The 72,089-nt window shown below is 36.4% G+C and overlaps 1 protein-coding gene, 1 long non-coding RNA gene and 2 pseudogenes across 3 annotated transcripts; 1 reads left to right on the top strand and 3 right to left on the bottom strand.

Annotated features, from left to right (window-relative positions):
- Nucleotides 1-12,420: 12,420 nt before the first annotated feature.
- Nucleotides 12,421-21,467, top strand: LOC149820568 (uncharacterized). The gene is made up of 4 exons (XR_016426663.1): nt 12,421-12,513; nt 20,571-20,646; nt 20,859-21,177; nt 21,274-21,467. It is a non-coding gene; the product is annotated as an uncharacterized LOC149820568 (long non-coding RNA).
- An 878-nt stretch (nt 21,468-22,345) lies between these two features.
- Nucleotides 22,346-23,581, bottom strand: LOC149820567 (pentatricopeptide repeat-containing protein At4g15720 pseudogene; annotated as a pseudogene).
- On the bottom strand, nt 23,578-24,102 carry LOC149820566 (pentatricopeptide repeat-containing protein At4g15720 pseudogene; annotated as a pseudogene).
- Nucleotides 24,103-26,171: 2,069 nt separating this feature from the next.
- LOC149820565 (cysteine-tryptophan domain-containing zinc finger protein 7-like) lies at nt 26,172-54,751 on the bottom strand. 2 transcript variants are annotated; one of them, XM_089982982.1, is made up of 14 exons: nt 54,400-54,751; nt 53,546-53,618; nt 53,234-53,364; nt 52,748-53,146; nt 51,070-52,664; nt 50,513-50,946; nt 47,684-49,836; nt 47,442-47,599; nt 37,378-37,535; nt 29,447-29,607; nt 26,889-27,681; nt 26,714-26,802; nt 26,503-26,608; nt 26,172-26,352 (listed from the first exon to the last, which is right to left on the bottom strand). In XM_089982982.1, the coding sequence occupies exons 1-11, from the start codon at nt 54,580-54,582 to the stop codon at nt 27,484-27,486; spliced, it is 5,643 nt and encodes a 1,880-aa protein (XP_089839108.1). In that variant the 5' UTR covers nt 54,583-54,751; the 3' UTR covers nt 26,172-26,352; nt 26,503-26,608; nt 26,714-26,802; nt 26,889-27,483. The 2 variants fall into 2 exon arrangements, with proteins under 2 accessions (XP_089839108.1, XP_089839109.1); XM_089982983.1 differs by lacking the exons at nt 26,172-26,352; nt 26,503-26,608; nt 26,714-26,802; nt 26,889-27,681; nt 29,447-29,607 and adding an exon at nt 28,376-28,452.
- Between the last annotated feature and the right edge of the window lie 17,338 nt (nt 54,752-72,089).

The following is a 72,089-nucleotide window of genomic DNA, read 5'->3' as shown; positions in this document are numbered from 1 at the left end:
TCATCACTATGGATGTTTTTTTACTGTCTTGCAACACATATATGCATGATTGTGATACATAACACATTTATTTGACAGCCTTATAAACTATATATGCATGTGTGAATCACTGTGAAATTCTTTGACAAACTTAAAACACATATCTGCATGATTGAGTCACTGTATATTTTTTTTTCAGTCTTAGAACTCATATTTGAATTCTGTTAATGTCCTTCAGTTTATTGTTATTCTTTGTGCCATTCAGCCATTTACTTTGTTGCATTAAATTAGGTGCATTGCATATAATTTATTTCATTATATTTTGTTTATAAATACTAACATTTTTTTTTCTCTTATAGAATGCTGGAGATTATCAGTGTAAAGGAGCTGATGTAGGCATGAAGGAAAACGCATATCGAAAAAATGAAGAGGATGATGCTCAGAATCTTGATGAGGATTAGATTCATTTGTTTAATTTCTTTGACATACTTGTAACTAATTATAACTTGGCAAAGACTTTATTTGGTTGTTAAAGTTTGCCAAACTTAGAACTTGTGTTACATTTGTTCCACCTGCAAATGTATTTTTTATGTGTATTTTGTTTTTTATAAGCAGGTTATATGATTGTATAACGAGAAATTTTTCTCGAGTTTCAGAAAATTTAAAAAAAAAATGTTTTTTTTAAAACTTAGCGACGGATTGGCGATGGATATTATCCGTCGCTACTCCGTCTCCAATTTGAGGCACTCGTCGGTTTGCGACGGAATTTAAGTTGTCGCCAATTTGGCGACGGCCATTAGCGGCAGATACGTATCTCTCGTTAAATAATAGCGACTAATTAACGACAGATTAAATTTCATCGCATAACCAAATTCAGTCTCTATTTAGCGGCGAATTAACGAAGGGCATGATCCGCCGCCAATCTGACGCTACCTAGCAATGGATTGACGACAGATAAATTCTACCACAGTTTAGCGACTAGGGTTATGCGACGGACGATATCCGTCACAAAGGCCGTCGCTAACATATTTAGCGACAGATTAGCGACGGCATAGCGACGAATAGTGTCCATCACTAATATGCATATTTCTTGTAGTGATATGTGATTTGTGTATCCCAATAATTCTATGTTGTAATTCTGACATTCTTTGTTGTAATTATATAATTCTTTCCTTAATAAGTGTGACACAGAAGTGCCACTGAAAAATCGACAAGACTACATAAACTTAGGTTTGTAATTGTATAACTCTTTCATGATTTGTACTTACGTATAGCGATTACTGGCTTAGGGTTTATTATGTATCGTGATTCTTGTGGTAGTGATTACTTTGTATAGCACTTAATATGTATAGTGTTTAGGAAGTTACAATGATTTGTACTTACGTTTGCTAAATTGTATAGCGATTACTAACTTAGGGTTTATTACTTTTAGCATTTCTTGTGATAGCGATTACTTAATATGTCGATTACTCAGTATGGTGATTATGAAGATACCATTATTTGTACTTACGTTTGCTAAATCGTATAGCGATTACTTGTTTAAGGTTTGTTATTTATAGCATTTTTTGTGATAGCAATTACTTAGTTTAGCGATTAATAGGTATAACGATTATGCGGTTACTACGATTTGTACTTCCTGTGATAGCAATTATAGCAATTACAAGTTTTGAGTTTATTATGTATAGTGATTTCTTTAGTTGCAAGAAACGTCGCATAATATTAGTATAGGGTTTAGGATCTGACACGCTATTGATGTTATGCTATGTGTCATTCATTTACACGTACTAACATTGTGTCAATGATACTAGCAAATGAAACAACGTCTTTTAATTAATGCGTAATATAATTTATTTATTTGTTAATATTCTTTTTGCGTGATTTTTGAAAATTGGCAGGATGTGAAACAACGTGAACAATAAATGAATGAATCATCGTGTTCCGCAAGGCACACAAGACATTTCTTTTAATAGCATAGAACAAGCGACATTTCATTTAAAGAAGAAAATGAGTCTTTCATATAACCTGCTTCGTGAGCAATGAACAGAAAAACTGACGTTTCCTCTAACCTCATTCTAAGCGCAAGCTCTATCTATGTCGAAGAAGGATGCTACGATTCAGTCAAACGTCCGCAAAAAAGGGTACCTTCAATTTCTATAACCTGCTTTATCTTTTTTATGTCATTTACAGTTCGTTTACTAAATATAATGCTACAGTTATTTTACTAAATATTCAACTAATTTTAGTGCAGTATCTATAAAACAAGGTGCCAAAAAACTCAACAAAGTGCTTGAAGAGAACATCAACCGGATGCGAGATGAATTTGCAGGACACACTATCCGTAATTTTGTACGTATGAAACCACTATCAGTTATACATTAACGCATGCCATGGGTATGTATATTAATAAATGCACATTTGTTGTAAACAGACTATACACGATTTCGTCTTGTATATTCAAAGCAAAGGAAGAACCATGTCGGTTCGCGTCGTCACCTCTTATTTTATGGTATATCGGTTATCTTATATGTTTATTTTGTCATTTTATTTACTAATGTACCATCATGTTTTAAACTTACTATTATTATTGTTCTGTTCAACAGAGTATTGTCCGTCGAATGCCATACATGGTTGGATTTCTAGACGAAATACAATACTGGGGTGACGATGACCAAATGACAGACTTTTGTTCAAGTGAAAAGGTTTGCGACCATATCGATTTGTAAGATGTTAAATCTATTTAAGATCTTGTTTTGATTCTTAGTATCGATTTTTAAGCTATCAATAGGAATTTGCATATCGATTTAAGATATTGTTTTGATTCTTAATATTGATTTCTCTGCTGATTCTAAATATCAATTTTTAAGATATTATTTAGATTGTTAATATCGATTTAAGATATTGTTTTGATTCTTAATATTGATTTCTATGCTGATTCTAAATATCGATTTTTAAGATATTGTTTAGATTCTTAATATCGATTTAAGATATTATTTTGATTCTTAATATCGATTTCTATGCTGATTCTAAATATCGATTTTTAAGATATTGTTTAGATTCTTAATATCGATTTAAGATCTTGTTTTGATTCTTAATATCAATTTCTATGCTGATTCTAAATATCGATTTAAGATATTGTTCTCATTCTTAATATCAATTTCTATGTTGATTCTTAATATCGATTTAAGATATTGTTTTGATTCTCAATATCGATTTAAGATATTGCTTTGAATCTTAATATCGATTTTTTTGTTGATTCTTAATATCGATTTAAGATATTATTTTGATTCTTAATATCGATTTCTATGTTGATTCTTAATATCTAATTTTAAGCTATCAATAAGATTTTTCATAGCGATTTAAGATGTTGTTTTGATTCTATGATGATTCCTAATATCGATTTAAGATATTGGTTTGATTCTTAATATTAATTTATATGATGATTCTTAATATCAATTTTTATGGTATCAGTACCCATTTCCATATCCATTTTTAAGATATTTTATAATCAATTTACAGATATTGATTCCAACATTGTGGCAATCGGAAAAGCATTGGGTCTTATACGTGTTGGGTGTACGACAACAAAAAATATGGCTATACAACTCCTTGGACTATGATATTGGTGTAGAATGTGACATTGTGCATTTGGTAAGTTTCTATCTTTAAGATTACCGTATCTTGTATCGTGACCCAAAATTTACTTGCTTTTGCATAAACCACAGGTTGGATTTTTCAAAGACATGTTAGGTGTCGACATTGGCCCGTGGAGGCTTCACGTTGCAGAGGATGCTCCTTTACAAAATAAAAGCATCGATTGTGACATCTTTGTAATGAAGTATATTAAAGCAATATACTATAGGCGAGCACCAAAATTCACCGTTGTATGTTGTACACTTAAACATGTTTTATTAACCTATATTATTGATGACTACATTTTTATATTGTTCTCATTTCTGGGGGGTTTTTTTTCAGGATGATATACCTGGATTCCACAAAGAACTATGCGAAGAATTAAAGGATTTTCTAGTTGAGAAAGATAAAAAAACCTAGACTGCAAGATTATCTAAAAAGCTACGAAGGATGCGAGGCTCCCAGGAGTAAGAGAAAGTCATTTTAAATGTCTACCTATTCTCATGGATAACATGAAGATGGTTATGTTCTACTGCTGAGAGAGAGATAGCAATTTTGGTTCAACTTTCAATTTCCAAATTTTTTATGTACAGACATTTGCAACAAATTTTGTAAGGCTGTGTATAAAATTCACATTGATCTATAAACCAAAATTATGAACCTGACACACGTGTGTTGAATACGCAAATCGCCACCTCAAGTGCCCAAATCGCAACAATGTAAATTCTGCAACAATTTAAAATATTATATCGATTTTTATGAGATATTGTTTTATTTGTTAATATCGATTTGTAATATATTATGTTGAATTGTCGTATATAGATTTGTAAGATATTATGTGTTTTCTAGTATCAATTTGTGAGATATTATTTGGTAGTTAATATCGATTTGTAATATATTATGTTGAATTGCCGTATATCGATTTGGAAGATATTATGCTGAAATGCCGTATACCGATTTGTAATATATTATGTTGAATTATCGTATATCAATTTGTAAGATTATATGTGTTTTCTAGTGTCGATTTGTGAGACATGATATTTTTGTTAACATCGATTTAAGTGTAGCAGACAAATGCCACTAAACAAATCGTTGTAATGATAGGTGTTCGAAAATAAAAATCAAACAAGCATTTAGCGTTATGTAGCATGAAAATGGCACTAATTTGCTTTTACAAGATGTGTTCCTATCGCAATTTACATAATGATTAATAAAAGTCTAAAACGATTTGCACAAACATTGATTGTGTAATTTTACCGCAATTTGTACACATGCTCAGTGTGGTTTTTATTCAGATATGGCTGACATAGATGTCATTGTGTAAATCGTTATACCATTACGATTTACACAATGACGTTTGTCTTTTAGACAATGAGCTTTGTCTAATTGAATGACACGTACCATCATGATTTACACAATGATGTATGAAGGCTACATGCTATCAAAATTTGCTTTTACGAGCTATGTCTATGTCAACGATATTTTCTAATCTCTTTTACGGGAGATTGGGGTTTTGGGTTTAGGTTTAAGGGTTTTGGGTTTTACTTCAACGATATAGATCATTAATTCTGTTTGCAATTTTCATCGCTAATCCATTTACAAGCCTTTGTATACCGCATACATCACTAATCCCTTTTGCAATTTTCATTCACGTAGGGTGAGCATCACAATGATTTCTTAACAGTACACATATCTAATCGCTTATTGCATTTTCATTGACTAAGGTCAAACATTACAAGTCTTTGTTCACTGCATACATCGTTAATCCCTTTTGCGATTTTCATTCACGTAGGGTGAGCCTCATAACGATTTATGAACAATAGACATCTCTAATCACTTATTGGATTTTCATTGACGAAGGTCGAACATTATAAGCCTTTGTACACCGCATACGTCGCTAATCCCTTTTGCGATTTATAAGATATTATGTGTTTTCGAGTATCGATTTATGAGAAATGGTTTTGTTTGTTAATATCGATTATTGGCCATTATGTTGAATTTCCGTATATCGATTTGTAATATATTATGCTCAATTGTTGTATATTGATGTGTATGATATTTTATGTTTACTAGTGTTGATCTTTATGATATTTGTAGTATGATTTCTATTATAGAATTACAACAAAGAATTATAACATTACAACACACAATTTTTGATTTACAACAAAGAATTATAGAATTACAATAAATAATTATCGATTTACAACAAAGAATTATAGAACTACAACAAAGAATTATAGAATGCTAAACATTACAACGATTTGTAAGATATGAAAGTTAAATGCTATAACTATTTTGAAGCTGAAGAATCCACACGTGATTCATGTGTTGCGTTGCTCGCTTTTGAATTGAAAAGAGCTTGTCATGAAACAGAACAATATCAGACACTGCATTAAGTTCAACAAGAAATGCTAACATCCTCTCAAAATTGTTACATACCAAAAGATTTATCATACTCATGTCATCGTTCTACTCAAACAGGTCGGGTGGATTGCAGGTTCCAACATTGTAGTGCACGTCTGTATGGTATTGTTGCATGTTGAAAATTACACAAGTAAGATATTGATAGGTTGTACGTAATATAATTTACATGAGAAGCAATATACTGTATTACATACATGTTCATGCGAAGGGCATGGTTGCTTAGGGGTTGGTTGTTTCTTAGACATTTTTTGCCAACCAATTCCAGTGCATCATTTGTCCTTCAACGACTGTGAACAGAGGCAGGTTTCCTTTTGATATCATTTACTAAGTGAATATTCCTATCATAATCTACAATGTTTACTCCTGACTTGTCAAAGATGATGTTTACGCTTCGGCGCATCTTCTCACAAGGGTCAGGAGAAGTGTGATTTTCACCTACGTTGTTCGATCCCGTTTTCTTAGATTGGTCTTCACGAGCTGCAACAGACTCATGGTAAATTAACTACACTTTTTTAAGTAATTCCCTTGACACGTTTCTCTTACATACATACAGTTCTTTACTTTTCGATGCCAAATCTACAACATGCATAAGTGACCTACATAGTTGTTGATAACAGGAGGCTATCTGACACTTCTCATCAACACTAGATGGACTGACATTATTTGTCTCTAGGAGTTCAAACTTTGTTTGTCTCGTCCATCTTCGCATTATATATGACTCATGTATTTCTTGTATCTTCTCTTGATTAAGTTTCTTTAATGCATGACGACATAAAATACCTTTGAATTCAAACATTTTGCACGTGCATTCAACTGTTCTGTTGTCAACATTGTATATAACATGTGCTTCTTGCCTTTTTGAATACTCTTCGTCATCGCATACAACATGGTATTTGTGCATATTCTCATATTGCATACGTCCTTATATGTTGCAATTCATGACTTGTATAACCTTTTTCTTAGTCCATTCAAATACAATTAGTGTATACAGATCTACAGGTCGCGTTAATATTTTTATGCCTAAAATTACAGGCCAGATGTTGAAGCATTTCACATCTTGTTCAAGCTCATTCAGTTTAAGACCGTCTACAAATAATTCATATTGTTCCATGAAATGAAACATTGTCAAACATGAATACAATATTTTTTTCAGTGTGGCATGCATAGATTCAACTTTTTGTGTGCTTATCATATCTGCACAAAAGTATTGTCTTTCACATGCCAATGCTCACTTCTCTTTGTCTGCATATAAATGTTGTAACTACACACAGTCTTCAAGGTCGTACATTAGAATCATTTGCTCCTAATCAGACATAAAGGTGACCTCGTCTATGCTCTCAAGTACATACTGTCTAAACTTTTTATCAAACCCTGTCTTCTGATTAAAAATGTGTCCTATGTTCTTTGCTGCATTTTGAAAGATATGCCACAAACATAGGCGATGATGTGCATATGGCCATACATGAGACACTGCAGCTGCAATTGCATGATCATTATCTGTAAGTACAGCTCTAGGGTGCTTCCCATTGATTGCCTATGTAAATACTCTGAACAACCACTCAAAGGTTTCCTTGGTCTAGTCATACAAAAAAGTGTCGCCTAATATACAACTCCGTGAGTGATGGTTCACTTCGACAAACTGCACAAATGAACACTGTTCTGTATTAATCTTCATTGTCGTATAAAAAACAAGCACATCATTGAAGCATTCGTAATCCACTCTTGACTTTGAATCTACCCAAAACATATTCACAACATACCCATCTTCATCCAGTTGCATTATACTAAAGAAACCAGGGTCAATGTTTGATTTTCTCTGTAGGTAATTAACCAAAGAACATATTTCTTCATTCTTCATGTTTTCTGACCTCTTCCTTTTCAAGTGGTTTCTTAGATCCATAGGTGTGAATGAGACATTCTCGCGACCACCATCTACGTGCGTGCAGAAATTGTATGTCTTCTTTGGTGCAATGTCGACGACATCAGCTATTTCAACAATTGTAGCATACACTTCAGTTATTTTACTTTATGACCTTAACATAGAAGTCATAAATGAAGCAGCTAATTCATGGTTATGATCATTGATTAAAGTACAAATTACATATTTTCCATTCAGAAGTCTTCTTAACACCATTCTCGCTAGACAGCCGCATCTTGAATCTGGTTTGCTCCTTGTTGGATTTCCACTTGACTTCTTCTAACCTTGTTTAGAACAAACATATGCCTTTCTTACCACAATGCACTGTGCATTTTTTTCCAAGAATACCTTCTAACACTGAAGCCAAGTTTTAAGGCATAATCATTATAAAATTTGTATGCAGCTTCCTCATTATTAAACTGCATTCCCTCTACGGGAACATAGTTAAGTGTACTGCCATGTAGACTTGAGGTGTCTGCACCTTTGTCAAGTGAACTGTCATGATCGTCTACCTTATTATCGATTTGCATTTCGTCTGCTGGAATATTCAAGTCAAGAGTGAATCCAGTGTTTGCACCCTTCTTATCATGTGTATCGTTAGTGCACATATTCAATTTTTCAGGCACGTCGATAGTACGAATGTTCGTTGCTCCATGACTTCCCAATGATTGAGATACGTCATCTTCGCTGCAACTAGCTGATATGCTCAACACTATCATATGCAAAATATCAATTTGCGTTAGCCAATGCAACGTTTACTACAATTTATTCAAGATGCATATAACAATGACTACTGATCAGTTAAGCATAATAACTTACAAATCGATATTAACAAACAACACCATATCTAACAATTCGATACTCGAAAACATATAATATCTTACAAATCGATATACGATAATTCAACATAATATATTATAAATCGATAGTAACAAACAAAACAATATCTCACAATCGATAATAGAAAACACATAATATCTTACAAATTGATATACGGCAATTCAACATAATATATTACAAATCGATATTAACAAACAAAACAATATCTCATAAATCGACAATAGAAAATACATGATATCTTACAAATCGATATACGACAATTCAGCATAATATATTACAAATTGATATTAACAAATAAAACAATATCTCACAAATTGACAATAGAAAACACATAATATCTTACAATTCGATATACGACAATTCAGCATAATATATTACAAATCGATATTAACAAACAAAACAATATCTCACAAATCATCACTATAAAACACATATTAGCTTACAAATTGTTATACGACAATTCAGCATAATATTACAAATCGATATTAACAAACAAAACAATATTTCATAAATCAAAACTAGAAAACACATAATATCTTACAAATCGATATACGATATTTCAACATAATATATTAGAAATGAAACAATATCTCACAAATCGATATACATGTTACTACAACCGCAATTTGTGTTACATTGCATATACTGAGTGAATGAGCGATATTGGATGAGGTAAAGGCCCTTGCTTGCATCTGTAACCAAACATTCTTGTCAACAGGTCCCAGCGTCTCACAAATGTCTTCAAGTTTTCAACCGTTGAAATGATAAAATCTACTTGGAATAACAAAACAATGCCTTAATGACACTCATGACGACATACGTTCTTCAACAATAACATGATGACATGGAAATGTACTCACGACGCTTTAATGATAGTTGTTGGAATGTTTGTGTTTCATTGCCTTTTTTCATACTGTCTAACGAAAATGAAGAAGAGAAGACTGTAAAAAGAGATGGTCGACAAATCCCCTTTGACGCCCCCCAATGATCGAACCAATTGTTCGATTTATAGTTATCTCCATGAGGTAGAAACTAACCAAGAAAAGTTTTCTATCTAATACAAGGCATGAACGAGAAGGTGGCCATGTGTTGTAGCACAAGCTAAAAACAAAGGCGGAACGTGCAAATCTATATACGGGGAGTGGGAGAACATTTTTGTCCAACGCATATCTATCTTACAGGAGGATATTTCCGTCAAAAGCACATCTATCTTTTTTATATGTTATTTTATTATAAAGTCATCATGGGCAACATTGGCATATGAATTATTGCAGGTCCCAAGATATTCCATCGTACACACAGGAACACGTGAATTTGTTTTTTGGAGAGAACACACACCACCCTCCCACGCCATGAAAACTTGTTCTTAACAACGTTCATCCTAAAAGATGAACAGAACGTGCAACTAAAAGCAACAAAGCATGCAGAAGAAAAGAAAAAAAGTTACGTCGTTCAATAATGTGCCTACATGGTTCAACAACGTCTTCAGATCCATGTGGCAGCAACCATGAGTCGAATACTTTGAGTCACTTATGAGGGAGTTTGTTGCTTGTCTAATAGATAAATAGGAACCAAAAAAGGAGCCTAACCTTCCACCTTGTTTGAAAGTGAAAAAATAGTAGGAAAAGAGAAGGTAGAAAAGAAAAAATTAGAACTTTTCAACTGTTTTAAATGAGTTTTTTTTTTTAAATATGATATTTGATAGAAATTTTTTCTTTACCGAGAGGCAACAAATTTCCTATCAAAAACTTCTTTTGGCATTATAGTAATCTCTCGCTTTGGTTTCGTCGAACCGCCCCTCTCTCTCTCTCATTTTTTTTCAAAATTTTGTGGGTCTAGGTTTTGGATTCTATTTTCATGAGCGCACAAAACCTGAACTTAAACCTGGTTATTAGTTATGCGGGCAGGTCTGGGTCAACCCTGACCCAACCCATTGACAGCCCTAAGTGGCATAGATGTTGCTTCTTGGTTTGTAATTTTTATATGTAAGAAAACTTCATTCTATTTTTCGCATACTACACAAACAAGTGAGAAATTTTCATGTGAAAAAGTTATGTCAGAACCTCTCTTAGACAAAAAAAAAAAATCTTATGAAAAAATTTCTTGCTTCCATGCCCTAACCCCTTTCCTTTCCTTGCTTTGAAGTTTGAATAATTTATAATCGTGTTATTTTTGTTTACCTTAGGAATGGGCCCTACATGGCTTCCAAATATCCAAAAGGAATCTTGCGTTTAGTCAGCATCCTGTCCACCGTGTAATTCCGAGGACAGATCAAGGTAAAACGGCGTTTTACGAAGTTATTTAACAAAAATGCTAAAAGCTTAACGCACCACATATGATTACTATGTGTATGAAAAAGACCCGTTTTCTTAAGAAAACGCTTTCTCCATCATATTCGAGTATTACATAGGAAAACTCGCATTTCATTTGAAAATGTGGTCCGAACCCTCTCTTAGGGTGGGGGCCTCTTAAAAGAGATTTTTTTTGGCATTGGATCTAGATCCAAAACAATGCTTTCTATCATATTTGTGTTTTATATGGATCTTGTTTGATCCATTTAAAATTTCTACATATAAATCTTTTGTTTCTCACATTATTTGACCGGAATTTATAGTCATACAAGATTAGGATAAGCCCTTTGACACTGGAACTATTCCAAATTCGGTAAATATTCTCTATTTGATCCTTAAATCTCTTATTTGTATTCGGATCTGCCATGATTATGCCTGCATGAAAAAATAAAAGTTCTCGTGTTCTAGCTCCACTTTGTACACCTAAATGGATGGGTCCAACTCTAGATCCATATTTGTTTCTGGCAAAATACTGAGAAATATTTCCAAATATAATATATCAAAAGACATTTTTAAATAGTAAAAAATATGCAGGAAACCCTTAAAAGTCTATAAATTTAAAATATCTAGTTACTTTTGAAGGTAAAGTGCGATTTTTTTGGAAAACAATTTAAAGCAAATTACTTCAGAGATTTCATTGTGAAATTATTGTTTTTATGACATTAAACACGATAAAAACATGATAAACAATCATTTCTATATTATAATTTTTATTATTTTAAATGTTTTACTTTTTTTGTTTTTTTTTTCAAAGAATTCCCGAGAATGAGGCTTTCTTACATATAAAAATTAAAAACCATGAAGCAACATTTATGCCACTTAAGGCTGTCAACGGGTTGGGTCAGGGTTAACCCAGACCTGCCCATATAACTAATAACCAGGTTAAGGTTTTGGTTTTGTCGGGTCATGAAAATAGAATCCAAAACCTGGGCCCACATAATTTTAAGAAATTATTGTTATTAAAAATATATATAAAATACTCGAGCCAGGTCAGAAACCCGACAAAAAACCGGGTTAGGTAGGGTATTCGGTAAAAATTATGATCCAAACCCGGCAGCATTATGCAAGGTTTGGGTTCTGATCGGCCCAAATATTATTCGGGTCAGCACTTTCCATGCCCATACCCATGAATTCGATTTCGGGTCAAGTCGGTTAACCAATACCAACCAGACCCGTTGGCTGCCCACTATTTATTTATAAAATTACAAATCTGCCATCCCGTAGCGGGGGGCCGTATATGGGACCGAAGCGTGAAACAGGTTTGGTTAGAACGTTGTGCGTGAAGGGAGCGCGAGAGGGCAAATGGGTAGTACCGTAGCCTCCTCCCTCCACTTCTTTTGGGCTTCAAACCCACCAAGAACCAAGATTCTGGTGAGAAATCCTTCCCCTGTTATCGAAAGAACGCTACCCAATTTGTTTCTTTTGGTTGTGGAATGATGAGTACCATCCATACTTAAAATTCTCTTATTTTCTTGGTTTTGAGCAATAGATATTTCCTGTTGAACTTTTATTCTTGTTTCTAGAAAATGGGTTTGCGTTTGTTTAGTATTTGAATGTATATCAAAGAGTCTGCATGATTCAATGTGCTGCATTGATGCTGTTGTTTTCTTCCCTATACAGTTTCTAATGTGATGGTGTCTATTTTTTCCCCTTGGTAGCTATGGATATGTTATTTGGGTACTTTCAATTACGGTGTTCCCATGTCAAATAAAGATTGCAGTTCACTCTTTGGTTCTTTTGCAAGTGTTTGGTAGAGTATGGATTTGTAGTTGTTTATGTGATAGATGTTTGAGAGTGGTAGAAGTTGTTGGTCACTAAGTCCTACTCAATCATTTAAAGATATGGCCATGTTAGAGAGAGACTCATGCCATTGCTTGAGTTCAGCTTATTAAGAGAGACGTGATGACAAATGACACTATGACAGGAGAGAAATTCAATTGATTCTCCATTTCAAGTAGACATGTTCCTTATATAATACAAAGCTAAACTGTATCCGATTAAAAAGGGAAAAAGTTACAAAGAAGTTACAACAATAAAAGGATGCTACATTATCTACGATAGTGATAAGGCTATCCGATAATGCGAGGACAATGGCAGTAGCTACCACACCAATGTAGCAACTGCCCACTTGCACGATAATAGGGATCGAAAAATGTAGCAACTGCACGATAACGATGAGGGCACAAATCAACTGTGCACAAATGTAGCAACTGCACCATAACGATGAGGGCACAAATGTAGTAATGCCCATTTGCATGATAACTGAGATAACCATCCTCGATAAGTGTCATCGTGATAATTGGGATAACCATCCACGATAAGTGGAATGAATCCAGCAAAGATTAATACTCCCCCTCAAGTTGGCGTGTGAGGATCCATCAAACCCAACTTGCCAAGTAAATAGGGAAGTTGATCTCGGCCAAGTGCTTTGGTTAAGATGTCATCACGTTGATCTTTGCTAGGGATGAACTGAGTAATAATGATGCATTGTTGAAATTTTTCTTTGATAAAATGACATTCAAGCTTGATGTGTTTGTTACGCTCATGAAAGACTGGATTTGCCGCAATGTGTAAAGCAGACTGATTGTCGCAATATAGAGTGGCAGGTATATCAGGGGGAAAACCAAGATCACGTAGTAAATATCTTAACCAAATGATTTCACTAGTGGTCATGGCCATGGATCTGTATTTGGCCTCAGCAGAGGAACAAGGCACAATGTTTTGTTTCTTGGTTTTTCAAGAGATAGGATTGTCCTCCAAGAAAGTGCAATATCCAGTGGTGGAGCACCTTGTAATAGGACAACCAGCCTAATCAGAATCTGTATAGCAGGAAAGGTGCATGGGGTTGTTAGCACACTATAGAATTCCTTTGCCAAACTTTCCTTTCAAATATTTGAGCAGTTTCATGGTTGCATCCTAATGAGGTTGGCGAGGTTCCTACATAAATTGGCTAAGAATATGAATAAAATATGTGATGTCAGGTCGTGTAATAGTTAAATATATGAGCCTTCCCACAAGCCGTCTGTATGAAGTTTGATCTTTAAGTATTTCGCCACTATGAGCCAACTTTAAGTGTTGCTCCATCATAATGTCACTGGGTTTGGATCCAAGATACCAGACATCTTTCAATAGATTCAAAACATATTTTCTTTGGTTCAAGAATATCCTATGGTGGGAGTAAGCAACCTCAATGTTGAGGAAATATTTTAATTTTCCTAGGTCTTTAATATGAAATTGCTCATGAAGTAGGGCATTGACTTTGGATATGAGAAAATCATCATTCCCAGTAATGATGACATCTTCCACATAAATAAGAACAAATATCCTTTTGGTTTCCATTATCAAGGAAAATAAGGAATAGTCAGTCAAAGATTGATTGAAACCTGCGTGCTTGAGAGAATTTGGCGAACCATTGACAGGATGCCTGTTTAAGTCCATAAAGAGACTTGTTGAGGCGACAAACCAGTTTCTCCCCCTTTGTGATATATCCGGGTGGTAGCTTCATGTATATTTTTTCCTCCAGGTCCCTATGTAATAAGGCATTGTTGACGTCTAATTGGTATAAGAGACAATTAGAAATGATTGTGACTGATAATAAGCACCTCATTGTGACAAGTTTGGCAATTGGAGCAAAGGTATCATGGTAGTTCAAACCTTCTTGTTGTGTATACTCCTTTGCCACCAAACGTGTCTTGTACCTTTTAATAGAGCCATCAGAATTATACTAGTTCTTGAAAACTCACTTATTTTCAATCGCTTGCTTTCCTAGGGGCAAAGTGGTAAGGATCCAAGTATTGTTTTCTTCTAACGCCTTGACCTCAGCTCTTATGGCCTCACACTATTTCTTATCTTTCATGGCAGTGTGGTAATCCTTTGGTTTATAATGAGAAGATATAGAAACCAAGAAAGCTACATGTTTTTAGAAAATTGAGAAAAAGATAGGTAGTGTGAAAGTGAAAAAAAGGATTTTTTTACCGTAGAGTCAGATGTGTATGCGTAAAGTGCGTTATATGAACAATAGTAGTCATTTAGGTACACGGGTTCGGTTTTGGTTCTGGTAGATCGCCTGCATTGATCTGGTGTGTGCATAAGACTTGGGAGGGGGGCAATTTCAAGTAGGTGTGCAGGATCAATTAGATTGAACGAGATAGTGTTTGGATCTTGATATTGGTCATCTAAAATAGGAAGAGTAAGACATGATCACTAAGGGTTTGTTCAATGTGTGAATGAAAGGGAAATACCTTCTCATGGAAGATGACATCACGACTCACAAAGATTTCTTGTTTATCAAGATCGAAAACTTTGTATCCCTTTTGCCCACGAGGATATCCAACAAAAATACACTTGTGTGCACGGGCATCAAATTTGTGTTTATAATTGGTATTGTGTGCAAAACACAAACAACCAAAAACTTTTAAATGTTGATATTTTGGTTTAGATTTGTATAACATCTCATACAACGTTTTACAAAATTCTTTATCCAATCCTGAAGTGGGTAATCTGTTTATTAAATAAAATGTCGTGAGAATACATTCACCCCAAAATTTGATAGGTAAGTTTGCTTGAAATCTTAAGGCTCTTGCAACTTCTAGAAGATGTCTATATTTGCGTTCAACTACTCCATTTTGTTGGGGTGTTGAAACACAAGAATATTGTTGCAAAATGCCATTGGTGGAAAGAAAACTTTGCATATCTTGAAAAAAAACTCAACCATTATCAGACCTAATGCATTTAACTTGTAAGTTAAACTGCACTTTAATCATATTGATGAATGTCTAAAGTAATTTCTTAGTTTGAGATTTGCAACACATAAAAAATAGTCAAGTGGTGCGTGAAAAATCATCCACAATAGCGAGAAAATAATGTGTGCCAGTAATAGAAGGAATGGGATATCCTCCCCAAATATCAACATGAATTAAATAAAAAACATAAGAAGAACGTGAGTCACTATCAGAGAAAGGTAAACAAGTTTGTTTTGCTAACGGGCATATATTACATTGGCAATTGTTAGGGGGAATCATCTCATTGTGTTGAGATAAATGTTGCCTCTGGCGCTGAGATGATGGATGACCTAATCGCCAATGCCATAGGTCGAAGGATTCCATTTGGTCGGTAGAGGTTGCAGCGATATGACGAGGCTCCATCTCTAGGTAGTATAGTCCTGTGCGCACTTTACCCATACCAATCATCTTCTTCAATCGATGGTCTTAGATTTCACAATGAGTAGGAAAGAAATGAACCTCACAATTTAAAGATTTAGTAATTTTACTATCGGATATTAAATTGAATTTAAAGGATGGTACGAAGAGAACATGATCTAGTGCAATATCTGGAGAAATGATGGCTTTTCCAATATGGGTTACATAAGAAAGTGTACCATTTGGAAGTCTAATAGGTTGTAAACAATGGGGTTGGACTAAAGAGAGTGTGTTTAGTGAGCAACACATGTGATTGCTAGCTTGAGAGTCAAGAATCCACACACTAGAAAGGGAATGGGTTAAGTTGGCAAAGTGATTATAAGAATTTGTTGTATTGGTCCATGGTGAGTTGAGGGGCAAGGTTATTGGTCGAAGGTGGTGGTTCAGATTGAACTTGCACTGCAAAGGTTTGAGAGTGACGATCTTCCGCATTTGAGATCCCAACACGATTATTAAAGTTGGCGGGTTTTGTTGGAAACCTGTGAATGTAATAGCAACGATCCTTAGTGTGCCCCAACTTTCCACAATGATCACATTTCGATCATTCTCTTTGCCCTTTACCCTTGAAGCGGAGATTGTTTGGTGGAAATCGATTTTGCCGCACACCATGATCAACAACGGCAATCACATTATTTTCGACTATTAGCATTATTCTAAGTTTTTTCTGTCTTTTGATAGTTGATTCTGGTTCATGCCCGCCAGATTCACTACTCTAAATTGATCGAGCATTTCCATCCGCCATGATGGAAAGGTCACTTGAAAAAGTCATTATCTCAGACTCTGTTACCATATTAAGAGAGACGCGATGACAAATAACACAATGACAGGAGAGAAATTCAATTGATTCTCCATTTCAAGTAGACATGTTCGTTATATAATACAAAGCTAAACTATATCTAATTAAAAAGGAAAAAAGTTACAAAGAAGTTACAACAATAAAAAGATGCTACATTATCTGCAATAGTGATAAGTCTATCCGGTAATGAGAGGTCAATGGCAGTTGCTACAGCACCAATGTAGCAACTGCCCACTTGCACGATAATAGGGATCGACTGTGCACAAATGTAGCAACTGCACGATAATGATGAGGGCACAAATCGACTGTGCACAAATGTAGCAACTGCACGATAACGATGAGGGCACAAATGTAGCAGCACCCATTTGCATGATAATTGAGATAACCATCCTCGATAAGTGGCATCATGATAATTGGGATAACCGTCCACGATCAGTGGAATGAATCCAGCAACGATTAACACAGCTAGAGCTACCATGCTTTCCTGTGTTGCTTTCTTTGGTTCATGAAGCTTGTTATAACATATACAACTGTCACAGGGATACTTCAGTTTCCGCTTGTTGTGTCTGATTATATACTATTCTTAACGGAAAACTGCACTAAATTGGTGTGTCCATTGTTGTCTTGGGCCTGTCTATGTGACATGGATGTGCAATCATGTTGGGGGTGGATGTTGAAAACTATTAGGAGATGTTTGTGTTGTATAAAGAGGACATTAGCGCTTGAAAAAATCACTCATTGCTCAATGCTTAAGGAATTTTGCTATTCGGTGCTTTGTTGTAATGAATCTGGCAGGTTGTACAGAAGCTGATTTCCAGTTTTGATGTTTTTGATGCCAGTATTAGACAACGGATTTGCTGACTTGGTCATTATTCTTTTGTTATCAAATTACCAGATTAGCTGGGCAGATGGTTGATCATTTGTATGGTTTCTGATACTAGTTTATTAGTCCAAAAAGCATAAGAAAAAAACATAGTCACCTATATTGTTCAAGGTAATTTCTCGGCAATGGTTTTTCTTGGAGATATTTTCAAAAAGTGATTTTTCTAGGGAAAATCTTGGAAGCTTTAAAAATTAAAAATATATATAGTGAATAATAAAAAGACAAGGATAGCATGGAGCTATGTCACCTGGGTACGGGTGTGGGTACAGGTACTGTATGGCACAACAATTCCAAAAAATTTAATACAGGGGCACAACTATATATATGTATTATGTATATATATATATATATTAAATATCACATAAATACAAAATAAATTCAAAATAATCTGAATATAATCTAAATATATATGTTATATTTAAAATATATATTATATACTTAAAATATAAAGTTATAAACTGAAAATATAATTATAAATTATAAATTGAATACAAACTTGTATGTACGGAGGGTAAAATGGCGTATCCAGGTGTCGACGCGTGTCGACACAGGGACATGAGTGTTGACATGGGTACGGAGGGAAAAATGGAGTGTCCAAGTACCATAGACATGGAGGGAAGAATAATAGCATAATTATGGTTGCAATGGAATGCAAATGTTGGCAATTCGATTTGTAACACTGAATAACCTAATACAGTCTTTGAGGTCAAGCTTTTGCTATATTTCTGGGCCAACAGATTATCTCCTTTTCAGTTGTCACCTTTTACAGGAGATCATGTTCTTCATAGCAATTTTTATTATATGTGCCTACTTATCTTCTTATTGCATTCTTATTAGGTTGCTGCTTACAGTAGCAAAAACTGTCAGAAACAAAGGATTAATGTTTCTTGTGTTTATGATATTTTTGGAAGCCCTGGCACTCACCATGATGCTCGTTTTGGTTTAGTAGCCTGCTAATGTCAATGATTTAAGCATGAAGGGTTTAGCCAGAGAATTGTGACAATATGGGAGAGGTGGTCCCATCAGTTCCTTGTCTTAAATTTTCTCTAAGGGTCATATTGTGTATGGAAGTCTTTGTAGCTGCAAAAAAGGGATGCTTATTATTGGATGGAGGGTTTGAAGGAGCAGCAGCTTGCTGCTTTATTGTGGAGATTGTCGCCTTTTTTCTCATGGTGTCAATGGTGGGACAGGAAGATTGGATTCTATAGTTAGTTATTTGAGCATCAAATGTTTGTCTTTTTGTAGTTGTAGCGAGCCCTCTCTTTTATATCATGTTGTTTTGCTAGGTGGTAAGGGACTCAAAAACAAAGTTGTGTCAAACCTGTTTGGTATATTAACAAAACCATAATGGACTCTAGGTGGCTCCATAAAGCTGATTGAAACTTGTACATCAATTGAGAAATGGAAATTGTGAAGTTTGTGGATAAGGATTAAGAGTACGATAATAAGGGATGCTCATCTGTTTTGCTTTCTGTGAAAAACATCATGTCAGTGATGTCACAAACTTTAAAAAGGTTATTGAAGGGGAAAAACATACTTAGCTCTCTGATCATCTGGGGCAAGGTCAGCTAAAGCATCACATCATTATTTTCCTCCAAGCAAACAAGCCAGGTCGTATTTCAATTTTCTGTCTGGCCGCTGACTTTTTCTTGTTTTCTTTAGAGAATCTATATTTACTAGAAAAGCATGATGTGGATGCTTCTTACCCCATTATTTTGGTTTCTTACCAAATAGTAGAGTGTACTATCATCAAGGTTCTCTTAGCTCCACCAGTTATTGTCCTAGTTTGTAGATTCCATTAGTGGTCTGTGCTTACTGTCCACCTTTCATGCCTAACCAATGTTTAATCTTCTCTTGTCTGTCTATTGGAGAATTTTTCAATGAAGGTCCAAACAGTTTACAGGTTTCACTTAGTCCTAAACAAGCTGTTTCTGTTGACTCTTGATACTTCATTTGTATAGGCAAGATAATTAAATATATGCTAGTCATTATTATTTTGAGGTATTTGCATTAGCACCCTTTTTTATGGCTTCTACGTCTTTTTTGTTTTCATAAGGTATTCTTACTGTTATATGTTATTGTAGTGCATTTATTAACAAAATTCAATCTTTCTATGGGGCACTGCACTTCACTCGCTTCCTTTATAAGTGACAATTATGTCACGTTCAATTTATGCCACCTGCTTACTCCCTATTGTTGGTCTCCCATTAAGAATGTTTGTGTAATGAGCTGATTGTCTTACACAAAAGCATGGCCTTACCTCTCATCCCAATCATATATATCATGATCTTTCATTAAATGGAAAAGGAGGTGGTTTGATGTAGTGGATATCTAGTTGCCTTACTGTCCTTTATGTTGTATAAATAAGTTTTAGGTTGTTCATTGCGTTCTTGTTATTGGTACTTTTACAGTTGACAAGATTAGTTCATAGAGAATCAATACAAGCTGAAAGTGCAGATGTATCGCTAGAAGAAATTTGTGAGCATGTATTATGCAAATCTCACTTTTTTCTTCTTTTGTTCTTTCTGGTTTATTTTCTTACATCTATCAGCCCCATCAGCTCGGAGTGCATTCTAAATGCTTGTTTCCGCTCAGAGATTTGAAGGGTCAAACTGCAACAATTGGAGGTTCTCTGTTTTCTTAGCACTTTTATTTTCTGCATCAGTCGGTTCCTTAAAAGTCTTGTCCAGTACTTAACTCTGGACATGAAGGGCACATAAATTTTGAGCTGCCACTGGAGTGCTCTTTTCCTGTGAAACAAAATCATGATGTTGGGATATAACTTTTCACATTGAGCACAGTGGATCACTTTCAACTGAAATTCTTTTTTGGTCTGCAGAGATTTCATATATTGAAAATCATCTTCCATCTCATATGCATCATACTTCTCCGATGGACGCAATTCTGAGATTTCTCATCTCGACACATGAAATTTCCAGCAGTTTCGCAGTCAATCAGAAGCAGTTGAGTCATACTGATTTGGCTCACAATTTATCGCTATGCTTTGGTTCTTCATGGTTCCTAGTTGAATCAGTTTCCAGTTTCCAAACAGCTGTTACTAGTTTGCATATGATAGTTGGTTACTGGGTTGGACCTGACCTTGAGGATGGTTGGGGATACGCAGAGGCCTCTGTTAAACAAGTTTTTAACCACTAAAAGTAAAGATCTACTCTCTCTCTCTCTCATGTATGATGAATTTTCACATTTAGAGTATTTGTGATGCTGTATCCTTGTCAACAATCATGATGAAACAGGACACGTCTTGAGAACGACACTTGAACAAAGCCTCATAAGGATATGGATGGGGATTCTGAGGCAGGGCCTTGGAATATACTTGGCAATCGACTTCAAGACTGGGCATGGATGTTGGGAGACTTGGCTTCCATCCTATGCCAAGCTGCTGTTTGAATTATTGAGACGACACAATGTTTTATTGCACACGCATTTATGTACGGAAAAAAACATTGTCGCAAGAGGTTTTCTACCCAAAAAAATCTCCTCATGTTTCATAGAAACAAGCAGAACGTTCTCACTCAGATTACCTCAGAAACGTCTGCACCTAATGTGCTCAAAAGATCTACAGAAGGACCATTAACATGTAGTGGGCCGATTGCTATATACTACAATTTAAAAGCACACAAACTTCAATAAGCCTTCGTATAATTGCAAGCATTGTTAATAAAGTAAAATAATCTGTTGATCGATGTCTGGTCGTTGATACTCTCTTCATTTGGCTCTAAAGTTAAAACTGTACTGAGCTGTACATCGTAACAACGATTGTTTAGGCCGAATCGGACAACTGACTACCAAAATACATAAAAGGGGAAGGGAGCTCCCAATTCTCCAACTGGCATATCCCATCTACTTCATCTGCAGGGGCATATGGCTAAATTGTAACCATGATCTCAAATATTAATTGCAATTACCATATCGTTATACATATCCTTGGAGCAGTGGTCATGCACAAAGTCCAGGTCAGCCCCTCATGCAAAAACCGTCCATTGCCTCAGTTTCCTCCTTAAGCACATGGAAAACTAGGTCTTATCATCCATGATACACCCAAAATTATAACCATGATGAAACAAAATCCATTGGTCCATAAATCCAATTGCAACCAGGTTTCTTGTGGATCTCTGGCCTCTCCCTAACCCTATGCATTAGGAATTGCATGTGTCCCATCTTGAATCATGCACATGCGTGTTTCAAACTGCACCTCAAGTAGAGCATCCTGTGCTGCTGGCATTTGCTTAACTAAATCATTTGCAGCATTGAATATAGAGTACAAACAATATTGAGCTCCACTTCTTGGCTAAGATATTTTTGGCTTCAAACCAGAACCTGCCCACAAAGGAGCAACAAAGGATCACCAGTAGTCCCCACATGAGCATAACCCATCTCTAAAATGATGAAATCTATTATCTCTAACAATGATATCTCTGCTCACAATCTCACAGATGAACTTGAATGCCTGATGACAATCACTACAAATCCTCAGATTATTTAGCACTCTTATAACTGGCCCCACTAGAGTATTAATCAAGCCAAAAGCGAGCCTCTCACTATGAAAAGCAAGTATTGCCTCCTTGGCTTCCTCCTCAACATCATGGAAGACAAGGCTCTTGTCAGCCATGTATCCCTTCTCCTTCATCTTCTTCTCCAACTCCTTGCAAGACAGTGATAATCTCACCCGCATAGACATGACTGGTCGCCTGCGAAGAACACATACGTCTTGCTCTTGATTTCAATCCAACTGCAACTGGGTTCCTTGTGAACCCCTCGGATCTTCATCACCTTGCGGATTCGAACTGCATCGCCCCACCTGCCAACTGATGTATACACGTTTGAAAGTGTAACATAAGTAGAGGCTAGTTGTTGGTTCAACTCAATTAGGCTCTCACCAGCCTTGATGGCAAGCCCAATTCTACCATGAGTTCTGCTTGCAGATAGAAGTGCACCCCACAATAGAGCATCTGGTGACACGGGCATTCTCTTAACTAGATTATCTGCAGCATCTAGATGTCCAGCTCGGCTGAGCATGTCCACCATGCACGTATAATGCTTCGTGTCAGGAACAACCCCATATACTTTGTACATTGAATCCAAGATTTCTTTGCCTTGATCAACTAGGCCAGAGTGGCTGCAGGCATATAGTACACCAACCAATGTAATATCAATTGGCTGAATTCCCCTTGTGAGCATTTCATCAAAAAGCTGAAGTCCTTCATGGCCAAGCCCATGTTGAGCATGGCCCATAATGATCGATGTCCACTGGATCACTTTTGGATCGGCAACCAGGCAAAACACCTTGGTCGCATAATGCAAGCAACCACATTTTGCATACATGTCAATAAGAGCACTGGAAACCACATCATTCATGTCGCAATACCAGGGTATAATTGCTGCATGGCTCAACTTCCCGGCGCCAAGGCAGCCCAAGCTTGCACAGACATTGACAACACTGGCAAATGTGTATTCATTTGGCACCAAATTACAAGCTTGTAAGGTGCTAAAGAGCTGAATAGCCTCATGCCGACGTCCATTTTGTGCATATACTGAGATCATTGACGTCCAAGACACGATGTTTCTCCTGACCATGGCTCAACTTCCCGGTGTATAATTGCTGCATGGCTCAACTTCCTGGCACCAAGGCAGCCCAAGCTTGCACAGGCATTGAAAACACTGGCAAATGTGTATTCATTTGGCACCAAATTACAAGCTTGTAAGGTGCTAAAGAGCTGAATAGCATCATGCCCACGTCCATTTTGTGCATATATTGAGATCATTGACGTCCAAGACACGATGTTTCTCCTCACCATCTTGTCGAAAACTCTCTGTGCATCATCAACGAACCCACATTTTCCATACATGTCGACAAGAGCATTATCAACTACCAAATTCGATACGTGACCTTCAATTTCAACCTGCCCATGGAGCTTCAATCCGTTGTGGAGGTCAGCAAGTACCGAGCATGCGTTAATGGCAGTAGCCGTAGTGAACACGTTCGGCGAAACACCATGCTTTTTACCTTCAGCAAGGAGTTGGAGAGCTTCATATCCTTGCCCGCAATGGACATAGCCAGCCATGAGTCCGGTTCATGAGACTACATTTCTCTGAGGCATTTAACAAACTCTTGGTGGGCATTCTTGATGAGTTGGCACTTAGAGTAGAAATTAAGCAAATGGTTGTTCAAGAAAAAATCATCCACAAATCCCAGCTTTAACACCCTTGCATGTACCGTAGTTCCTGTGTGCACGTCCTTACCGATTGAACACTGTTGATGTTGGGAAGCAAAGTGAGTGATGAGAGACGACGATGGTAACTAAAATGACGGGAAGGAGAGTAATGGGAATGGCAATCTCATGCTTCAAGGCATTTCCCCTTTGATGAGGAAAGATATGATAAGGGACTCCCGATTCCCGTAAGATCCCCACTATTAGGATGGCCATCACGTGTCGTCTGATACAGTTGCTGGCCATGATATGAAATGGGGCACACCTCTCTCTCCAATTGAGATCCTGATTGCACACTTCAAGTGTGCCGGTCAATGTTGTCAGTACCAGTATTGGCTTCAAAAAGATCAAAGGAATCGGCCGGTTCTGAATCTGACCTCAATGTATCTGAATCGGCCAGTTTTCAACAAGGGGATGACACATGTCAGTAAGATATTAAAACAATATGAAAAATATTTTATAAAATATTTTTTATTATTTTAAAGCATTTTTTTAAGTAAACCAAGTCAAGATTTTGGGCCGATATGAATGGAAAATATTGATGCTGCTGCACCTGATCACCCACCAACACATTTAAAAGTGTGTAATCACATTGCATCTGATCCTCTCTCTCTCTCTCTCTCTCATATGTAGCTGAGAGAACGGGCTTCGTCCAGCCCAAAGAGGGTCCAAACCTTCTAGAACTATTTGGACCATCTGATTGATTCCGATCGGCCGGTCCAGATTGATCTGGACCTTTCCCATCTAGGCCACTGGACAAACACGACTATAATTGCATCTTTAGATTTGGGTTCACAAACCTGCCTCTATGATTGGAACCATGGTCCTATTATTCTCTAGCCTTTGGTTATGACTTAGATGCTTGTTTTGATCAGTTGAGATCGTTCAGTTAATAAATTCCCCCCACCCATCAGCTTACTAGGGCTTGGTGGCTTGTGAATGCCATGAGTTCGAAGCCAACAAGGGACATCCCTTGCTACAAGGTTGAAGTTGGGTGTAAACTCTGACGGGCAGGGAGGACCAAAAAACCAATCGAAAACCTACCAATGTGCAGTTGGTGATGGGGTGGTTTTCCCTTTACGACTAGCCAAAAACAAATTCTTGGGTGCATCTTAAATGCAGCTTAATCAATGACATCCATAGTCACGATTTGGTACACTTGATTCTTCCACTCATATTCATCAATGTCTCCTATTTGCAGGATACCGTTAGTTCACTGGCCTCTTTTAATCATGGTTACAAATATCAGCCATTTTTTGAAAACCTCTCAACTATATCGCCAAATTTTCAAAACTTGTTACGATTCTGAGAAAAAGGTGATATTTTCAAAATATCACCTATTTTGAAAATATCATGTTATTAGTGCAATAGTTACAATTGCATATATATATAATGGTTTTTTATAATTCTACATATTTTTTCGTATATTTGACATTATAAATATACAATATTTTTCCAAAAAAACAAATTTTCTAATTTATTCTGAGATTTTCCTTTGTTGAGAAAATCCCAATAACCAGTTTTCTGATTACGCTTCTAATAGACTGCTAATTACTTCCCATTGCTCCAAACCTTTTTTTCTTTTTTTGAAAGGCAAGCTGGGGTTAGGCAGACCCCAACCAGAACAACAGCCGCCCCATGTGAGAGAGGGATTCGATCCTGGGCCTTCAGCTTGACACAGGACCCCGCTTACCACATGGGATACCACCTTGGTGGTTGCTCCTAACCTTTTGATACACAGGCTGCACGCATGATGCTTACAAACGTACTCCTTTGATGTTATAAGGGTAAGATAATACTGAGCATCTTGGAAAAGGTTTTAACAAAAATATACTAAATTAATTTTTCAATTTATTTAAAAAATAATAAATATAGATAATGAAGAAGCAATAGGCACCCAAAATTCTAAAATTCTAACTCATTAGCACTGGTCAGCAGGAATTTTATTGGAAAAAGAATAAGATGTTTATCATATTCTACATTGGCCAGGAAATGTCAAACTTCTTGATTCCCCGTGTAAACACTATCATACAGTGAAACATTGGTTGGTGGCATAAGCCACTGGACTGCAAATTGGTAACTTCCAGAACTTTGTTCTCTGACCTGAAAAAGAGATCACATTTGCTTACTGTCCCCTGTTACCATGCAGCAGGACACACACATACTATAGCCCAACATATGTGAAAGTAAATTTTATTTACAGCTGAAATACATTATTTTCTGCCTTAGAAGCATGATGAAACAAAGCTGTACCTGTTAGAATTTCCAGTTCTGCAAGATTGTCGATATAACGAGGTCCAATCAATAGCACTTTCATTCCTAATGAATTAGTAATTTAGATAATTAAACAACCCTAGCCCTGAAACTCAAAAAAAAAAACATCATCAATTCTAGTAGCACTATAAGTCCACAGCTGCGTGACATAAAAAGAAAAGCAGGAAAAAGTAAGCAAATGTGTACACACCTTTTTAACTTCAAGAAATACAGAACTTCAACAAATGAATTTTTGGTTACTGTTAGATCTTCGGCACTTAACAGAAGGCAGAAGAGAACCTACACAGCAAGGTTGAAAAATGTCCCCCACATGAACAAAAAGCCGATGAAATGACATCTCAAGTAATGAAAAATCATATACATACCAGGACACACCATTAATCTGGCCTCGGTTTAATGCCTGCCCAAACGATCAAGATTAGGAACAACGCATCAAACCTAATGTGCATTTGATCTTTACATGCACCATGTTCCTGCAAATTTCTTAACTTGGTTTTTTCTTCTCCCATTTGCCATAAAAAAATTTGAGATACATAAGACTCGAACTGTATTCTTCTTGCTAGAACCCTAAAAGCGTTCAGCAGTGAACCCACACAAAATAGGCTTCCATCTTCCATGCATGAACTTTTGGTCACAATCTGCTCTTGGAGCTGGAGCTTTCAATTCTTAACCAAATCTTCCAAGCACCTTCTTTTTCACCAATGTACAGTCCCCAGATCAAGATCCTGAAACACTCTGATGGCATTCATTACATTTTGAAAGTCTGTAACAAAGGCTGCACCATTTCTGATCCAAACAACCCCTTTTACATGCTGCACAGTTAGTGTCCATTGCAAGAACCGAGGCCAGACAGAATTCAGACACCATGTCAAAAAGAAATGTGATCCCATGATTTGCCCATCTCAAGAATAACCTCGATTAATTTATTCACGAACTGATTCACCATCATCACTGCAAAATTTAGCGTTTAATCTCCTCCATTGCCAAACGTACTAATCGCAGTAATCCCTCCACATCATGGAAGCCAAACTCAATAGCTTTCCTTACAGAAGAGATGCCATCATCTCCATATCGAGCATCTTCCAGACTTCCATTAGCAGCTGTGAATGCAGTTTGTGATCTCCTCAAAGCATCCATTGATGAGTTCACATCATTTGCCTACAAAAGAGGGAAAGATATCTTACAATAGAGATGGAGATGATAACAGGAACATTTACATAGGATGCTAATTGACACATCTAGTAGAAAATATAACAAATATAAAAACATAACCAGGAGTGAGCTTTTTACTGGGTGGAAGTTACGACTGTGCTTGCTTCCATTCATTGCTCTCAATAGGGAGCAAAACTTTAACCATGTCAATAGGTAACAATTTTTACATTATTTGCCTTCATATGGCCAGTAGCCTCTAGCTTTCATGGGTAATGACACTTGGATCAAACAAGAGAGAATCACCTTGGATCTCCATCCTTATGATTGAATACATCCATCATGCTCTAATATTCACTAGAAGTTTTTACTTATTACCATGACAATGTCCCATGCATAAACCACATGGCCATAATCCCATGAATGGAGATGGTACCTTGCCTTCAGAGATACCATAACGCGATCCTAGAAGCCTCGCGTTTAAATGGGAATCTTTTCTTTCCTTTTTTCCCCTTCTCTCCATAGCACACCAATAAGGTTTCAACCGCCTTGAAGATGTCACCATAACAAAAAAACAGAGAAACTTGATGTAGGAGCTTTACACTTGGAAGGAGAGGGAGGGAAAAAATTCATGGCAGTCTGTGTGTGTGCATGCACACTTGTGTGCGTGAACATGTGCATGCCTGTCAAATGGGCTCTGTAAATGAAAACACTGTGCTGACTACTGATCCAAGCTTTGGTAGAGAAAGAGAAACCCAAAGAAGCATTGTCAATGGTCACCTAGAGTTAAACACTGAATTAGTTTGGACTAACTTTGTTGACTAGTCATTGTTAAGACAACTAGGCAGTGATAGTGAAAAGAATAGTTTAATTCAAACCCTAGAAACATCAGCGATAGTCTGCAAAGATCACATTTAAAGATAATTTAAAATTAACACAAGAGAAATATCGCAACAATACCGGGAAAATAATAAAAACACCAGGCATATTTCAGAAAATATCAATATTTTCCTTTAAAATAATTCAGTTTAAAACAACTCTTAATATTGATTAAATGTCATCTGAATGTTGTTTCTTTTTGAAAAAACTAATACAATGATGTCCTTTTATTTTCAAAATCCTTTTGAATGATTTTGTCAGAGATTTTAAAGATTCATAAAAAATAATGTCAAGAACTAGCACCACCAAAATATTGCCAAGACTATTGGTGACTATTATTTAAACACAATCTAAGAAAAAGACTTAGATGTGCCATGAATTGCACTCAAGCATAATTTTAGTTAACAATTCATAGGTTTGCTTAGTTTTATGTAACCTGTGCTTGTTCAACATGAACCACAGAAAGAGAGTTCAAAACCCTAAGCCACGAAATAAAGTATAACAAAAAGAAAAAGTATATATATATAGAGAGAGAGCAGTTGCGTGCATGAGAGACTTGTGATAGTTCCCCAAAATGAACTCCAGACTGATGTAAGCCAGGAAATAAAGTGTAATGAAAAAAAAAGATAGAAGTAAAACTAAAATATATATAACCATTATCCTATAAGGTGCAAAGAAATCTTAGACGTTGTTTCTATGAAAGGACCAACATATTTGTTGCTATGCATAGTTGCACTTTATAGACAAGATTTTCAGTCAGAAGTTGAAACCGCCCATTTTCATTAAAAATTCTATGCAGTTCACGTTATTCCTAGTGTATGTCTAAACACTGATAAAGCTAGTTTGTGCTCATCCTGGAAAAGGAGTAACATTTGACCTACAGAAAGCAACTTACAAGGTTGAGTAACCAATCAAAGCTGCGACGATTGCGGGCACTTATAACAAGGCTGCTCAGTCTCTGAGGAGAACCAACTCCCTTCACCTGAAGAGCCTTCTCTGACATCCCAGGATTATTCAAATTATCAACATCTGAAGCGGAAGATGAGGGTGATTCACCTGGAGAAGAGAAGCAGTTCACTTCCGCAATGAAAAACATATATGTGCATGTGTTTGTCTGCGTATCTAGAAGAGAGAAACTTTTACAATCAGTTGAACACAAAACGAGAGCGATGAGTAGCCATCAAGAAAGGGAGAAAACACAGGTCCCACAAGCAGGTTGTGAAAAGTGTGGACTTTAGGCGTAAGGTGTACGCCTCAAGGCATTGTGTTGAACCGAGATTCTTTCTTTCTGAGAGAATTTGAGCCAAGAATAAGCAGTATAAGGTGTGGTCATCAACCGTGTCCATGTGAGGCACTGTTAAGTTGTACATATAAGTATATATGTTTAGCTATATTACTTATATATGGTATGTGTGTGTATGTGTGTGTGTGTGTGTGTATATATATATATATATATATATATATAATGGTTGTAATAGGTAATACCCATTAGGGGTATTTTTGTCATTTCACATTTATATAATAGGTTGTGCCCATTAGGGGAACATCAGTCTTTTTGTATTTTCTTTATTTTTTTCCTTTTTTGTAATTCCCTTTTAATATAAGGGCTTTATGGTCAAATGACCATAAAGTCATTGGGTCTCCCCAACGGCTATAAATATAGCAGTTGGGAGCTCCCAACAACTATATGGGGCTCCCTTGGCCCCTTTTGAGATGTATAAAAAGGGACATATTGTCCCTATTTTTGTTAATGCTTTTCTAAGCATTCTAACTCAATAAAGATCTATTATTTTTTTATGTTTTGTGTTTTTTTGTGTATGTCCATTGGTGGCCCTTGTGATCTTATGTATTGGTCATTGATTGGCGTGTGTATTGTCCTTTTGTGGACTTGTACTTGTGAACTCTTTTTTGAGCATTGTATGCCCTTGGTGGCTCTTTTGTATTCCTCTTGCTTTCATTACATGGTATCAGAGCCAAGATATGACCATCTTGGTATTTGGCTTTTAATGATGGATTCGGGATTCTTTGATCGTGGAGATAAGGGAATCATATTCTGGTAAGTATTTTAAAGTCTTTGTTTATTTTTGCTCTTGTAGCCTATCTCATGCATTTTGTATGAGAAAGCATTTGTTTATGGTTTTTAAAAGAAAATTATTAAAAATTGTTTGTTTCATTGTTTGTTGTTCCTTCAAAATCTTTTTGAAATATTCTTTGTTTTTTGGTTGATCATAAGCACATGATTGAGCTCTTTGAAATGTCTTCATGTTTTCTTGTTTCTTCAAAATGTATTGTGTTCTTGGACTTAGTTGAACCCATATTGGTGTTGTTTTTTCAATCTTGTTAAATAGTTTAAAATGAGTTAAAATATCTTTTTAATTTTGTAGAATGGTTTTGTGTGTTATTCACACGTGATCTTATTAAATTTTGCTTAACTTGTGCTTGAATTTTCTTTGACACACTCTTATGTGATACGTATTTGAGAAATATTAAGATTATATGTGGTTGGTTCTTAGTGATCACGAGTATCTTGTTATTTTTTGTAAATTTGATTTTGTATACATGATTTTGCCCTATTGATATATGATCTTTGTGCACTTGAGATTGTCTTTTATTTTACATACACATTAATGAAAGAGTTTGTGTATTCATGTATAAGGTTTTCAGCATGTTTTCTTCGTGCATGACTTGTCCCTTATAAGAATTATGTGCTCATCCTTGTGGAATTTATGTTGAACTCTTCTATGAGGTTTATGAGTGTATTTTTAATGTGTTTTAAAGATTATTAAAAATATTTATTTTATTGTGTGCTCTCCTATTGGCCCTCGTAATTGTGACCATTTGTGGCTTGTGTTTTTGCCCCTTGGGAGGTGTTTACGAGCGAAGTAGTTTTGTGAGTGCACTTATCGCACTTGAATGATTTGTGCCCTACATGCTTAGTTTATCGTAATCATTAATAAAATATTCATTTTTTGAAAAGGGTTTTGTGAGGTCTCTCTTTGGTGATCTTAGTGACATTTGTGCCTTGTGATTGTGTTATTTCTTGGATTTGTGGCTCTTTAAGTGAACATTATCTAAAATGTTTTTACATCATGTTGCCTCACATGGGGATTTAAGTATTATGCTTCTTGCATATGTCAGACATCAATAAATATTATTTTTATATATTGTGAGAGCTCTCTTGTGAGTGTGCCCTTTGTGGACCTCTTTTGTGTTTGTCCATTTTGTATTCATTGGTGGACATTCTTGTTGGTATTCGAAGGCCCTCCTTTGTGCTTGTCGATTTTGGATTCTTTGGTGGATAATTGCCTGTATCTTGTCATATAATTGCATTTATTGCATGAATTTACTAAACCTATTTGAGGATTCAAACTCTTGTTATTTAACTTTATCTGAAACTTTTATTGCCGAATCAGCTATTGTTTCCTTCATCCTTGGAAAGAGATTTTCAAGGTTTACCTATTGCCTCTTGTTTTGGCTTAGCCCATCATTTCCTTTATTCAATGCATCCATTATTTCGTTCGGTCTTTTTGAGGTGAGTTGTGTACACCCCGGTATTATGGAGCTAGAGATGTTTGTTGGGGTGAGTAACGTGCACATCGTTTCTATTTGTCAGTTTAGATTGTTGATTTGTGAGTGCAGTATTAGTGCTTGTTTTTTATCTCTGGTTCTACGAGTGAGTTGTATCACTCAGTTGTTTATATGGCCCTTGTTTATTGGATGCTCGTATTGTTCTTTCTCTATGATGACTAAACTTTTATTGGTTTCTATGTATTAATATTGCAAAATTTATTGTTTGTACGTTTGTTTGGATATTATTTTCAAATCATCCTTCTTACCTCCTTTTTTACATTAGTTTGTTTTTAATTACAAGCTCTCTTGTACACTTCTTGTTTTCCCTCTTATTTGAGTGATTTTTCTTTGGATAAGAGATTTTGTTTTATCAATGTGGTGAGTTATGTGCACCCGTTAGAGCTGATGATGTTTACAGTTTTACAACCATTTGTGAGGTGTGTGCACATCTTGTGGTTCTTATCAATTTAGATAGTCGATATTGTTGGTGCATGGTCACTGGTATGGTTATTGCCGACATTTGTGTTTTATCTCTTGTCATGCGCCGATACACACGAATTTTGAGGATATTGAGTTGGAGGTCAAAGAGGTGATTAAATGTGGTGAGCAAACTATTGTTGATATTTGCAAATATCATTTCTCTAGTTATGTTGTAACAAAGATTTTTTAAAATCTCTTTGTGTATTTTCTAATCATTTCTGCTGCTTGTTTGCCCTTATATAGAAAATGGTTATCCACTGAAAAATTTTCATGCATTTTGGTGGATTCTCTCTTTAATAAATTATTGTTTTTGGTGGATTTGAGAATATCCATGGAGGCTATGGTATAGGAGAAAGAAATGAAAGTGGAGAAAGGATTTTAGATTTTTGTTTGTCCTATGATATGATCTTAGCAAACACTTGGTTTAGGAAGAGGGAGTCTCACCTAATAACATTTAAAAGTGGGGTTAATACGAGTCAGATAGATTTTTTCCTACTTAGAAAGAGAGATAGGGGTTGTTGCATCGATTGTAAGGTTATACCAGGAGAAAGTGTAGCTACACAACATAGTCTTAATTTTAGATCTTAGAATTAGACAATGCCGCAAAAGGGGTAGACATAGGATAGATCCTAGAATTAAGTGGTGGGCACTGAAAGGAGCTAAACAAGGAATGTTTGTAGAGCAGGTAGTTAAGGAAGTTGATTGGTGTCTCGAGGAGGATTCAGAATCAATGTGGAATAAGATAGCGGGTGGTATGAGAAAAGTAGCTAAGGAGGTATTGGGTGAGTCTAAAGGCGGTGCACCACTAGGTAAGGATACATCATGGTGGAACGAGGATGTCAAATTAGCTATTAAGGTTAAAAGAGAGTGTTATAGAAATCTAAGTAAGAGTCGTGATAATGAGAATCTGGAGAAGTATATGATAGCAAAGAAGGAAGCTAAAAAAGTTGTTCGAAACGCGAGGGCTAAGGTATATAAGGAGGTTTATGACAAGTTGGATACCAAAGAAGACGAGAAGGATATTTATAGGCTTGCAAAGATGAGAGATAGGAAATCGAAGGATTTGGGTATGGTTAGATGTATCAAAGATGAAACGCAAAGGGTTTTAGTCAAAGATGAGGAGATTAAGGAGAGATGGAAAGATTATTTTGATAAGCTATTTAATGATAGTCATGCTCAAGATCTTGGAGACTTCTCCATTCCTTTTCATGAGATAAATCGTGACTTCATGCGCAAGATTCAAAAGAAAGAAATTGCAGAGGCTTTGAAGAAAATGAAATCAAGAAGGGCAGTTGGCCCAGATGGTATACCTATCGAGACTTGGAAATGCTTGGGAGAGAAAGGTTTATAATGGTTGACAAATCTTTTTAACTTGATTTGGCGAACAAATAAGATGCCTAATGAGTGGAGGAAGAGTACTTTGGTGCCTTTATATAAGAATAAGGGTGATATACAAGATTGCACAAACTATCGTGGTATAAAACTCATGAGTCATACTATGAAACTTTGGGAGAGGGTGATTGAGTCTAGGTTGAGGAAGGTTGTCATGATATCGGAGAATCAATTTGGTTTTATGCCTGGAAGATCAACTATGGAAGCTATACATCTTCTTAGACAACTTATTGAAAGATATAGAGAGAGGAACAAAGATTTGCATGTGGTTTTTATTGATTTAGAGAAGGCATACGATAGAGTACCTAGGGACGTTCTCTGGTAGACAATGATGAAGAAAGGTGTTTCTCTCAAGTACATTAGTATAATTAAAGATATGTATGAAGGAGTAGTAACCAATGTCCGCACTTGTGGAGGGGTGACAACCAATTTTCCTATAACGGTTGGGTTACATCAAGGATCTGTTTTAAGCCCTTTCCTATTTGCTATAGTGATGGATGAGCTTACGAGATCAATTCAAGAAAATGTGCCATGGTGTATGTTGTTTGCTGATGATATTGTTTTGATTGATGAGTCTAGAGTTGGGGTTAATGCTAAGTTAGAATTATGGAGACAGACATTGGAAGCAAGAGGTTTTAAGTTGAGTAAGAGTAAGACAAAATATATGGAATGTCGGTTTAGTAAGCAACGAAGTAGTGATGGGAGTGTAGTGAAGCTTGGTGAGCAAGAAATACTGGTGGATGATTGTTTCAAATATTTGGGATCTATCATTCAAAAGTACAGAGAAATTGATGGAGATGTAAATCATAGGATAAAGGTTGGGTGGATGAAATGGAAAAGTGCAACTAGAGTGTTGTGTGATCGTAGAATGCCATTGCGGTTGAAGGGAAAGTTTTATAGGACGACTATTAGACCCGCTTTACTATATGGTACGGAATGTTGGGCTGCCAAGAGACATCATATTCAAAAAATGAGTGTAGCTGAGATGCGGATGCTTAGATGGATGTGTGGAAATACAATAAAAGATAAGATTCGGAACGAAGAGATACGTAAGAAGGTAGGTGTTGCACCCATTGAAAATAAGATGCGAGAGAATCATTTACGGTGGTTTGGACATATTCGGCGAAGGCCTAATGATGCTCCAGTTAGAAGGTTGGAGAAATGGGAAAATATATTAGTTAAAAGAGGTCGGGGTAGGCCTAGGAAGACTTGGATGGAGATGATAGGAAAGGATATGAATGCTTTGAACCTCACCGAGGACATGGCGTTGGATAGAAATGATTGGAGGAAAAGGATTCATGTGGAAGACCCAAAATGAATTTCTTTTTTGGTTCATATCGCTGACCCCAATTGTTTTGGGATGAAGGCGTAGTTGTTGTTGTTGTTGTATGTGTGTCCTCTTAGTCCTTAGTGGCTTTTGTACTTGAACCCATATTTGGGTTATATGAGTGACTCTTTTGCCTCTTGTGCATGATCCCTATTGGGTTATCATGCATTATTATGTGCATTAAATATGCCTTAATTGCATGTTGGATATATATGATGAGGATATTTAGATTTGTTCCATGATGGTTATCTTGCATTTTTTGAATGAATTTAACTAATTCTTCCTTTGTTGTGAGCTCCTTTGAGCTCTTACATTTAATATACATGTTGGGTTTTGTTTAGTATAATTAATGAATCATACCTTTATTTGAAATGCTTACCTAAGCCTTCAGGACTTTATTTATGAATAATTGTTTATATCTTCTTGATATTTTATGTCTACCATGTGTTTGTCTTTTGGACTTTAGTGGTCAAAATTTTACTATGTTTAGTATTTTTCTTAAAAAATGTGCTGAATTTATGGTTATGATTGATTCATTGTGTCTTATCTTAATGGCTACTGTATCTTTTCTGGCATGTGGAAGTTGAATTTAGTAAGTTACTATTTATTTATAGAAAGTTGATTCATATTATAAGTTGTGTTTTGTTATTTTATATACATGAAAATTTATTTGTTAAGCTTACCCTGATTGCCTCCAGACTTATGCCACACGCCACAGGTGTTGTAGCATCTCACCCTGCATTGTCACTTTTCGCAGCATTGTCACACCACCAGACTCACTCTGCCCACCTTCTCAGAGAATTTTTGGTTCTATGATCCTCAATTCTTGTAGGTGCAACCATGACATGTTCACCTCTACCAGATAGCATGGTACTAAGGTAGTAGCTTAAGACTATATATATATATATATATATATATATATATATATGTGTGTGTGTGTGTGTGTGTGTGTGTGTGTTCACGCATGTGCATAAGTGCATGGCGCGTGTGTGTGCGCAGGGGTGGCCAGGTAGGAGTGGCGGCTGACTACCAGACAAAAAAGACAGGCCTCACACTCTGAAAGCAAAAGGAACTTTGGTGCTGTTTTGTCATAGCAAGAAATATCTAATAACTAGATCAGGAGCAAAAAAAATCTTACTGTACATGACTTGTAAAAGAGAAACTGCAAAAGTAAAGGCCGACATCACTTGGAATAACAGTAATTGCTTCTAGCGGAAATACGTGAATTATTCATGCAATAGTGGCATGTTTGCAATTCCCTGTGATTCTTAAATTTTCTCAAGATCTTGTGATTCTAAATCACAATCACATAACTTTCTCATGGCTAGTGAAACATGAGAGTAGTGATTGTGATTGTTCCTACCTTGGATCTTGTGAAAGTTGGTCACAAGATTGACCTTGTGACTAGGGATGGCAGTGGGGCGGAGCGGGGGACAAGGTCTCCACCCCCGCCCCGCCTCAAGATTAGAACCTCCATCCCTGGCGGGGATGGATTTTAACCTCCAGCCCCGCCTTCATCCCCGTTTCATGTCCTCCATCCCCGGTTCAAACGGGGATGAGGCGGGGAAAAGTGGCAGGGACGGGATGAGGCGGGGATCGTGGCGGGGACGGGAAAAAGGTACGTCCATCCCCGCCTCAATCCCTGAACGGGGATGGATTTTAACCTTCGTCCCCGCCTCCATCCCCGTTTCATACCCTTCATCCCCGGTCCAAACAGGGCGAGGCGGGGCGGGGCCCCACTTTCCCCCGGTCCACTGCCATCCCTACTTGTGACCAACAATCACAACTACTTTCTCAGTGGTGATTGTTCAACCCCACCTGTGACCAATGCAAACATACCCAGGTGTTCTTTTTTTTTCCACTAAAAAAAGATCAATACATGAACAATGTTGGCAACAATCTGAAGTGACCAGCTAGTTATAAGATTTAATATAAGACCAAACCTCCAAAAGCAACCTATGCATATATTATGTGACTTCCCCTTGTGAAAAGAAAACTTCCAGTTGCCCAATATGGTGAAAAATAGCTTTGAAAAGCAAGCCAAGTTTCTCTCTTACCAGTAATATTAGGTAATGCTGCCTGCAACTCATGGCGAACTCTGTTAACACAAGAGTGTTTTAAGAAAATAACCCTCATATAAGCCACTTCCATGCATTTGTATGCCAGAGCTGCAGCAGCCATATCCTTGTGCCTCTCATATGCATGAGCACAGAACCTACATAATAAAGAAAGCATGAGATTAGCATGAAACAGAAAATAGTTCTGAGACTTGTGATAATGTCACACACACAGACACAGGTGCTATGTTACCGCGACACGGCACTTAGGGTGCTGTACCCGTGTCGACACGTGTCGACATGGGTACTGGAACCTGGACACGGCATTTGCCGTGTCCTATATTATATTATATTATATATTTTCAATATATAATATATATTTTAGATATATAATATATATTTTCCAGTATATATTTAGTCGTGTCCCCGTACCCACATTTTTTGGAATTGCCGTGTCGTACCCTCCGTACCCACACCCTACATAATAAAGAAAGCATGAGATTAGCATGAAACGGAAATAGTTCTGAGACTTGTGATAATGTCACACACACACACACACACACACACACACACACACACACACACACACACACACACACACACACACACACATAGATGCTATGTTACCGTGACACGGCACTTAGGGTGCCGTACCCATGTCGACATGGGTACTAGTACCTGGACACGGCATTCGCTGTGTCCTATATTATATTATATTTTCAATATATAATACATATTTTAAATATATATTTTCAGTATATATTTAGCCGTGTCCCCGTACCCACATTTTTGGAATTGCTGTGGCGTACCCACACCCATACCCCTGTGACATAGCACAGGTGTGGTCACACAAGCCTTGTCACATCAAATGCAGCAGCAGCCAGCTGTCAAGACCTAAATTTTGAAACTCACAGCTGAGTCAAGGAACCATTACTCTTGAAGAGTGATAAAGAACAGACTCAATGGACGTGGTGTTGTGTGTCAAGACACAGTTAACAAAAACAAACTGAATCCTGCAACAATTGTCAGAGCCTATTATAGATGGAGGTTATTACATGCATGAAAACTGGCAATATTTGGAAATACCAAGGAACGCCATAGCAGAAGTCATAGAACTAGATTCCAAACTGGTGATGGTAACACTCATACATTTTTCTAACAGGCAATCCAAGGGATAACCTCTTCTGGATTCGAATACGAGATCCCTTGGTTAAGGTAGTGCGACCTAACCATCCAGCTACCTCATTCGACCCCCATAACACATGTATATTGAGTCGGAGTTTAGCACATAACATGATCTAAGCAGCACATTATCAAATGGTTAGGATTAGGGGTGTCAACGGGCTGGGTTTACCCCAAGGTTTTAAAACCCGTGACTCGGAACTCAACTCATTCTTTATTGACTCGTGACTCGGCGGGTCAACTCGGTGACTCGGACCGGGTTTTGTTAACTTTTGATTTTAAAAGAAAAACAATATATAATTTGTCTGAAACCATGTTTTTGAGTAAACATAATCTCCAAATGTCTGTAAGAATATAAAAACAACTGCAAAGAGCTATAGAGGTTTGCTTGAATAATTGAATTTGATATCTATACAAGCACTTTGACTAATTCATGACTTGAATTAGAGGATTTGGTCACCATGAGTTTAATCTGCTACTACCTAAGGTTCCTAAAATGGCCAATCATATATGCTAGCTTGTTTTAAAAGTTTTGATTCCCTCTCTAACAAATCCATAAATGTAAAACAGGGATATATGTGCATATTGAAAGTTTACAGAATGCCCAATATCAACATAAATAAGCAATTTTCTCTCATGTATAAAACTATGCAGGAAATATATTAATGGCACAACTATAAAAAGACTACTAATATTTGAATATGTACAATGCTTGTTCACATAACAAATGGATGATGAAACCTAAATATGACTTCCCATAGGCACAGTTGACCTGCCATATATAGTGAGAATCATTTCTTTAAAATATTTTGCTAGAATAAGTTGATAACACAGGGTGAACAGTAGTTCGAACAACATGGCGATTTTATTCTATGAATTTAAATGCTTTTTTATCTTTAAATGCTTTTTATTTTATTTTTTATACAAAATCTGGGGGTAACCCTTGTTAAAATATATGTACTTATATATTTCGAAACTGTAATTTGAAACTCAAAAAACAAATTTCAAACATCCCAAAACTCGCCCGAGTCAGGCCGAGTCAAGCCCGAGTTTTGGCAAACCGAGTTTGCCTTGCCGGGTTGACTCGCTGGAGGGGCGAGCTGAGCCGAGTCAACCGAGTCAACGAGTTGACTCGGCGAGTTTTAAAACACTGGTTTACCCGGACCCGACCCGAACCAAACCCTATAGGGACCCAATTCAGACCCGGGTTCAGACCTAAAGGTCTGATTAATACATGGACCCGGGTATAGTTTGTGAAATTTTATACCAGACCCAGATCCGACCCGAGTTCCGATTAAGACCAGCAAATTTTCAATGTAAAAATGATAAAAAAAATATGGTTTTACCGGGGATGGTTTTTCTTATAGTGGACCAAATTAGACCCGGGTCTGAACCCGATACCATACCTGAAAATCTGGTCCAAGTCTGGTTGCACCAAGGTCCGAACCAAACCCAACCCGTTGACATCCTTAGTTACAATGAGTTTTGGATATTAAGAACAAAAAAGAATAAGATATTATACATACATATATATACATACATAATACATATCTATGTATGCATATATGTATGCATGTGTGTATATGGCTAATGGTTGCTTCCATCATGGGTCCCAAACCCCCTGGAAACAAACCCTTTTTTTTTTGCACATCTGACCCTCTAGATGTGATTGATTTAGTAAAAACTGGCCCTTGGGATCATATTTTTCCTACATGTATGTCAGATTTTGGAATTTGAAAAATCAACGGCCTATAATGTACTGAATTTTTTCAAAAAATCATATTTTTATGTGGAAACAATACGATCCAATGGTCAATTCCTGCAATTTTGACCATGCTGAGCACATCAAGGGGGTCAGATTTGGTCAATATAAACTTCATCTACTAGTTTCAACTAGGGGAGTTTAGAATCCACAAGGGTAGCCAATATTTTCCCATACATATATATATATATATATATATAGAGAGAGAGAGAGAGAGAGAACCCCATGCTCAACAGTGAAGTTCAGGGCAATCACAATAATGCTTCCTAATTGCATTAATTGAAAGGCTTTGCCACATGAAGGACTACAAGGAATTTTTTTACATGGTCAGCTGTACATGGAAACTAAGCATGAAAAACATCATAGAATTGTTAAGTTGTACACGTGTGTGTATATATATATTTTTGGTTCATAATGTACATATATATATATATATTCATATATATGTATATATATTTTATTTATAAATGATGTAATAGGTAAATACCCATTAGGGGTATTTTGGTCATTTTAATTCTTGTAATAGGCTATGCTCATTAGGGGTAAACTAGTGCTTTATTTTATTTTTTTATTTTTCTGTTTTTATAGGAACTATTTGGTTAAATACCAAATATAGCTGTTAGGTTCTTTTTTGACTAGTCAGCATAGAGTTAAGTAGTCAATAGAGCTGTTGGAACAGTCCACCAGCTCTATTGAGGTCTTCCCCTTTCTTGTATGTGTATAAATAGGAGTTTTTATCCCCTTTCATTTTTCAATGCTTCTCTTAAGCATTTATGCTCAATAAAGATGAATATTTTTATGTTTTGTGTTTTTCTATTTTGTTCTTTAATGTTTTATATGCACTTAGTGCTTTTGTTGTTGCCCTTTGTTGGTTATTGTATTGTCCCATGGTGGACTTGTACTTGTGCACATTGTGATTGAGATCTTGTAAGCCCTTAGTGGCATTGGTTTGTGCTTGTGCACTTTTGTGATTGTGATCTTATAAGCCCTTAGTGGCATTGTTTTTACATTTTCCGATATTTCATTATATGGTATCATAGCCAAAAAAAATTATTGACATTTTGCTTCTTTTGAGTCTTGGGATTCTTTGGTTCGAGTTCGTGCTTCGTGAAGGACTCATGATCGTTGTGTAGCTTGGATTTAAGGAAAATCTTGACCCGGTATGTAATCTTATAATTTTAATATATATATTATTTTTATTAAAAAAAACTTTAATTTTTTATATTATCGTTGGACTTGTTTTTATTAAATATCTTATAAGGCTTATTTGTTTAATCTTGTGAAATTATATATGTGTATGTTTTTTAAATCATGTTTGAATCTTAATTTTTCAAAACTTGCTTTATTTGATATATATGTATATAATCTTGTATGCTTGAGCATGTATTGTTGGCATTTAGATGCTTTATTTGAACAAGTCATGATTATAAATGTCAAATCATGTATGCATTTATTATTGAACTTTTTTTTTGTTTTCTTTTGAAAAATTATCATATATTTTAAAATAATTTGAGATACTTTAAAATAATGATGTGTGTATTTCACAAGTATGATCTTATAAAATTTTGCTTAAACTTGTGTTTAATTTTTCTCTTTACTCTTGGTATATTAAAAATAGCATATAAAGTGTTAGAAATTATGATCTAACTTATGAATAAATAATTTTTATATTAATATTTGATCCTTGTGCATTTATGATTGCCTTACATGATGAAAAAAAAATTTATTCGTGCATAAGGTATTGAGCATAATTTCTTATGGGAAGTCATTCACTTTAATAGATGCCTTTTATGGTCCTTTTGTGGGACAATAGTTATGAACTTATGATATTAGGTATTTCCCTTATTGATCCTTTTTGTGGTACTTATGAATATGTTATTTTCTTAGTCTCATAGCATTACTTTACATGTTTTGCATGGGATTATGTTGCATACTTAGTTTTTAATAAAATATTAAGTTTAAAATCATGAGAAATTTTTTTGTATTTGCTTTTCATGGGTGTTATAAGTGTTTCCCTCATGGTTCACTTTAGTACTTATCCATTATTGATGGACATGCTTGTCCACCTATATCTTTAGTGGACATGTGTATTCTTGATTAAAAGACTCTTGAATCATTGCATACTTGTTATTTATAAAATATAATTTTTTATATTATGCCCTTAGTGCCTTCATCTATCACTTGCATATACATGAGATTTTTTATATCTTTATGAGTACCCATGATTGGTTGTACTTGTGTATGTACTTGGTTTTCTATATGGTACTTTGAGAATCTCTATATATATTTTGGTTCGCTTTGATGTTATATGGCATTGATTGTCTCATAGTAGACTTGTAATCCAAATTGAGTTATCTCTCTATAAAGCTTGTTTATATTGATATTGCATATGATTGCATCAATTGACATCTTGTTGCGCATATGATTGCACTATATTCATTCGAATTTTTTATTTACCGTTATTAGGATTTGATTTAAAACTTTGTTTTTTTAAACCGGTTCTAATATATGAACTCACTTATTTGTAAATTGATTTTCATGAGTATTTATTGTCTTCTTATGGCATTTGTATTGTCCATCACAGACTTTTATATGATGTATCATTTTTCTTGGCCTTTTTATTGTTGAATCAGAGATGTTTGTTGATGTGAGTTATGTGCACCTTGTTTTATGTCAATTTAGATTGTCAACTTGTAGTTTGGCTCTAACTGGCAGTTATGTGATCTATGATTGTGTGAGTGCTGAATCACTCTTTTTTTTTTGCTATTGCCTTTATTATGGATGCTTACAATTAAGTGTATCTATGATAGTTATCTATTTTTGAAATAATGTTGTTTCGAAAATTTGTTAAAGATTAATATTCTTATTAGTGACATTAACTTGTTTTCATTACAAGTTTTTTTACGTCGTGTGTTTCCTCCTATTGTGCCTCTTATCTAAGTGTCATTATATGTCGACAAGAGATGTTTATTCACACCTTTGTGTGTGTGTTTAACCCATTAGTAGTGTTCTTGTTATACTCTTGTTCTAGTCGTTGATACACTTTTTTTAAGTGTTATTATATGTAGACAAGAGATGTATTTCAATGTGGTAAGTTGTGGGAATCCATTGGTTATACTCTTGATCTAGTTCTTGATACACTTGTTTTGAGTGTCATTATATTCACACCTTCGTGTGTGTGTTTTAACCATTAGCAGAATTCTTGTTATACTCTTGTTCTAGTCGATACACTTGTTTTGAGTGTCATTATACGTAAACAAGAGATGTTTATTCACACTTTTGTGTGATTTTTAGCCATTTAGTGTCATGTTAACTATGCTCTTGTTCTAGTCACTGATACACTTGATTTTTAAGGTTTGGAGACTTAGTGAGGTGATTGCTTATGGTGATCAAACTATTGTTGAAGTTTGCAAAATATCACTTGATGTTTGTGAGAATTTAAATCACTTTATATTTTTCGCAAATTGGTATTAATTTGCAAATATCATTCTCTCTGCTATGTGGGATTTTTAAAATCTCTCCTTAAAATTTTAAAACTTTTATTACTTGTTTTTCCTTGCATGGAAGATGTTTATGGATAAAAATCTCAAGCATTTTTGCATATTTGTGATGTTTAATAAAAATCTTGTTCTTTATATTGTGAGTCTTCTTGTGTGTGCCCCTTTGTGGGTTTTGAGAGTGTGCGTTTTAAGTAAACACTTGTGTGTTGTCCACTAGATATTGGACACTTTGGTTTGTAATCAAAGCCTACTTGATTTTTTACATTAAATTCATGCATTATATGTGCATTTTATTGATAAAAATAGTTATTTTTGTTGTTTCATGTTCATTAAATATGCTTTAATTGTGTATATGTATGTTTCATATTAATGAGCTTGTTCACATTATTGTTTGCATGAATTTAATTAGCTCCTCTCTTTGTGAGGTCTCTTTTTAAATTGTTATATTTTATATGCAGGTTACTATTTGAAATGCTTGGGATAACATTTATGCATAATTGTTTATCTCTTTTTGATGATTTATATATCCTTTAGTGATCGCATATTCTTATCGATCAACATTTATGTCTTCTTAAAAAATATGTTGATTTTGAGTTTATGGTTTGATTTCATAAAAATTGATCCTTGAGGAATACTTATCTTATCTTTCTTAATGATTATCTCATATTTTGAAAATTTCACTTGAATGTTATTCTTATTTTGAAAGTATATTGTTTTTTAAAACTTTATAACTATTAGGTTAGGATATTTTCCTTCTGTAGTGGAAACCTTTGTTTTGTTCTCTCTGCAGGTTCTTAAAGATGTGATGGATAGAGAAAGGAATATATTTGATGCATCATATCATGAAGATAGAGATAGTCGATGAAGGCGTTTGTGGACGATCACCAATGAAGACATTCAGAGACGTGTTTGTAAAATTCTCTTATGTGGCATAAAGATGAAGACTTCTAATCATTGTTAAAAATGCGCCTCAAGGCACAAAAAGCGCACCTCGCCTCAAGGCAAGGGCCTTTTTGCCTTGAGGCACACTTGCCCCAAGGCATGTGCCTCATATATATTGAGTCAAATGAGGGTCAAAAGCCCCCATTTGACTCAATTTTGTCAAACTTCGGACTATCTCCCTCCCTGCGTCTCTAGCAAAGAAGAAGAAGAAGAAGGTATGCTTCTCTCCCTCCTTTGTTTCTCTCTCTTCCATCTCTCGGTCTCCCTGCTCTCCCTGTGTCTCTCGGTCTCTCTCTGCTTTCCCCGATCTTTGTTTGTATCTCTCTTGCTCATCCCTCTTTCTTTTTGTGTCTCCCTCTTTGACTTTGTTAAGAGTCGCATCTCTCTCTCTCATCTTGTCTCTATCTCTTTCCATTCTTTTTTTTTTTTTTTGAAAGGCAAGTTGGGGTTAGTCAGACCCCTACCAGTTATACAACTATACCATTGGGTTTTAACCTGCAACACCCCAACACAAGGTGGCGTGCACTAGCTGCTCCTACCAAACAAGTTGAGCCCCTACAGATTTTTTTCTTTTGAAAGGCAAGTTAGGGTTAGTCAGACTCCTACCCGTTATACAACTATACCATTGGGTTTTAACCTAAAACACCCCAACACAAGGTGACGTTCCTAAAAGACAAGTTGAGCCCCCATTGGTTTTTTTGGCTGCTTACTAAACATATCCAATTCATTGGATTACATAAAGCATTCACTCAATTTTTTTAAGGGTGCCATGTGACTCTTTGAGTTTTTATCATTTTTTATGTTAGTATATATTTTCTTATATGCATTTTTGCAATTGAACAATGGGAAGAGATATAGGATGGGATCAATAAAGCATTTTGTATTTATTTATAATTTTAGATATTTTTTAAAGTTTTTTAAAGTTTAAAAAAAATTGAGGCTTACGCTTTATGCCTCACCTCAATTTTATTTGGAGCACCTCGCTTCGCCTCAACGTTTTTCACAACATTGCTTCTAATGAAGATACTTGAAGACTTTGATCATTTCTGTTGATTCTTTTTATATTTTCAAATTTTCGATATATCACACCATAAGTTTGAGGAGTGTTAAGTTGTACATGTATATATATGCATTTTCATGCATATATATATATATATATATATTTGGTTCATATTGTACATATATATATATATGCATATATATATTTTATTTATAAATGATGCAATAGGTAAACACCTATTAAGGGTATTTTGATCATTTCAATTCTTGTAATAGGTTATGCCTATTAGGGGTAAACTAGTACTTTATTTTATTTTATTTTTTTGTCTTTTTCTGTTTTTATAGAGATTAGGTTCTTTTTGGACTAGTCAACTCTTTAACTAGTCAATAGAGCTGTCCAACAGCACTGTTGAGGTCTTCCCCTCTCTTGTATGTGTATAAATAGAGGCTTTTATCCCCTTTCATTTTTCAATGCTTCTCTTAAGCATTTATGCTCAATAAAGATGAATATTTTTATGTTTTGTATTTTTCTATTTAGTTTTTTAATGTTTTATATGTACTTAGTGCTTTTGTTGTTGCCCTTTGTTGGTTATTGTATTGTCTGCAGTCTGCACATTGTGATAGTGATCTTGTAAGCCCTCACCGACATTGGTTTGTGCCTGTGCACTTTTGTGATTGTGATCTTGTAAGACCTTAGTGGCATTGTTTTTTTAATTTTCCGCTACTTCATTACAAGAATAACATAAAGTTTGACTAGCCACACTTTAAAGGGCAAAAACTAGATCCAGCCAGGGACATTGTTGGAAATTTAGGAGGCAACAACAATGAATCAATGTCTGCAAACTACAATTTTCAAAATGACAAGCAGAAGAGCAATCACAACTTGAAATGATCAATCCTGACTGGCCACTACTATGAAACAATATAGAAGTATTCATGAACATCCTTAAACCTACTGCTAGGCAGTAACTCCTACCACATACTCGGGGCGTAAGCTGGCTCTCAATATACAACTGCTTCAATATTTTTTACAGGATTTGTGGACTCCATGGGTTCACCATGTACTCACTGCTAGATACTAAACTCTACCTCCACAGCAGCCTTACCATGTGAAATGTGAGCTGGAGTCTCTGTCAGCCCTCATCCTTTTTCTCAATTCAGTAGTATGAACTAGATGAAGGTCCAGCTAGTGATTCGAGACTCAATAAAACATCATTCTGAAAACAATGGGTTGGTAATGTCACAGATGACAGCAATGGACAAGACTATATGTCAGTACTTATGCACAAGGGATATTTAAATGGCCTGAATGATACACAGCACACCTATTGTCCTATTTTATTTGTCACAATTTTATATCGGAACCTAACCATCTACTCAAAGTTTTCTTGATTACACCAGAACCTTATCTGCTAACATACTCTAATTTTCTTAAAGAAAAACAAATAGATACTCCAGAAAGTCATAAGATGAAAACATGTGACAGCCTAAAGTAACTAATCAGCCATTTTGCACCACAATAAGAAAGTACAGTAAATAGAGAGTCCAGAATTGAAAGTGCATCATAATCCATATTTCATAACTTTTCATCTCTTAAAACAAGGATACTAAAATGAATTAGAAAAAGAAATACCATATTGTACAAGCATTAAGTAATTACCAATTTTGGAATAACTTACTCGCAGAGTTTTGCAGTATCAACATAGACATGCATTGAATGACTATCCCCTTGCTTTGAAACTTCAGCATCACCAGGTTCCAAGAGGGAAGCCCCATGAAGAAACTTTAAGGCTGCACGAAAGTACAGGCCAATACTTTCGAGCTCCTGACCTCCATTCTTGAACACATTATTCAAAAACTTGAGCATTAGCACAAGAAGAACATACATAGCAAAAAGCTGAAAACCTGCAAATTTACAAACCTTCAGACGGTCAGCAGAATGTTTCAGATCCTTGGCTTCTTTGAGAGCAGTTTGACCATTTTCCTTTCTAACTGGGCTTCTGCCATCTAAATCCCTGCTCATAATGCCATTAACAGCAGGATGTCGCAGACTACCATTATTCATTATATTTGGGTTATCAGGTCTCCAGGACTGTTTGAGCAGCTTTGATGTATCGCAAGTAGATATATCTGCCGAAAACACCTCTAGCTTGTTTCCTGTATGAGATGAAAGTGTTACTCTTTGTACTTCCGCCTTGTCCTCAGTCGAAGGGAATGACTGTGTATTTCCTCTAGCAGAAATCAAGTCTGTGTGATCTATTCTGTCTGGAAGAGGCTGGCTCCAGAACCTTTCATCTTCCTGTGTTGCCAGCTGACGAGAGTTTTGCTGTAAACCAGACCTCCCATCCTTGCAGGGAATTGCCTTCGACTTTCCAACCATGGAATCAGCTTTTTGCTTAGCAGATGGAGGAGAACCCTGAAAATCTGAGTTGTCATGATTTACAACCATCAACCGAATATCTCTCCCCTTTTCACCTGGGCATTTTGTGGAGCCCTTCATTTCAAGGCAGTTCCTCGCATCCATATCTGGTTTAGAGCTGCCCCTGTATCGAGAAGTGACACCCCTTGATTCTTCACGAAATGGGGGACCATCATGAGCATCAACAAAAATCTCCTCAGCAGTCTTTGTGGAATAAAATTCATCATGAGTCCCACATAATGAATCACAAACCTTAGACTTACCCTTTCCAGAATCTGATCCAGTGACCCATTGTTTGTCCTTCAATTGTGACGATGACCCCTTTTCTGACTTCACCTGAGTGAAGCCATTTGCAGCATCATAATTTTTCCTTTCTGAATCATTGTCCTTGTGTTTCAGACCACTGACAAATTGGTTTTGCCGTTCCAGATCATCAATACCATTAACAGTATGGTCATTCTCATTATCAACAGAAAAGTTGCCATTAGTTGCATCATCAGAAGTTTTAAAAACCATTCTGTGCATGGTTTTTATCCTGTCCCCATTTTGACTGTCACATGTCGTTCTCTGTGCATCAACAAAAGATGACCTAGCCTTGTTACCATCCTGCATAGCACGCTCCATTAAAACAGAATTCTTCTCCTTCAACATGACACTAGAACGATTGCTTCCACCATCCACTTCACCAACCAAACACCGCCTTGGACTACTGCCAGTGAAAAGACCTGCGTTTATTACATCATCCCTTTCCGAGAAGTTCTTTCTTGATGCAATTTTATCAACATTAGATGTCCTTAAAGGAGATGATGAAACAGATTCAACAGGAGAGCCTTTCACCTCCTGGAGGTTTGCTTTAGTTTTGCGAGAACCAGAAATCTTTGAGGAGCTTGAAGTAGCAGCAGTAGAAAGTTGTGTGCATCCAATTTCCTTCTTCAAGGAATCTGCCCTTTCTGAGATCCTCTTAGAAACTGCATTTCCTCGTAAATACCCAAGCTGATGTTCCTTCTCATGTATCCCTCTGCTTCCCTCTTCCATTCCATCCAATGTGGGGTCTCCACTGTTATTGGGTACAATTTGCATGACTCTTCTGTTCTTTTCCACTCTTGCATTACTAGTGGCCGACTCCCTTACCTCACACTTTGATGCCTTGGCTTTCTTTTCCTTTCTATGTTCAGTTTCATGGATTACATCTCTCGCTGGAACCCTAACATCAGAAGAATGCTCTTTCTTAGTGGGACCCTCTGCAAATTCCCAAATCTCCTGCCACTCCTTCATTTTTCTCTTATTTGTTGAGATTTCATTTTTATCGAGCTTCCCTACACTTGAAGCCCCAGCTTTGACCTTTCCTTCACCATTGAACAAAGACTGGGCTTGGTTTTTCAGCTTTTTCCCAAAACTATTTTCATTTTCCCTAGTATCACATTTGGAATCCTTTGATGAAGAATAATAGTCATTATATTTTTGAGCATTCCTGCTAATCATTTCATTTGTGATGCCATTACTAGCAATCTTTCCTGTTATTTCATTATTCAAATTCCATTCTTCATCCATAGATAGTGAACCATCTACCTTAACTTTCTTTGAAGCCCAGTGATTATCCAGTTGAGGTTCTCTCTTAGACTTGGATGAATGCATGCCTTGTTCAATATAATCACCTGCAGTCAAATTGCAAAATATGAAGATCTACTCAATCTTTTGAAAATATAGCAGCAAAACAAGGACATCTTTGTTAAAATATATATGCATATTCATATATATTTATATATAAATCTGTATTGTAACAGTTTGCCCAATAGGGGCATTTTTATCTAAATGTATATAATTATAGTTGTTTATTAGAAACAACTATTTTTTATTTTTATTTTTATTTTTATTTTTATCATGTCATTGGGGCCCCACTTCATAGAGTCATTGGGGGCCCCAACGGTCATAAATATGACTGTTGGGAGCTCCCCAACATCTCTATGAAGGGGAGCTCCCAATGGTTTCCCTCTTGTTTTTTGTATATAAATGGGGGAGAGTTCCCCTTATATTTCTCATTGCTTTCCAAGCACATTTTCAATAATATTCTATTTTTAATTGGCTCTTTGTATTGTCCCTTAGTGGACTTTTGTCTATGCACTTTTGTGCTTGTCTATCTTCTTTGTAATTGTCCACTCTTGGACTTATATGTGCTTTTGCACTTTGTTTTTGTAATTCTGAATACTTCATTACAATCTTCTCAACTCATAGGAAGAAATGCAACCAGAAAAAGTCAACCAAGAAAATGAAAAAGGATAAAGCATACATAATAAGAACCGGAAGGAGGGGAGGGGGAGCAAAAAAGGGTACCTCCATTGGAGTAGTTTTCCAATGATTTATGTTTCTCATTTGGCTTATGCCTTTGTTTCTCAGCAGCATGCTCATAAGCCTTAACCACACGCTGTTCCCCATCTTTGTTTAATAGGCATGAATCTGAAGGATATTGATTTACATCATTTAAATTCCTGTTCTTGACAGAGTTTTGCTCACTCTTCTTTGCAGAACTTGGGAGAGAGGTAGGAATTCTCAAGCTTGTTCCATTTTGTATCTCCTTTACTATATGCTTCTTCTTCCCATTGGTTCCAGGAATTTGGCCATGATGATGTGCTTCTGCTAAAACTGTACCTGATACTGTTCCACCATTCTGAGTATGCAGGCCATTTTGATGATCTTGGACCCGGTATAATGCATAGAACGCTTTAATTGCCTCTTCTTCACTGATGATACACTTGTTCAACCCAGGCCTGGATACCAAAAACATTAGCAAACAACTAAAACATCAACAAAAATTTTCAAAACCAATATAAAAACTTAATTTTTCCACTTCGTACATTGAGAGAGAGTACGGACTGAACAATGACACTTACAACCAAGTCTGCATGCTGCATGTCCACTTCTTCGGCCAGGTAGGATCTGGTCCAAAAGGATGCATACGCCACTTTTGGCATTTATCACAACAAACCCAATCATCTATAAGCTCTGGAACTGCTGCAACAGTAGCTGCGCCAGAGATCAAACCATCTGCCGCAGTTGGAGCAGCTGCCTCACCATTCATCTCAATTGCAGATGCATTTTCAAACATTTTTGCCTCTAATCTCCCATTTGATTTTCCTAAATGTCCATAAGGTTCTCTCTCAAGATGCCCAATCTTTGTGACGGTTTTGTCTTCAATGTAACTGTCCAATGAATCCAACCTGTTCTCGACATGTTCAATCTTAATGTCTCTTGTTGGATCATTATGGTAATCCCTATCAGATCTCTTGTTTGACTCCTGCAATCTCATCATGTCAGGGTGAGTTTCAAGGCAATCATCCCTGGCATGCATGCCCTTTTTCTTATGTTTAAATGAAGCAGAGGAGGCAGATTTTGATCTTTCTTTAGATGACTCTGAAGTAGATTTTGTGTTACTATGACTATCCTTGTGTTTCTTCTTTTTAGTGATCAACCGATCCTTCCCTTCTGCTGCCTTTTGATCAGCAGTTTCACATGTGACAGTCCTCTCACCAGTCTTGTGCTTGGGGGACTCTAAACCGTAGCTGCTACTTTTTCCACCTTTGACAAAATCTTTAGATGCATTAACCTTTGTATCAGTTTTACCTTTAGCATCTTTCCTCGATTCCAAGTTATCCTTATAAAGAGACTCCTTTTGATCCACAAATGATTTGTCAGACAAGTTTGTCTTCAACATTAGTCTCCCTTTCATAGGTATTGCTTCATTTCCAACCTTGTCACCGCTATTCATGCCTGGGCTACCTGTTACTTCTTTTCCTTCCTCTTCTATAGGATCAAACAATGAGATATTTTCCTGAACCACCTTTGAATTCCGCTCCCCAAGAAGTTCAGATTGCTTATACGCACCCTTCCTTACATCTAGGCCACTGGATCTATCCAATTTTTCATGACAGTCATCTTTTGTAGTAGCCAGCAATGGAAGCTTCAAAGCACCCATAACAAGCTCTTTAACCCCTGGTGTATCAATGTCTATTTCCTTATTAAACATGGCAGCAATGCCCTTCTCCTCGACTGTAGCATTCATGTGCTTCACATCACCAGGCTTTCCAGACTTATCTACAGCCTTTCTTGTCTTTTCTTTATCTTTTGTGGCGGGCAGCAATGGAAGCTTCAAAGCATCCACAACAAGCTTTTTACTCTCTGGTGTATCAACGTCTGTTTCCTTCTTAACCACGGCAGCAACACCCTTCTCCTCAACTGTAGCATTCATGTGATTTGCTTCACCAGGCTTTCCAGTTCTTTCTACAGGCTTTGTTGTCTTTGCTTTGTGTACTTTCAAATCCTTTCCATGCAAAGGGTCACATGCCGAAGCAGCATCAGGGCCACTCTTTTGACCTGCTCCAGATTTACTGTCCCTGTGAAGAGTTTTATCCTTTTCCATCAAGCTTAACAGGCCATCAGAAAGCGGAGAAAGCAAAGAAACCCCAGGAATTGGAAAAGATGTCATAATCTGTTTGGAGGATCAAAGTAAACCAAAATTTAGTTTTTCTCGTAGGAAAGCTGCATATGAAGCAATTTGGCAAACAAACCTACCTGAAGTATGGTAGCAGGAGAATCATCAGGTGCCTCATCAATTTCAGGAGACAAGTCTCCACTGTAGTCCGAGCTTTCTTCCAGTGATGAAGATGGAGAAATGTCAAGGCCTAGACCACTGTAAATCGCTGCATTGTTCCTATCAGAAACATTTTCTGGAGGGACCTTAATTCGTACTTTTAGAGATTTTTGACCATTTACATTACAAGGTTTAATGGCAGGAGCACATGTGGGAGAGCACTCCCCAGCATTGTGCATGGTAACGTGTGTCCCAAGCTCTTTGCGAGCAGAGGCATCCAAGGAAGTTGCAGAAGTAGCCACTTGCATGCTAGACGGAGCTGGGGCAGACCTAGCAGGGAGAGAAGCATTTTCCTGATGCGTGATGTTTTGACGGGCAATCTGTGGAAGAAGAAAACAAAATACAAGAGATTCAGAAACTAATAAATAACTCTGGATTGGTGAATGTCACAGTTCCATAATGAATACCTCGAATGGCTGGTCCACACGACTCTGTGTGCCAGAATGTTGAACCCTTGCTGAACTCCCAGAATGTGATAGAATTGGAGGAGAACGGGGACAAGTCGGTAAGAATGAACCATAACCACCAAATTTTGCCCCTGTAAACTCAATAACAAGGACAATAATGATGCAATGCTGAAGTTGTCATCAAAACAACTAGCACTCCAATGTAATTCCTGCAGAATCCGTATCACAACAGACAGAGAAAATACTGTGGTAGCTCACAAGTCACAACAAATATTGCCAATGTGGGGAATCTTTAGAAAGAAATGCACTCACCCAAATTCTCCGCAGAGACTCCACCTTCAAAGTCCTTTTGGAAATGTCCTAAAACATCTCGAATTTTTTCATCCTGTAACAGAAGAAACCATGCCCAAGCCTCGTAACATACATTCAAACAATGACAGATACGTTGAGCAACCAACAAGCTAGTCACACTGTATAAACAAGAAAACAAATTATGCAGAGATACCTGCAACGAGTACATCTAAGCACAGAGAAAAGTTCAAAGCACATCAAGTAACCTCAAAGCCAAAAAAACTTTGAAAGTAATACAATTGTCCCTTGATTGACATTCATCTTTCTATGGTTAAATTCATAATTTCTGCACATGAAAAAAGAATAAATGAACTGATCTCCAAAGGGAGACGGTCGACAAGTGAACTGGATTGGCTTTGGTGCATTCCCCAACGAAATTTAGCAATTCAAGTTACTGAAAACCTGCTCTAGGAGAGATGCCAGAAAGAAACTATGATATGATGAAACCATATACCATAAAACTTTTAAAGAATCAAAACTATCATCCCCATTTTGAATTGCGCGAGTTCTTCCACAAAAGTTCACCAATCACAAAACTCTATGTCAGTCTATGACCAACATCATAAAATGATCAGAGAGAGAAAAGGGCGAATTCAAATACAGCCATCACCAACATCAGCTTAAAACATTAGAAAACAAACAATTCCGTATATCGGAAGCTCACAACAATCATAAAGAGTAAACTCCATATCGATAGTCCGCTCGCAGCATTCGGAACGCCGAAATAAATACAACAAGACATCAACCAGTTTAAGAACAAGAACCAAGAATCGCAGACGATCCTCAGGCGCAACACCGCAAATTTGTGAACTTACAATGTAAGACAAATCTACGTCGATATCGGGGTCGTGGATGCTGGAATCCTCGTCACGGTAGGAGCAGGCCTCCCCTTCTTCAAGCTCGTTCTCCTCCATTGTCCCCGCACCCCCAAAACCTAACCCCTTGCTCCTCTTCTTCCCGAACCGCCTATCCTCATCCCTACTACTCACGGACAACATCACCTCGACTCAAACTCCAGAAATTCCAGTAAAAACACCCCAATCTCGAAGCCCACCGCCAAGAAACAGAAACCCATCATTCCCAATGCATCAAGAACTCCGCCGAATCAAAAAACCTAAAAGCCCACCACCATCCAATAAACCTAAAACGACCACGATCAACCCCCAATCGCGAAAAAACAAAGGCAACCACCTTTCATAAAAACGAACAAATTGATCAATTAGAAGATACCCAGCAATCAAAAACGCAAGAAAAGGGTGGGGGAGGAGAACAGACCCAACAAGCGAAAACGATCAATACCCGAGGCCAAACCTCCGATCCTTCCAGACCCACGTCCGATTTCCGATAAATTCCTGAAAATTCCCGTTTTTCAACCTATGGTGGGCTGATTCACAATACCCCAAATGGTGGTTCTCTCTCCTCCCACCTTCTTTTTTCCCTCTTTTTCCCCAAAAATTCACTTTATTTCTTGTTTGGGAATGATGAAGAGGACAGTCGGACGCCACAAAGACGGGCTCGGAAAGAAAACTTTAAAAAAATTTAAAAATGGAAATTTCTCAGAAAATATTATATATACAGCGGCGATCCAACCATAAGACAAAAGTGGGGCAATGAGAAAATATTTGCAAAGACAATTTCCCATCCCCCCTTTTCTCTTTTTTTTTATTCTTATTTTCTCCCTTTCTCTTTTTTTAGCAGGAAAAACTTATTTTCTCTCTCCTTTTTTACCAGGAAATCATACTTTTGGTTCCCCCTAGTTTTCTTTCTAGTATCATCTCTACCTTTCTTCAAGGTTCTTGACGCCCTCTCTGAATCAATGAGGGGTCAGTAATGGCTTTGGGGTGTCAATGGTAGATAAACATGCCTTGGCGTTTTATGTTTTGTTTATTATTATTTTTTAATTATGTTTATTATCTTTATTGGAATATATATGTGATTTCTTGGTTTCATGGAATTTTTACTGCTTTTATTTGATGGAATATCCTTTTTTTTACATTGATAATGACTTAATGATCACCATGGATTCACCTTCTTTCCCTTGTGATTAAGGATTGATGTTTGTTGTTTTAAGTGGCAAACATTTGTTGGCTTGAGTGGTAAATAATTGAAGATTGTGGGGTCTCTTCATTTTTTTGACTAGTTTTGAGGCTGGCAACCGGGTTGTCAAGTGTTTGATGAGAAGGGCAAATTGGGCATTTTGGTAGAGGTGGAGATTGAGAGATGGGAAGCAAAATTTGCAAATGCTGTTTTTTATTTCTCTAATGAGTTTATTTTTTCTTCTTTCAGTTAACATGACTTTTTATTTTTTAAACTGAGAACGACCAAGTATTGCACTGCATTAACCATCTTGTCCTTGTGATTAATGGTTGGTCGTTGTTGGTTTGAGTGGCAACGATTGTTGGTGTTTCTCTCATTTTTCTTGTTTGGTTTTGTAAATGGCAAGTTGGTTTTTACCTGTCTGATGAAAAAGGCAAATTGGGCATTTGGTAGAGGTGGGAATTGGGGGATAAGAAGCATATTCATTTTTGTTGCCTTTGTTTTGATGGGAAAGGAAGAAAGAATATGTGTTTTTTTAATTATGAGGGTGACACTAGTTTCTCTATTGATTAACCATCTTGGCTGTTTGGTTTTAAAGCTGATATTTGATGATTTGATTGCTAAAGATTTAAAAGACTTTGTCATTTGATCCCTTTTCTTCATTTTTAATGGCTGTCATATACCTAAATTTTTTGATGGGTTAGGTTGGAAAAGGTTAAATTGGATATTTTGGTAGAGGTGGGGATTGAGATGCTGTTATGGAGAATCCACCATTATTATATTGTTATAGTAGCTTGGACCCACCAACACCGTTGATCAAACCCAAATCATGGGATGGTTGAGAGATGGACGATGCAGATAAGGCATCAAATCATTTTGTTTGTCCCTGGTCCCTAACTGAGTTATACTTTTGAGTTTTGACCCTTTGGTAAATGTGAAATATTTCTTATATTATATAATTGGCTAAACTGGTGGGATAGGTTGGTCATTATAGTGTGTTTTAATCCTAGATTTTGTAAGAAGAGGACTTGTGCTGGGAATCGTTGATCTTTAGATATATGAAGAGCAAGTGTCAGTCATGCACAGGGTGTCAACGGGCCCGGTTTGGTTCGGACCCAGGTGAAACCAATCTCGGACCAAATTTTTTGGTGGTCCAAACTCGGATCTAATTTGGTTCACTATTAAAAAGACCATACCCGAACCCGATAAAAACTACATGAACTGGACCGATCATACCCAGTAAAACCATATTTTTTAATCATTTTTACATTGAAAATTTGTGGGTCTTATTCGTAACTCGGGTCGAGTTTGGGTCTGGTATAAAATTTTACAAACTATACCTGGGTCGATGTATTAATAGGACTTTCAGGTACGGAGCCGAGTCTTGATTGGGTCTTCGTATTTATCACTATACCCGGACCCTATAGGGTTTGGTTCGGGTCCAGGTAAACCTGACCGTTAACACCCCTAATCATGCATCCTTTTTTGTATTAAGTGTTCACAAGATTCAAAGAGGGTGTTTGGTCATAGGCTGAAACTTGACCAAGTTCATGAAACCCAAGAACTTTATCCTATGTTTCAGATAGATCTTTTTGCCATGTTTCTAACAAGTACACAATGTCCTTTACGCCATTAATATAAGAAACAATGACTTAGTTCATGAACCTGAACTCTGATATCGTTTATGCCAAACATAAACCATGCATGACCTGTGCTATGGACCAGTTCTAATGCATGAAGTTCGTGAATATACAAACACAAAATTGTTAAGGTGTAGAGCGATTAGTGACATGAATTGAAAGTAGTTGATACTTGGATGTTTGCATCAAAGTAGTCCAGACCTAATATCATACCCAAAAATCTGATCCAGGTCTGGTTTCACTGGGTCCAAACAATACCCAACCTGTTGACACCCTTAGGCATGACTAACCAGTGTTGTCAGTATCCGTATCAGCGTTGCATCGTTTGGCCAACAATTTAGGTGAATCGACCGATACCCAAGTGAATCACTTTGAATCAGTTAAAAAATAATTAAAAAATATTACTTGTCAATCAGAACGTAACACATGTTAAAGCCATTAAAATATTATTAAAAAGTAATTTTAAGTTCTTTTTTATATTTATTAAAAAACAGCCGACTCAAGAGTAAAGCGTATCGATTTTATGCTGATACGATACGTATGGGCCGCTTGTAAGACTAGAGCATGGCTCAATCCGATTTGGCCGAACAAGGTTAGCTCCTAGCCCCATTTGAGATTCAATGCAGGTTGATTTGAACTGGTTTAGCAAGTGAATTGGGTTATTATAGGGGTGTCAACAGGTTGGGTTTGGTTCAGGTAAACTCAGACCCAGACCGAATTTGAAATGCTGCTATTGGGTTCAGACTCGGGTTCAATCATACCTATCATAAGAAAAAACATACTCGGATCTTATAAGGATTATATGAACCAGACCTAGATTATACCCGGTAAATAATATTTTTTAACTAACTTTTTTACGTTGAAAAAATATGGATCTTAGTCAAATCTCAGGTCAAGTTCGTGTCTGGTATAAAATTTCATAAACCATACCCAGCTCCGTATATTAATCAGACCGTTTGGGTTCAACTCGGATTATAATTAAACCTTCTTATTTATCACCAAACCTTAACCATATAGAGTTTGGTATGGGTCGGGTCTGGGTCAATCCCGATCCTTTGACACCCCTAGGTTCATATCAGCACCCCATAGCCAGTCTAGTAGATTGACCCACGTGCAGAATTAGGGTGTTGTTTGGATGCTTATCCAAACAGATGGGATACATTGAAATTGTGAGTAGTTTGACTGGGTCATGTGGTAAAAGAAAGGAAACCCACATGAGCTCCCCAAACCTGGCTAGGTGGGTCAGCTTAAGGCATTCAAGTTGAAAGAAATCATGAGTTCGATACCTGAGGCACGCGTCCTTTGCCTCAAGACCAAAGCTATAGGATGACTTTCTTGATCAACAGGAGGTCACCAGGCTAGAAATAGAATCTCAGGGGTGGACATCAGGTCTCCCAGGAAAAACCGGTTAATGCTTGACAGGCTCAAACTAGAACCAAGCCCACCTACAGCTCCATCAGACTCATGCCGGTCTTGATTGGGCCCAGGTCTTATCAAGCTGAGTTACAAGTGGGTCAGTTCGGGCCCTTTAAGCTCAATCAGTAAAGGCCCGGCTCATTCACTAGTAGGCCCCGATCAGACCCGATTTTTATCAGCCTCTGGCTTGACCCATCTCGGGTCAGTACCCAACTTGATGTCCACCACCAAGAATCTCTCTCTTTCCAGTGTGAAGGTGCCCATGCTGCAAACAAATCTGGTATAATCAGATATCCGATCCCAATTCGACAGGTTATTTATGGATTCATATCTATATATGGATTTGAATTTGATAATTGGATTTCTTTCGGATCTGGGTTAATATTTTAAGTCAGTTCTAATTCAGATCCAGATCAAAACCCGATATTTTATTTTCACAAACAGCGAAGCTTTTATTGATTTTTACTGGATCTAGTATTGTCACATATATCTCGGATCTGGATTCAATCCCACTACATTAGATCTGATTTGGACCCAGATCCAGAACCAGGTTTTCATTGCACATTTTGGATTTGAATCTAACAAGATCCGACCTGTATCTGATCCGTTTGCAGCCACAAGATTTTGATGAGAAAACCAACATCAAAATTTTTTCTTGTCCTTTTTTAGCAACAGGCATGGACAAAGTGTAACAGGCAAAACCTTGGATGCAGCGGTTTTAGCAGCTGGTTTGGTGCAGATGCATTCTTAGAAGCTGCCCCCTTATGTGGCTTTGATGGTGATGGTCAGATTTGACCAAATCCAACACTACCAGCATCCACAGCAAACCCCACCTGTTAAAATTATTAATAGATCATGATCTTGGTCACAAAAGCCATGTGAAAAAGTGGAAAAGAAGCTGCCTAATTCATGGATTTATTAATGCTTCGTCTGAGGCAACACTAGGGGAAACGATGGGCCCACATGATCTTATTGACGTTTTATGGTGATACCATTTTACACCATTCTAAACTTAAGTCACATATAATAAGATATTAACAAGATAAGAGCACTTTTTGCTTAGTTTTGTATTATTCTTATTTTCATTTTAGTATATATATATATATATATATATATATATATATATATATAAACTTTGGGCGTACGCTCAATCGTCGAACAGGGGTCAGATGCACCCAGCACATCCGATTTCCCTACGTTTTTGAAGTCTCGACTGCTGATCCACGCGAGATCAGCGGGGGAAAACATCCACTAACAATGGAAACTTTGCGCATCTGGGCAAGCTTGAGGAGATTGTGATGCAGTAAATCAGACATGCATGATTGTCATTTTTCGTTTTCTTAGCTCCCCCCTCCACTTCTCACCATTAACCGCACAATGGTAAGCCTCTGGTTGGTGGAAACCATTGAGGCACACAAAGATTTTGATACTTTACATATGACATAGACACACATTTTCACAGGGAATGGAAAAGAAAGAGGATGATCATTTCGGTGATATATTATTTGATTCTTGTTGAAAAGATGTTGTCCATATGGAAGTATGCTCGTTTTCAGGCACAACAAGCACTTCACTTTGCCTGAAAAGCTTGATAAAATTGAACACCCTTGTGGTTTCTTTGACAACTCCACAAGGTCACTCTAAGACACTCCCGGGTAGGGTGTCAACCCATCGGGTTTGGTTCGGACCCTGGTGAAACCAGACTTGGATCTGATTTTTGGGTATGGTATCGGGTTTGGATCTGGGTATAATCGGGTCATCTATAAGAAAAACTATACCCGGATCCGATAAGAACTACATGAACCAGACCCAGACCATACCCAATAAAACCATATTTTTTTATCATTTTTATAATGAAAAATTGCCAGTCTTAATCGGAAATCGGGTTGGGTCCGGTTCTGGTACAAAATTTTACAACTATACCCAGGTCCATGTATTAATCGGACCTTTGGGTCTGCACCCGGGTCTTAATCGGGTATTCTTATTTATCACCATACATGAACCCTATATAGTTTGGTTCAGATCGGATCCAAGTAAACTTGACATGTTGACACCCCTACTCGCGGGCATGAGGTGAGAGAGATGTCTTATGTCTAATGTTTTTTTTTTGTTATGCCAAGGGAAACCCTAATTATTGACCGGATAGTGGCAGGTTGCCAGTAGGTAAAACCTTTGTGGTTGTCGATGCCCCTAAGATAGGGTACCCAACTTCAACCTTAGAGCAAGAAGTGTCCATCTTTAACCCAAGGGGTTTGGTGTAGTGGGATGGGGCCTAGGTCTTTTGACTGGCAGCCTAGGTTCAAATCCCATGGGTGTTATGCCCTGAGTAAGTCGAAGTTTGGTGACTTCCTTAGGTTGAGGGGTAAGCCCTCAGAGTTTTATGCTGGCAGGACAACAACCATAAGTATGGTAGGCTGAGCCACTGTGGCTAGGTCTTTGCACCTCACTACAAGAAAAACGTTAATTAGCGATGGATATTTGCGACGAAAATAATTCATCGCAATTTTGCGACAGATTAACGAGAGAAAATTAGTTGTCCCTAAAATTAGAATCAATTGCAAAATTTATGATGGAAAATTTCTGTCTTAAAATCCATCGCTAATTAGCGACGGAATGTAATCTGGCTCAAACTCCGTTGCAATTTCGCGATGGATGAGAGACAAAAAATTTTGTCGCTACTTCGTTCTAATTGGCGATGGATTTTGAGACGGAAATTTTCTGTCGCTAATTTCTTCAGTAAAACCCTAATGCGAGCCCCTTTCTTTCTCTTTCTATTTTATCCCTCGCACGTCGCCCGTCGCCCGTCGCACGTCGCCCGTCGCTCGTCGCCCGTCACCTCCTCCTTATTCCTTCATCGTCGTGTGCCATCGTCGCTTGTCACCTCCTCCTTCTTCCCTCACTCCTTCTTTGTCATCGTCGTGTGCCATCGCCGCCCGTCGCCTTGTGCCATCGTCGCTCGTCACCTCCTCCTTCTTCCCTCACTCCTTCTTTGTCATCGTCGTGTGCCATCGCCGCCCGTCGCCTTGTGCCATCGTCGCCCACCGCCCGTTACCTCCTCCTTCTTCCCTCACTCCTCTCTTGTCGTTGTGTGCCATCGGCGCTCGGCGCCCGACCACTGTCGTGTGCCGACGTCCTCTTCTTCCTCCCCCTCCCAGAGTCCTCTCCTCACCTCCTTCCTTCCTCATCCGTAAGCCACCAGAGCGGTGCCATCGCCGACCTCCTCTTCTTCCTCCTCCTCCCTGAGTCCCGCCTAAGCTGTCGCAGACCGACCATCGCCACCGCCATCGCCGACCTCCCATCTCATCTTTTCTTCCCCTATTTTCTTTTGTCCAACCTGCACCACCGTTGTCGTCAGGACAAACTTTGTCTCCCTGACGAATACTGACCCAGAGGCCCTCCATTGTCGCGGCTCTCATTGTCCGGTACCAGATTCCCCATTGGCCTTTCTTTGTATTTTTTTTTCTTCTTTTCTTTTCTGTCCCTATTTGTGCGAGAATAGCGACGAGCGATTGTGTACCAGTCGAGCTTCATCCATCTCGTCAGGCCTCTGACCTGTATCCGCCAATCGTGAAGGTCTGTTCAGGTGATGAAAAGTTGGTCATTGTGTGTGTAGTTGTAGCATTCTCTCCTTGTGAGAGGGAAGAGTAGATCATGCTTTGCAGGTACATAGCTGAGCTAATTGTGTGATGCTTAGTGCTAAGCATTTCATGCGGCTAAAAATACAATGCAAAAAGAAATAAGAAAAAAATGCAAAGGCAAAAAAATGCAAATCGGGTAAATACTCGTTGTGAGTAAGTGATACAAGTGCATTACATGTTATTTACTTTCTTGGATGCAACACTTTCCTTCTCACACACTCACTTAGTTGTGAATATCTAGGATTATTTTGCTGGAGTTTGAAGATCATGTTGAGCATGATTTGAATGTATAAGAATAGAAGTGCTCTTATTTTTTTAGTTCGGATTTCATGCTAATCATGATAGTAGTTAGCGGGATATTGGAATGTGTTTGTTGCAGATACATGTTTGATATTGTTATGATATGAATGATTAAATATATTGCAATGTTTGATATGACTATCTATGTTTGCATGAAGTTATTTTCGATTTGATTATGCATTGCATGTAAAATTGTATCATGAAAACATGCTTAAATTGAATGTATCATGTTTGTGAATATGATTTCATCTTCCTAAATACCTTTGTGATATATATCTAATAATGCATGAAAAAATTGATATTCTTTTCATTGACACATTATTATGATTGTCTTTTAACTGGTGAAGATAATATCCATAACATTATAGGATAAAATGACTACAAAGCGTGAATGGATGTACCGTAGGATAGTTGATAATGAGGTGTCGCTTGAATATATGGATGATGTTGACAGTTTTATTGAATTTGCAACAGCAAGTGTCAGTACAACAGATCTCATTGATCAGATCAGATGCCCCTGCATGATGTGTAAGAATAATCGATTTGTAGAACCTCATGGCATTAGACATTACCTATATGGAAAGGGTTTTGTGAGTGGTTATCAGAATTGAACGCTTCATGGTGAAGAATTTTGGAACAATTTTAATGTACGGGTGGATATGGTGCATGATAATCTATATGTGGATTTGAATTAGATGTTTTATGGTGAAGAAGAGGACGAAGAGGAGGAGGAGGAAGAAGAAGAATATGACAGTTAAACAAGTGATGATGAAGCATACTTGAGCTAGTGAAGTAAATCTTGTAATACATACCACATCAGTTTCACATATGCTCTTATTTTTGTAGTTTGGAGTCCATGCTATTAATGGTTGTAGTTAGCGGGATATTGGAGTGTGTTTGTTGTATAAACATGTTTGATGTGACTGTATTCATGCTTGCATGAAGTTATTTTTTATTTGATTATGTATCCATGTTCATGAAATTGCATAGCATCTTACATTCCATGCATAGTTATAAAACTGATTCATGTATAACCTTTAAATCTTTACATTTCATGCATATCACATGTCCATGCTAAGATCAAGAGTTATGTAACTTGTCAAAACAACATTTTTATTTGTTAGAATATGGTTCGTTGGGGTCATAGTGGTCAAGGACCAAGTGGAGGTTGTGGGACATCATTAGGTAGATGTCTTTGTTTTATAATTAAATATATGAATTCATTATATTTTTTCTTATATGTTGATAGAAAATTTATTACTTGTTAATTACCTTTATAGGATCTCAGCTTAGTGATAGTCAGTATCAACCTTCGTCTTCACGTAATCCTTTAATAGGTATATCATTTAAATAAATGTACAGTTGATTAGTTTATATGTGTATTGTGTGAATTTTTAACTCATTCTTTTGTAGATGCCATTTCGCCTGCACATGACCCACCTACACCAAGTACTCATACACATCACGAGACAACGCCGAATGCAGGGTCTTCTTAGTCTAACACAAGACGACTTATTCAAATAGTGTATATCGATAGTCGACCATAAGTATTACATAGTCACTTGTCAAATACTCATCTTATAAATAGTGTATTTCGATAGTCGATTGTTAATGTGTACCAATTCATGTGCAGAACGAGGTTCGAGCTACAAAAAGTAATACGAGAAATTAGGAAGTCACTACTTCAGCATCTACCACGACCGGTCGCTCAATGAAAAGAGTATCGGAAGGTGGTGTTGGAAAGATTATGGTCATCATTCATGGTATATAATCATTTACCATAACTAAAGTGTTTCATATATAATTTTTTGTTATAGTCATGTGCACTAACTTTTTGAAATTATTTGTAGGCTTCAAATCGCTTCGCGACCAAAAAGGAGGAGCAGAACACGAAGATAGTGAGGCAAAAGATGGTTGTCAATCGATTTGCTGACATGTTGCACAATATGAAGACTGCAACAATAAAAACATATGGTGGGATAGATGATCCACTGCAGTGGAAGGGCCATGACCTTTCTACTATCATGATAGATTATTGGGATGCAATGTGCGACAAGTGGGTGAGCCATGAATTTTGAAACCGCTCAGTAAAGGCTGCACAGAACCGAACGAAGATGCGCATCTACACACAGGTGGTTTTAGGACTTTTGGGAGCCATCAGAAGAAAATGGTAACTCATCAATATATATATATATATATATATTGTCAAATTTATAAGTATTTAAACGTACTTTGTAGTTGATTTTTTTATCATTTAACATTACAGAAAGCCGAAAAAAGAAGGCATTGTGCCTTACAAGAATGTGTTTGTTGAAACACATAAACGTAAGAGCACGGGAGAGTTCGTCTCATAGAAGGCAAGAGCTACAATAGTATGTATTTTATTGTATTAATAAACATTATAATATACTAGTTACCATGATTTATATTATCATAAACATTATAATTCTTAATTATTAATTCTTTCTGTAATCATTACTTTATAGGATTCATACGAGTAGCAAATGGTAGAGCGATATGGCGATGACTCCACTCAGCATCCGCTTTTTGATCCTGCAACACGGGTGGCTGCAACCGATGAACCCAAAAAGGGTCGTGTGTTTGGGTTTGAGAGTAACATTAACACCACACCAGTCGTTGCCTCATACAGTCAGAGCTCTCAGAGTTCTTCTGTCAACATCAACTCCCACCATCTGATTGACCCTGCTATTTCTTGGGATGGTGTCCTACAACTTTTTCAGGACACAATGCATAACTTTTTACATGAAGCCATTCCCAACCTTATCCATAATGAGTTGTGCAAATTTTTTTGGGACAGGAAGACTTCGTCTGCATTCAACATGAGCTCTGGTGCCCGTCAGGTATGAATGATTGAATTACTATGAATTTTTATTACTAGCATTAGGACACATGTATGCATGATTGAATCACTATAAAATTTTTGACAACCTTATAACACATATATGCACAATAGAATCACTATGAAATATTTTTAGACAACCTTAGAACACATATATGCATGATTTCATCACTATAAAAGTTTTTTGACTACCTTATAACACATATATGCATGATTGAATTACTATAAAAGTTTTTTGACAACCTTAGAATATATATAAGAATGATTTCATCACTGTGAAAGTTTTTTGATTGCCTTACAACACATATATGCATGATTGAATTACTATAAAAGTTTTATGACAACCTTAGAACACATATAAGAATGATTTCATCACTATAAACATTTTTTGACTGCCTTATAACACATATATGCATGATTGAATTACTATGAAAGTTTTTTGATAATCTTAGAACACATATAAGCATGATTTCATCATTATAAAAGTTTTTTTACTGCCTTATAACACATATATGCATGATTGAATTACTATAAAAGTTTTTTGACAACCTTAGAACACATATAAGCATTATTTCATCACTATGAAAGTTTTTTGACTGCCTTACAATACATATATGCATGACTGAATTACTATAAAAGTTTTATGACAGCCTTATAACACATATAAGAATGATTTCATCACTATGAAAGTTTTTTGACTGCCTTATAACACATATATGCATGATTGAATTACTATAAAAGTTTATTGACAACCTTATAACACATATATGCACAATAGAATCACTATGAAATGTTTTTGGACAACCTTAGAATACATATAAGCATGATTTCATCACTATGAATTTTTTTTGACTACCTTAGAACACATATATGCATGATTGAATTACTATAAAAGTTTTTTGACAACCTTAGAACATATATAAGCATGATTTTATCACTATGAAAGTTTTTTAACTGCCTTACAACACATATATGCATGATTGAATTACTATAAAAGTTTTATGACAACCTTAGAACACATATAAGAATGATTTCATCAGTATGAAAGTTTTTTTACTGCATTATAACACATATATGCATGATTGAATTACTATGAAAGTTTTTGGCAACCTTAAAACACATATAAGCATGATTTCATCACTATGAAAGTTTTTTGACTGCCTTAGAACATATATAAGCATGATTTCATCACTATGAAAGTTTTTTGACTGCCTTATAACACATATAAGCATTATTTCATCACTATAAAAGTTTTTTTACTGCCTTATAACACATATATGCATGATTGAATTACTATAAAAGTTTTATGACAACCTTAGAACATATATAACAATGATTTCATCACTATAAAAGTTTTTTTACTGCCTTATAACACATATATGCATGATTGAATTACTATAAAAGTTTTTTGACAACCTTAGAACACATATAAGCATGATTTCATCACTATGAAAGTTTTTTTACTACCATAGAACACATATATGCATGATTGAATTACTATAAAAGTTTTTTGACAACCTTAGAACATATATAAGCATGATTTTATCACTATAAAAGTTTTTTGACTGCCTTATAACACATATATGCATGATTGAATTACTATAAAAGTTTTATGACAACCTTAGAACACATATAAGAATGATTTCGTCACTATGAAAGTTTTTTGACTGCTTTATAACACATATATGCATGATTGAATTACTATGCAAGTTTTTTGGCAACCTTAGAACACATATAAGCATGATTTCATCACTATGAAAGTTTTTTGACTGCCTTAGAACATATATAAGCATGATTTCATCACTATGAAAGTTTTTTGACTGCCTTATAACACATATAAGCATTAGTTCATCATGATAAAAGTTTTTTTACTGCCTTATAACACATATATGCATGATTGAATTACTATAAAAGTTTTTTTACTGCCTTATAACACATATATGCATGATTGAATTACTATAAAAGTTTTTTGACAACCTTATAACACATACAAGAATAATTTCATCACTATGAAAGTTTTTTTACTGCCTTATAACACATATATGCATGATTGAGCCACTATGAAAGTTTTTTTACTGCCTTAGAATACATATATGCATGATCGTGATACATAGCATGTTTATTTGACAAGCTTGTAAAGCATATATGCATGCTTGAATCACTATACCATTTTTTTGACAACCTTAGAACACATATCTGCATGATTAAATCACTATTAAATTTTTTTGTCAGCCTTAGAACACATATCTCAATTCTGTTAATGCTCTTTCTATATATCAATCAGCTATGTTACTTTGATTTTCTTAGATTAGGTGCATTGCATATAATTTATTTCATTATATTTTGTTTATCAATACTAACATTTTTGTTCTCTTGTAGAATGTTGTAGATGATCAACTTAAAGAAGCTGATGCAGACATGGATGAAGGGGCAAATCGAGACAATTACGAGGATGATGCTCTAAATCTTGGTGATGATTAGATTCATGTGTTGAATTTGTTTCAAGTACTTGTTTCAAACAAAACTCTTTGCATATGTTCACTTGTAACTAATTAGTACTTGACAAAGATTATAGTGGGTTGTTAAATTTGTTTCACTTATATCTTGTGCTAAATTTGTTTCCCCTGCTTTATATATATATTTTTTATGTGTACTTTATTTTTTATACATAGGTTATATAAACTGTATAACAAAAAAAAATCTCGATTTTTTTATTTTAAATAAATTTTTTTAACTTTTACGATGGATATTTTTTGTCGCTAATATTCGTCATAAATGTATCGACGAATTAAGGACAAATATTCATTTGTCTCAAAAACTGAATCAGTCGATGTTGGAATTCAGTGATGAAAATGTATCCATCATAAAATTTTAGCAATGGCTTAGCACATATATGTATCTGTCGCAAAACCAAATCAGTCCTTATTTAGCGACGAATTACCTTGAAAAACTCATCAACCTCAAGGTAAAAGGAAGGAGAGAGAGAGAGAGAAGAAAAGAAGAGAAAGAGAGAACTTTTTTTGTTCTCTTAATTTCTCAACTCTTCAACTTGTTGAGAAGAGAGACCCCCAAGGAGTCTATTTATAGTTTGAGAATGAAGTTGGCTTTTGCAAAACTTTAGATATGGGACTAAAAAATTTCCAGAGGGAGAAGCCAAGCCTATGTGAGTATTTTTCTTTTTTGTAAATGGGCATAAATGCCTTTTTAGAAATTTGTTGACACATGACACCCTTGCTTGCACATGGGTGCCCATGTGGCAAAGGGGGCTCACATGGGGTTGGTGCCAGCCCCATGTGGGTCTTTTCCCAATTTTGTAAATGGGAAAATAGTCCTTTGTGAAATCTTTTGACACATGACACCCTCTTACAAGGGGGTGCCCATGTATGTCTTTTTTTGATTTTATAGATGGGAAAAATGGGATTTTCTTGAAAAATTTGACATATGACATCACCTTGTGGGTGATACTCATATGGTTTTTTAAAAGCAAGAAGGTTTTGCAAAAAACAATTTTTATTTTGAATTTCAAAAATGTCAAGTGGTGCCTATCTTTGAAAACAATATTTTTTATTTTTTATTTTGAAAATTAAGAAAAAGGGGAATGAAATATGAACAATGAAAATAAGATTTTGGAAATAATTGGATTTCAAAAATCCAATCTTGATTTATAAAATCCAAATTGGGCAAAAACTGGATCCAGATTGAATTTTGAGAGATTTTACAAAAATATTGATTTTGGATTTTGAAATTCAAAGGTTATTTTTGAATTTGGGGATAAAATTTGGAATTTGATTTTGAATTTTAAATTCCCAAATTGATTTTGAATAAAAATTGAATTTTGAAACTAGATCTGGATCCATTTTGACATTTTGAAATCCAAACTGAATTTTGAACTGGATCCAAGGTATTTTTTAAAGGATTTTTACAAAATGATGAATTTGAAATCCAAGGATTGATTTTGAAATTTTGGATAAAAATTGAGTTTTGAAAAAGATCTGGATCCAAAATTTTGAAAAGATTGGATCTAGATCTCGATTTGAAGGAAATTGGTTTGAAAATGAGAATCGAACCCTGAATATGGATTTCTGAAGAATTTTGAAAATGAAAAACCCCAAATTCATAATAAAATTGGAATTTTCATGATTTTGGATCTTGGATCCAACTCAGAGAATAAAATTGGATCTAGGATCTAGATAAGAATCCAAGAAATAAATACTAAATCTCGGATGTTAGGATGAATCAGAGTTCAAAAATTGATTGAATTGAACTTCTGAACAAATCAGAAGGTGGATCCAGACTGAAATGGATCTGAAATGGCATAATTGGATCTTGAATATCTGATGAGATATTCCAGATTAAATGAATAAATTGGACTCTGGATATGGATGTCTGAACAAATCAGATAAAAAATCCAGGTTCAAGAAGAAATTACACACGAGATCTAGCATTGGATCCAATATCTGAATTGAAATGGAGCGGATCTCAGATATTGATAAAATATTGGATGAAGGAATTGATTCGAGTCTGAATTTGGGGTTTGTCTCAGTTCAAAAATTGTTAGAAACAGTGTCCCAGATAATTTTATTTTTTTGGGTCTTCGCCCTGTAGGGGCAGAAACACGGTACTGGACTGGTCTCAACTAATTTGAACTGGATTAGATCAGAATGAACTGAATCCGAAGCCAATTATACTCAGATAAACTAAATTCAGAGCTAAAACACTAGCTCAATTTAGACTGAATTGAACTCAAATGAGTTAAAATGAAGGTTCGAGTGTGTAAAAAGTGACTTTGAACTAGAACTGGACCATTCAAACTCTTAATGCACTCATGTTATTCTTCTGGAGATAGGATCTACTAGATTTGGCTAACTCATGGACAGTTCGGCTAAATTTGAGCTAAAAATGAGCTTATTTTGCCTGAAATGAATTGAATTTAGCTTGAATGAACTAACACAACTCATCGTGGGCTCAGGGAGGCAAAAAATGACCGACATTCTAACTTTTCTTAACTTAAGCTGAGCTTGACTAAGTTTGACAGATGAAAAGCTAAGAGCGACTTATGAGTAAAATGGTAATTTTATTGACAAAATGAGGATAGACTAATCTCTAGACTGGGATAATCCTAGGGGTGTGACTCGATACTGCCCTGCAGAGTTTTGGCATCTGCGAACAAAAATATCCGGAATGGACTTGAAAAATTTGAGGTGTTTACAATAAGTTGTTCTTAAAATAGCAAAGCATATACATTTCTGAATTTAAAGTTTAAATTTATTTGTAAATATGTGGAAGTTAAATTTAGAGAAGACATAACATTCAAAGATATTGCAAAACCTTTTTTCTCTAAATTTTTTATGTGAATCTATATCTAAAAACATGTTTTGAAACCTGAAATATAAAAATTAAAAAAGCAAGAGAATATAAAAATCTAAGGATTTTGAAATAAATTTTTACCTTTACATAATTAACATAGATCCATTAACTTTTTGTGAAGTTATGTCTTCACCTAATGTTGCATCTTGAAAAGAAGCAAATCAAACTAAAATTGATTCTATTCTTGATAAACTTTTTATAGTCCCATATTAATCATTTTTTAGAACCCCAAGAGATATAAAATGTGTATAGTTGGTTTTAAGGGCAAGGACCTCTCTGGGCATGTGATTTAAACTTTGAACTTTGAACTTTTGATTTGAATTCAAATTTAGATTTGGCCTTGGTTTTTGACTTGAATATGAATTTAAATTCACCCCGACTTAGTTTGGTTTGGTTTGATTCAGTTAAGTCTTGGTGCCAATCTTGGTCTTGGTTTGACTTTGATCATTCTTTTGTCTCTTCTTTTGAAACATTTTTTTTCTTTATAAAAACCTCATAAAAGCTTTTGTTTACCCAAAACTTTTTGGTGTTTGACCAGGACAATCAACGGTCATATCTAACCTTTGTAAGATGCACCACCTAACCAAACATCTATCTTCAACATCCTTAAGCATGTTGGGACGATCAGTGAGCGGATGAAATCCGTTTTGGGTGCATGCTGCTTGTTTGAGCTTTTAATGGGTGCATGCTACCTGTTTGGCCTTTATGGGTGCATGCAAATGATCCTCTAGACCTTTTAGTTGGGGTATGTATAAACCCTGAGTCTCTGGTCAGGGAGTTGCACTCCTCTTCTTTCTTCTCTTACAATCTTTGTGTGTGTCCTATTGAAGTTATTTAAAGGTAGCTGTATCGTAGTAGCCAACCTTTTCCATCATAGGAGCGACTGGTATTGCACAAGAGGTGCATGCTTTGTTGTATGTTATAAGAGAAGTTGTACACAATCCTGTTACACTCGATGGGGGCAGTTATGGCTTTTAAGAAAGTGCCTCTAAGCTTCTTGGTCTCACCTATCTTAAAGATCTTTCAACACATTGTTCCACAATTCTGATGAAGTGGATAAGTGCGTTGTGACAACAGACCCTATTAGTCCATATGGACCGAGTCGGGTCCGAAGTAGTTAGCAGACCGAGTCGGGTTTGTGATGGTGGACCATTTTGGCCGAGACCAAAGGTGGATCCAATATGGGTCAGACCGACTAAGTCTAGACCAAGACAAATCAGATGCGTGTGCGATTGATTTGTAGAGTG

Source organism: Nuphar pumila, chromosome 12 (assembly GCF_984573655.1).
Source record: "Nuphar pumila chromosome 12, dmNupPumi1.hap1.1, whole genome shotgun sequence".
Classification (NCBI taxonomy): domain Eukaryota; kingdom Viridiplantae; phylum Streptophyta; class Magnoliopsida; order Nymphaeales; family Nymphaeaceae; genus Nuphar; species Nuphar pumila.
Note: the sequence above shows the minus strand (reverse complement) of the source record. Positions and strands in the feature narration are given on the sequence as shown.

Excerpts from the sequence above, each read along its gene's own strand:
- LOC149820565 (XM_089982982.1), bottom strand. The coding sequence starts at position 54,582 with ATGTTGTCCGTGAGTAGTAGGGATGAGGATAGGCGGTTCGGGAAGAAG. Across the intron at positions 50,947-51,069 it reads TGCAGCATGCAGACTTGGTT|GCCTGGGTTGAACAAGTGTA; the intron begins GTAAGTGTCATT and ends TTTGGTATCCAG. Across the intron at positions 27,682-29,446 it reads TTGATTGGTTACTCAACCTT|GCAAATGATGTGAACTCATC; the intron begins GTAAGTTGCTTT and ends CCTCTTTTGTAG.